Genomic DNA, 72,089 nt, shown 5'->3' on the forward strand with positions numbered 1-72,089 from the left:
CAAACCATTTTGGACCAAAGTGACAATTTTAAACAAACCACATCGAATATTAGTTTTGTCTAAATAAAAACTAGAGTAAATTACACGAATGGTCCTTATGGTTTAGAGTAATTTGCGCGTTTGGTCCCTAACTTATTTTTTAACTCGGAAGGTCCCTACTATTTGTTTTTGTTATGCGCTTGGTCCATGTCTTACGTAAAAACAACTATGTATCCTTTGATTTTTCAATTTATTTAAATAAACACACCCTCAACCCCACCCCTTCACCTTACCTTACCTACCCCACCATTTTTCTCTATTTAAATAATAGTATTTTTAGGTAAGATAGGACCAAGCGTGTAACAAAAACAAACAGTAGGGAGCAAACGCGTAACAAAAACAATCAGTATGGACTTTCCGAGTTCAAAAAATAAGTTAGGGACCAAACACACAAATTACCCCAAACCATAGCGACCATTCATGTAATTTTCAAAGTTACATAAATAGACCTTATAAATTTTCAAAGTTACATAAATGGTTCTTAATATAATAAAAATTATAAAGTTACACAAATGGTCCCTGTGGTATGCATTTTTGTAACACTGTAAATTTTCAAACAAAATTTTCATTTTTAAAAATCACATAATTCTCATAAACGTAGTACACAAATCTCCAAAATGACAATTTATCGAAAACGTATGTTCATAAATTGTTTAAACACAATCCAGGATCCTCAAAACATAACTCTGCCTCATGTGTAAAATCAAGTCGGTGCCTTCCCGTGATCCTGAGAAGTACCTGAAACACATGACACATAACACGGTAAGCACGAAGCTTAGTGAGTTCCCCAAAATACCACACACATCTCATTAGCCTCTCATGGTCATACTCAAATAAGACCCTCCGGTCAATGTGTCTCAGTGGAACCCTTCGGTCCCACAACTCGGGTGGACCCTCCGGTCATAACTCAGTAAGCTCAGAATAATACACAACATAAATCACAAAGACATAATGCAGGATATCACAATACTCAATATAAGCACATAAGACCCTCCGGTCACACAAAGATTACCACTCTAGGTAAGTATAGTGAGAAGACTCCCCTCGTAAGCAAGCAAATAAACCTCGTACACGAATCACCGATCTAGCCTCCGCCTAACACATATGATAATTATCTCTAATTAACACTCCATTCACAACTCTAAATAACCAAAGGCTATTCTCTCTCACTCCCTAACTCTTGGAATGGGTAAAAGACCATTCTACCCCTCCATGGTCTCCGTACACCCTGTCTTGACCAAACCCTAAAGTCAACTGAAGTCAACACTCGAGTCAACAGTCCATGTTGACCCAACTCGTCGAGTGCATCTATGTGACTCCTCAAGTCCCCTCGTTCCTTCAGAAAAGTCGCAAAAACCCAACTTAACTCTTCAAGTTGTCTCATCAACTCGCCGAGTTACTCATGTCCAGACTCATCGGGGAAAACCCTAGCCGACTCGTCGAGTTGGTTCATCTACTCGGCGAGTCCCTTAAGTCCCATTTCTCATTCAGACGTTTTAAGGCAGATTTACAACCCCAAACTCTAGATCTAGCCTCCCAAGGCTGAAATACCACGTAAAGCTACAATCTTTACGTCCATGCATGGCACTTAGGGCTTGAAATGCCAAAACAAACTCCATTTAGGGTCTTAAGCATAAAAGCTACTCTATAGCTGGATAAAGTTGGGACCTTTGGACTTTAGGGACCTCACAAGGTCCAGATCTGATGTCTCAAACTCTTGGTGAGTTCAATACACTCAAAGCCTCAAGGAAAGATGGAATAAGCCCTAAAACTCCATAAAATGAGATCTAACCAAACTAATGAGCAAGATGGAGACTTTTTACCTTCAACATAAGCTCTAGACGAATTAACACCAGATCCAACACTCTCTACTCGATCCTTGCTTTGATACTCCATTCTTCTCTTCAAAAAGTGCACTAAAATTCCCAAAGATTAGCTATCTTTCTCTCTTAGGTCACTATAGACGATTAGGGTTTGACACAAGGGAGTAAGGTGGCTGGTGAGGCGGAAATGAGGGCTTAAGGTCCTTTAAATAAGACCCAACCCCGGAGAATTAGGGTTTCTTTTCACAGCGCCAACTCGCCGAGTTAGTCTCTTCGACTCGTCAAGTTGGTCATTAAACCCACGTGGTCAATCCGCCTCTACTCGACGAGTTGGGGCATCCAACTCGTCGAGTTGCTCAAGCAACTCAAAAATAAATGCATAAATGTTATACTTGGGAGTTGGGATGTTACAATTCTCCCCCACTAGAATCAGACTTCGCCCTCGAAGTCATGCTCCGGAAACAACTTTGGGTACTGCTTGCGCATCTGGGACTCCGGCTCCTAAGTCCACTCGGATCCCCTGCGGTGCTCCCACTGCACCTTAACCAGTCGCACCTCCTTGTTCCTCAGGGTCTTAAATTTACTATCCAAAATTGCTATCGGTTTCTCAATGTAATTCAGGCTAGCATCAACCTGAATGTCCTTTAAGGGTACCACTGTTGTCTCATCGGCTACACACTTCCTCAACTAAGACACGTGGAAGGTGTTATGAATTTGGCTCGATTCTGCAGGTAGATCCAACTGATAAGCTACCTTCCTCACTCTGGCAGTCACTCTGAAAGGACCGATATATTTAGGACCCAACTTTCCCCGCTTCCTGAATCGGATCACCCCTTTCCACGGGGATACCTTCAGGAGGACAAAATATCCAACCTGGAACTCAAGCTCGGATTGTCGCCGATCTACGAAACTCTTCTGGCGACTATGAGCTGTTAGTAACCTTTGTCTGACCTGCTGAATCTGCCCAGTCGTCATGAGCACTATCTCAGTGCTACCCATCACTCTCTGTCCTACCTCTCCCCAACAGATGGGAGTCTGACACCTCCTCACGTATAAGAGCTCGAAGGGAGGCATACCAATACTGGAATCGTGGCTGTTGTTATAAGAAAACTCATCCAAGGGCAAATAGGTGTCCCAACTTCCTCCGAAGTCCATAACACATGCTCGCAGCATGTCCTCAAACGTCTGAAAATCCTCCGCTCACTCTGCCCGTCAGTCTGTGGGTGGTATGCGGTATTGAAGTGCAATCGGGTACCCAACTCCTCATGAAACCTCTTCCAGAATCTGGAAGTAAAACGCACATCCTGATCTGACACTATCGATGTCGGCACTCCATGTCGTGCCACCACCTCTCTCACATAAATCTCGGCCAATCTCTCTGCAGAAGAGCTCTCACTGATAGCAAGGAAGTGAGCACTCTTCGTCAACCGGTCCACAATTACCCATATCGCGTCGACACCTCACGCGGTTCTCGGTAATTTGGTGATAAAATCCGTGGAAATCTGCTCCCACTTCCACTGGGGAATCTCTAGAGGTTGTAACGGGCCATGTGGATGCTGGTGCTCCGCCTTAACCCGGCGACAGGTCAAGCACCTCTCAACTACCCATGTCACATCCCTCTTCATACAGGGCCACCACTAATCTCTCTTCAGATCCAAATACATCTTAGTGGCTCCTGGATGGATCGAGAATCTCGATCTATGTGCCTCCTCCATCAGTATGCGCCGAGCTCCACCTGTATAGGGCACCCAAATCCGCCCACGGAAAGTTATAAGCCCCCGACTATCTGTCTCAAACTCGGAAACCTATCCAATCACTCGCTCCCTCTTGAGGTTCTTTGGCCTCACAGCCTCCACTTGAGCCTCTCGGATGGTATCTAGGACTGGAGTCATCACCGTCATCCTCATACACACGTCTCGAATCGGAGCACTCTCTGCTCTACGGCTCAAGGCATTAGCTGCCACATTCGCCTTGCCTGGGTGATATAAGATCTCGCAGTCGTAGTCTTTCACTACATCCAACCACCTCCTCTGTCTCATATTCAGGTTGGGCTGATCCATGAGGTACTTCAGACTCTTATGGTCCGTGTATATGGTGCACCGGACTCCATACAGATAGTGGCACCATATCTTGAGGGTGAACACCACCGCCCCCAGCTCCAAATCATGGATAGGATACCTCGTCTCATGAGGCTTCAACTGCCTCGATGTATATGCTATCACATGCACCCTCTGCATCAACACCACGCCCAAACCTGTTATAGACGCATCACAGTAAACTAAATAGTCCTCCACTCCCTCGGGAAGGGCTAACACTGGAGCTTCGCACAATCTCTGGCGAAGAGTCTCAAATGAGGTCTGCTGCTCGGGCCCCCGGGCAAAAGTAACACCCTTCCGGGTCAATCTGGTAAGAGGAACAACAATCTTGGAGAAATCTCTGATAAATCTCTGATAGTAGCCGGCCAAACCCATAAAACTCCTTATCTCGGATGGGGATCTCGGCACCTCCCATCTCATAACTGCCTCAATCTTGGCCGGGTCGACCAATATCCCATTCTTATTAACAAGACGTTCCAAGAACTGGACCTCTCGTAACCAGAATTCACACTTAGAGAATTTGGCATAAAGCCTCTCAGCCCTCAATACTCCAAGAATCTCTCGCAGATGATCCTCGTGCTGCTCTCTGGACCTTGAGTACACCAGAATATCGTCGATGAACACGATAACCGATCGATCCAACATGGGCCTGCACACCCGGTTCATGAGATCCGTGAACGCCGCTGGTGCGTTGGTGAGCCCGAAAGGCATCACCACAAACTCGTAATGTCCATAATAAGTCCTGAAGGCAGTCTTCTGGATATCCTCCTCGCAAACTCTCATCTGATGATATCTAGATCTCAAATCAATCTTGGAGAACCAAGATGTTCCTTGCAACTGGTCAAATAAATCGTCGATCCTCGGTAGCGGATAACGGTGCTTGACCGTCAGCTTGTTCAACTCCCGGTAATCGATGCACATCCGGCGTGAACCATCATTCTTCTTAACAAAAAGGATAGGTGCTCCCCACGGCGAGCTACTCGGTCTGATAAAACCCTTACCCAGCAGCTCCTGGAGCTATGAAGATAACTCATGCATCTCTGGTGGCGCAAGGCGATAAGGTGCCTTGGCAATAGGCGCCGCAACCGAAACCAAATCAATCCGGAACTCCACCTGCCTCTCAGGTGGCACACCCGGCAACTGCTCGGGAAAAACATCCAGAAACTCGCACACTATCGGAACCTCGGTGATAGAACTCAGCCTCTCTGTAACAACTCGCGTATCCATCACGTACGCCGAAAAGCCCATACATCCCTACTGTAGACTCTGTCTTGCCCTGGCAGCAGAGCAGAAAGCTGATCCAGATCTGGTACCCTCGCCATACACCGTAAGCACTCCCCCACTAGGGTCTCGTATGTTCACCATCTGACGCTCACAGTCGATCGTAGATCCAAACCGACTCAACCAGTCCATGCCCACTATGACACAAACATCACCCATCGCGATCGGTACCAAGTCTATCAGAAACTCAACACCAAAAATCTCTAGTACACATCCTCAGAATACATCAATAGCAAAAACAGCATGATCATCAGCTATAGAAACCCTCAGAGGTCGACTCAACGCCTCACGTCGGATACTGATGTGTCAACTAAAAGCTAAGGACACGAAGGATCGACTCGCACCTGAGTCAAATAACACCAAATCAGGTACAAAACTCACAAGAAAAGTACCTATATACAACACACAATAAACACAACAAATCTCAAAATAATATAAATAAGGAAATACGTACTAGCCACGACATCAGGTGTTGCGCGGACGTCATCTGCTGTCAGCTGAAAATCTCTCCCACGAGCCCTTGGAGCCTCGGCCTTCACCAGACGACTATCAGTAGCACACAAAGCAGCAAGAATGGAACCCTGGGTTGATCCCTGAATGAGCTGAGGGCACTCGGCCTTTCGATGGCCAGTTTGGTTGCAGTGAAAGCAAACTGCAAACCCCTTGGGGCAATCCTTCGCCATTTTCCCCTCTTTGCCACATTTGTAGCAAATCCCTGCCCGACATGATCCCTCGTGACTCTTGTCGCACTTGCCACAAGTGCGGCCCTTCTGGCCCCCAACTCTCGCATCAGCTGGCTTTGCCCGCTTCGTCGCCGGCTGCGACTGAATCGGTCTCCGGTCCCTCCCCTGGGACTCTCCCTCCTCCCTGGCCTGTAACTCTGGCTCAATCTCCCTCCATTGGGCATTGGTCTGCAACTCGGCCAATGTCCGGTAAGATGAGTTCGCCACGAACTCCTGTATATCCCTCCTCAGTATACTCAGGTAACGACTCACACATGCCTGCTCAGTAGACACGTGCTCAGGGCAAAACAATGCCCTCTCATGGAACATCCTCGAAATCTCAGTCACGGTTTTTGTCTTCTGCTTGAGAGACAGAAACTCCTGGGCCAACCGTTCCCTCTCCACCTGGGGAACATACTTGTCTCATAACAACTGTGAACCTCTCCCACGTCACTACAACATGGTCTGCAGGAGGAAAACTGGCTGTCACAAACTTCCACTAGTCCTTCGCTCCCAAGCGAAACTGGTTCAGCGCAAACCGAACTCTCAAGTGCTCGGGGCATGAACACGTATAAAAACACCCCTCGATATCGGAGATCCATCTTATTGCAGCAATCAGATCCTGTGTCCCATCAAAATCTGGTGGCTTCGTGTTGCTGAACTCCCGGAACAACAACGTGTCACATCCCTGTGGCCTAGCAGCGGCTACGGCTGCGGTGGCTGCAGTAGCAGCAGCCTCAATAACAACAACATAACGCTCATAAAATGTCTCAATCAGTGTGGTCTTAATAGAACCTAATATCACCGGTATCGCCTCTCGAATAGCTGCAGCCACCTCCTAATGAATGATCTGGCGGATCTCCTCGTCGTTGGCACTACCGCCCTCGGGGTTGTGGCGCGTACCCACCATGATGTCTCTGAAACACAACACAAAAATCATCAGAGACTTGTTATAGCATACTCGCACTCGATTTCCCGCCCCTACGTGCTCCTTAGGAACCTAAGGATTCTTACTTTGGTTGCATACAGATCCGGTGTTTTCAGTAGTACGGACCCAATACTACCTTCCACACCAACCTGTAGTCACAGCAAATCCTCCTCCTAGGATTCCAATTCACAAGTACTCTATCTCTCACGGATATCAAACTACTCTCTCAGTAGACTCCTCATATACTCATCTAGATATCTCTCCTAGATTATCCCTCGACTTAGAACTCTTTCTAAGTGATTCGTGCTACATACTCCTACTCAGCACATACTCAAGGCAAACAACAGATAGCAACAACTCCTAGGCTAAGGCATCACAAATCAGGCAACTCTAGCCCTAAATATGAAATACCTAGCCTATCCTCTAGCATGCATCCCTAACATCTCATAAATATCTCATAACACAAATAAGTAAGGGTATTTTGGGAAATCACCGTTCGGGCTCTGGCTGATTGTACACACTGCTCTAACTCGTTTTTCTCTTCAAACTCTTACTCTTCTTTAGAAAAATCATTTCTTTTGAAATTTTTTCTCAAATCCTCAGTTTGAGTCCAGACACACCCGAAGGTATATCCGAATCCCTCAAACAAGGCTCTGATACCAACTTGTAACACCGTAAATTTTCAAACAAAATTTTCATTTTTAAAAATCACATAATTCTCATAAACATAGTTCACAAATCTCCAAAATGACAATTTATCGAAAACACATGTTCATAAATTGTTTAAACACAATCTAGGATCCTCAAAACATAACTCCGTCTCGTGTGTACATTCAAGTCGGTGCCTTCCCGTGATCTTGAGAAGTACCTGAAACACATAATACATAACACGGTAAGCACGAAGCTTAGTGAGTTCCCTAAAATACCACACACATCTCATTATCCTCTCATGGCCATACTCAAATAAGACCCTCCGGTCAATGTGTCTCAGTGGAACCCTCCGGTCCTAACTCAATAAGCTCAGAATAATACACAACATAAATCACAAAGACATAATGCAGGATATCACAATACTCAATAAAAGAACATAAGACCCTCCGGTCATACAAAGATTACCACTCTAGGTAAGTATAGTGAGAAGACTCGCCTCGTAAGCAAGCAAATAAACCTCGTACACGAATAACCGATCTAGCCTCCGCCTAACACATATGATAATTATCTCTAATTAACACTCCATTCACAACTCTAAATAACCAAAGGCTATTCTCTCTCTCCGTAACTCTTGGAATGGGTAAAAGACCATTCTACCCCTCCATGGTCTCCGTACACCCTGTCTTGACCAAACCCTAAACTCAACTGAAGTCAACACTCGAGTCAACAGTCCATGTTGACCCAACTCGTCGAGTGCATCTATATGACTCGTCGAGTCCCCTCGTTCCTTCAGAAAAGTCGCAAAAACCCAACTTAACTCGTCGAGTTGTCTCATCAACTCGCCGAGTTACTCATGTCCAGACAATTTATCGAAAACATAGTTCACAAATCTCCAAAATGACAATTTATCGAAAACACATGTTCATAAATTGTTTAAACACAATCTAGGATCCTCAAAACATAACTCCGTCTCGTGTGTACATTCAAGTCGGTGCCTTCCCGTGATCTTGAGAAGTACCTGAAACACATAATACATAACACGGTAAGCACGAAGCTTAGTGAGTTCCCTAAAATACCACACACATCTCATTATCCTCTCATGGCCATACTCAAATAAGACCCTCCGGTCAATGTGTCTCAGTGGAACCCTCCGGTCCTAACTCAATAAGCTCAGAATAATACACAACATAAATCACAAAGACATAATGCAGGATATCACAATACTCAATAAAAGAACATAAGACCCTCCGGTCATACAAAGATTACCACTCTAGGTAAGTATAGTGAGAAGACTCGCCTCGTAAGCAAGCAAATAAACCTCGTACACGAATAACCGATCTAGCCTCCGCCTAACACATATGATAATTATCTCTAATTAACACTCCATTCACAACTCTAAATAACCAAAGGCTATTCTCTCTCTCCGTAACTCTTGGAATGGGTAAAAGACCATTCTACCCCTCCATGGTCTCCGTACACCCTGTCTTGACCAAACCCTAAACTCAACTGAAGTCAACACTCGAGTCAACAGTCCATGTTGACCCAACTCGTCGAGTGCATCTATATGACTCGTCGAGTCCCCTCGTTCCTTCAGAAAAGTCGCAAAAACCCAACTTAACTCGTCGAGTTGTCTCATCAACTCGCCGAGTTACTCATGTCCAGACTCATCGGGGAAAACCCTAGCCGACTCGTCGAGTTGGCTCATCAACTCGACGAGTCCCTTAAGTCCCATTTCTCATTCAGACGTTTTAAGGCAGATTTACAACCCTAAACTCTAGATCTAGCCTTCCAAGGATGAAATACCACGTAAAGCTACAATCTTTACGTCCATGCATGGCACTTAGGGCTTGAAATGCCAAAACAAACTCCATTTAGGGTCTTAAGCATAAAAGCTACTCTATAGCTGGATAAAGTTGGGACCTTTGGACTCTAGGGACCTTATAAGGTCCAGATCCGAAGTCTCAAACTCTTGGTGAGTTCAATACACTCAAAGCCTCAAGGAAAGATGGAATAAGCCCTAAAAATCCATAAAATGAGATCTAACCAAACTAATGAGCAAGGTGGAGACTTTTTACCTTCAACAGAAGCTCTAGACGAATTAACACCAGATCCAACAGTCTCTACTCGATCCTTGATGTGATACTCCACTATTCTCTTCAAAAAGTGCACTAAAATGCCCAAAGATTAGCTCACTATAGATGATTAGAGTTTCACACAGGGGAGTAAGGTGGTTGGTGAGGCGGAAATGAGGGCTTAAGGTCCTTTAAATAGGACCCAACCCCGGAGAATTAGGGTTTCCTCTCACAGCGCCAACTCGCCAAGTTGGTCTCTCCGACTCATCGAGTTGGTCATAAAACCCACGTGGTCAATCCGCCTCTACTCAACGAGTTGGGGCATCCAACCCGTTGAGTTGCTCAAGCAACTAAAAAATAAATGCATAAATATTATACCTGGGAGTCGGGATGTTACAATTTTTTGGGGTTTTGGTCCAAACCTCGACTTTTTTGGATTGACGGTCCTTTTGAGCTACTTTGTTTGTGGTTTTGGTCCCTCGTAAAATTAAAAAGACAAATATACCTTTCTGATACATTTTCTATGTTTTTTTCTATTTAATATAAAGTTTTATTAATAAAAATTTTGGGACCCACCTCTCTCTCTCTCTCTCTCTGGGTTGTCTTCTCCATACATCCCCAAATCAACACAAGAAAATCGATTTCACCATTAATTCAACGGTGAGAGCTCTATGTTTGTTTCCTTTCTCGCCCCAAATCACCACAAGAAAACCTATTGCAGAAGTGATTTGGTGCAAAGGTTCTGTTCTCGGATCGGATCTTAATTCCTAAAAGAATAACGTGTTGGTTCTTTTCCCTCGATGACTGATGGTAATGTCCTCGAGAACGAGAGACATTTTTTGGCTAATGGAAGTTGAGATTGTTGTGGAAACGATACCTTTGTAAAAAGTCGAGTTGAACAGAGAAGAAGAGAGGTTACGATTGTTAGTGTCGATCGATCGTGGGGGTGAACAAAGGCAGTAAAGGGAAAGAAAAAAACCCAACTGTTCCCATCACCTTCTTTGTCTGTTTCAATCTTGCATAATCCCATAATCAAATCGAACGAACCAGTGGAGCATAGAAAATCTTTAACAACCGATTAATTTTGATGAATGTGTAGATTTTGCTCTTTTCTCTGGTTACGACCTAATAAGCTTCGAAAAGGCAAATAAAAAGGAGAATTGGATGCTTGCAATTGATGACGGGATGAAAGCCATACTGAAACATGTGTGATAAAACCCAATTATAGGAAACACAACCTATTTGTTTCACTTTTGATTTGGGAATAACATATAGAGATCTGACTTCTTTGTACATACTTTATACATGGAATCGACCTTCTTTATGGAGCTGAGGGATGATTCAGGAATGCAAGATGATGGGTTTTATGAGAGATAATCATGCACGAGGTGGTGGCGGAATAATGAGGTGGAATAGAAGATAGATTGAGGTCTATGATTGAAGAAGAGGACGGTGGTCGATTTTGAGTTCTGGGTATTAAAACCTGATATGAGAGAGAGAGAGAGAGATAGAGAGATGCTATCTTTATTTAATATATAAAAATACTTATAAAAAAGAAAATGGAAAATAAATCTAATAAGGGCAATTTAGTCATTTCAAATTTTACAAGGGACCAAATCTACATACAAAATGGCAAAAAGGACCACAAAGCCAAAAAAATTGGGGTTTGGACCAAACCCCCAAAAAAAATCATACCACAGAGACCATTTTTGCAATTTTGTCTCTAAATTAAATAAAAATTACATAAATGAATCCCTATTTAATAGTGAATTTACTAGAACAACCTATATGTTTTATAGAAATTCTCCGTAGTATATAAGATGTCCTTATACCGTATAAGAGACAGTTACAGTAAATAAACCTATATAAAAGAAATTTAAAAATCCCGATATAATATCGAATACATTTTAATTATTTTGATTATATCCTTTTTTTATTATATATATATATATATATATATATATATATATATATATATATATATATATATATATATAGGAGTAGGATCAAATGAGAACACCTAAAAGGTTGAGAACGCGAGAACAGATCTAGACCATCTAAATATTCAAATCTAAGGCTATTATCAGACGGACCATTTATGTAAATTCTGAAAATTATTGGTATTAAAGTGTAACTTTAAATGGTGAAAAGGGTATAATAGTAATTGAATGTTTATTTAATTTCTATAACTTCTCACACACTGATATCTTTCCTTTTAATTTGTCGTCTCTCTCTCTCTCTCTCTATACCTAGGGCACACTTCGTCGCCTCCCTCATCTATACACCACCAGAGCATCTAAAAATGTGAAACAGATAAGAGAGTACATGAGGATTCAGAGTGAGATCGAGAAGGAGGAGGGGGAAGCAGCGGTGATGGAGTTATGTTGGCGGCGAACAGTGGCAGACCCTAGCGATGACTTTCGTTCTTCATCGTCTCGATGCAGGTATGTGAGCAAGAGAAAAAATGGCGAGACTCACTTCCTCTTCTTTTCTGATTCGAATCGCAGCCCTTTTTCTTCAGAATCAAGTTTTTCTTTTTCATTCCCGTCTCTCACCCCGTCTTAATCTTGGTTGCAGGTAGAAATCGAAGAACAGGGAAAAGACAGGGAACTGGGAATTCTTCCTTTTCTCTGCGCGATTTACGTATTACAGTAGAGTGTTGGCTTGGTGGTGGTCGAAAGTGGCGTTTTACAAGTGTCTTAATCTTGATTGCAGGTAGAAGTCCACCTCTTATCTTGATTTGAGCCTTACAATGCTATATATTGTTCGAATCTGTACATGTGCAGTCTTTTTTTCTTGCAAAATCAATTGGAAAGCCAAATGTTATGCTGATTTGAACCTCTTCTGTTGTTTATTTTATTGTATGCACCAAAGCTTCGCAATTCTTTTGCTTGAAAATGTTTCTCAGGTATGGTACTTTACTCATTTAAATTGGCTAATAGGGGAAGAAGATAAGTTATGCACATAAGGTGCTCGATGAAATGCCCGAATTCAGAAAAATGGAACTTGAATGCTTGCAGTTGTAATCTTATATGAATATAATGTTAGATGTCTCATTTTGCAGTTAATCATCAATGAATACTCCATGAGGCTGGTCCGAGAGGAGCAAAGCAAGCAACCACTGCAAGCATATTTATGTGTGAATTTATGTTTGAATGACTATATTTATTTATGAATAACAGGGTATTCATTTGTGAATATCAGTGTATTTATGTGTGAATGACTATATAATTATACATAATTGTTTCATTAACATTTTTGCAGATACAATGAATAAACATGCATATAGTGGGAGGTGGGAGATTTACCAAATGAAACACCGACACCAATACCTCTTTTGGAAGGAGAAAAAATATGTTTTATTCATTTATGATTGTAATTGTAGCACTAGTTTCCGTGTCAAAAAAAATATATATTGTAACTTATTCATTTACTATTATAATTATATTCTTATATGAATAGAAATGTGTTGTATTTATTTATATATGAGTACCATTTTAGTAGATTTTATAATCTTTTTTTCGGGTTTTATTCATTTATGATTTTACAAGTGTATTCATAAATACAACTGAGTTAATTCATTTATAATTTACAATTTTATTCATTTTTAAATGTAATGTATAAATCATTATTTATGAAGATATATTTTTTTTAAAATAAATGAGGTAAACCGATAAATTATTCATTATCAAATGTTGTTAGTAAAAATAAAAATATAAAACAAATAAACGTTTTTTTTAATTCATGTTAAATGATATTTTTATTAATTTATTAATTAAAAGGAAGATTTTAAGTATTCTTAATAATTGGGGAAAAAATTCTCATGATTTTCGGAATTGATTAATTACTTTCCATTTATCCATATTTAATTAAATTGTAAAATGCCTCTAATGCCCTTATAAAATAATTGGTCCACAACTGTTTTCGCGTTCTCAACCTTTTAGGTGTTCTCATTTGATCATTTCCCTATATATATATATATATATATATATATATATATATATATATATATATATATATATATATATATATATATATATATATATATATATATATATATATATATATATATATATGGGAAAAGGGAATATACATTACAGGCCCACCTAAGCTTAGGTACTAAACCTCTTGAAAATACATTGTTTTACTATATAAAGACTACGGTTAATGGATTCACGATTAATACTTCAAGATGTAAATTCAAGATCGACACAATATGGTTTAGGGTTTAGGGTTTAGGTTTAGGTTTAGGGTTTATGGTTTAGGGTTTAGGTTTAGGGTTTAGGGTTTAGGGTTTAGGGTTTAGGGTTTAGGTTTAGGGTTTAGTAATGTTCACTTGGGTGAAGTAATAAACGATAATGGAGGAAAGAAAACAGAGATGGTAAAACGATAATGAAAGAAAGAAATGTTATGGGGGATGGTATATGTACCAAGTGAAACCAACCCGGGTATATTTAGCAAGTTAAAACGACATATTTTAGAGGTTTAATACCTAAGCTTAGGTGGGACTGTAATGTATATTCCCTATCCCCTATATATATATATATATATATATATATATATATATATATATATATATATATATATATATATATATATATATTAAAATTATCCTCCCTTATGGCAAATTGGGTCCTCTATTTATATTTATGTTAAAAAACATTTAACTTTCTGCTTTGGGTATTTTTTCTATCATTGTCTATATTTTACTGGACACGTGTTTTGTGCCTTTGTTTCACCGTTTCTCTCAGCCAATGATATTCCGATTTCTGTAATCTTTACCCCCACCGCCTATCTCTCTTCTGTCTATCTTTGGATGGAAAAAATCCAGCATCTACCATTTCACTCCTCCCACTTCCAATTGCGACGCCCCTCAGAACCATCACTATCGTCGGATCCAGCCACCACACCATTCAGTTCAGATCGTTCGATTTCCTCCACCTCCTCCCCTTTTTTAGCAAACGTTTTTCTTCCATCAATCAGGTTTGATACGTTCAACTTTCGTTATTTACTTTGAGTTTATATGAATATGAGTAAATTTGTATTCACTTATAAATAATACCTCTCCCCCTACGCACTGGTACGACGGAAGGTTTCGCGAGAAGATATAAATGAGTGGCTGATACTGATTTTCTCATTTTCAACATTTTTTTATTTTTTTAATTAAACTTACCTCTTTATATATATATATATATATATATATATATATATATATATATATATATATATATATTAAAATAAAGTAAAAATAAAACCAATTAAGTTCGAATGGGTAAATGATGGAACTTGGTTTCTAAGTATAAAAATCAAAATTAAAATAGAATACAAAATCAAAATAAGGAAAAAAAATCGTGTTAGGAACGGTGGTTATAAAGGGTAGAAAAGGAAAACCATAAATTTATTAAGTGGATGGATCAAAAGAAGAAGTGGAAATATCACTTTCCTTTTCTAATACCGTCTCCCGATAGATTTCATGTTCCTATTGATATAATGATGCTCTGGAGAATTTAGGGTTTCTGTTGTTTTAATTTTTCAATAATTCATTATCTTACTTTCATTGATTTTGACATCTAATAGACGAGTAAGGGATTTTGTTTGTAAAATTTAGAAATTTATTAATTGTAACATACAAATATGGTATGTTCTAACACCAACATTAGTATTCTCTTTGGTTCTTAATTATGACAATATGAACTCATTTCAATTTCAAAATAATTTCAATTTTTTTCTTCACCCGTAAGAAATGTTTTATGACAGCAATGAATTTGCTTCAATTACTGAAAAGTGGAAAAACTTTGGTGTTGATATTGTTAAAGAAGTAATTATCTGATGCATTTTGTGTAGACTTTTATAACATGTTCATTGCCTCATTTGACTATTCATCTTGACACATCGAGACAGAAGTTGTGCGATTTGTTTCTGGTGTTGCTGCAACTTTGCTACTATCAGGAGGTTTGTCTATTTAAAATTTATTTCACTAAATTCCAGAACTCTTTTTTTTGCTATTTAATGAAGATTATAATGCTTCTTGCACCATTATGATTCTCCTTTCTATAAGAGGACCTCACTTCATAATATCAATTACAGATATTAAGGTTCTATTTCTATGCACCAGAAGGCACATGTGGAGACTACTAGATGTGTGAAAAAGAAATTATGACTTAACATACGCCAAATGAATTTTTAGAGTGCCACAAAAAGCATTCCTTTCATCTTTTTTATACAATGAAAAAAGATTGACCAATGGAAAGAGAAAATCCACTAAAGGGGAAAGAAGCATATCTAGAGGCATGAAGATCAATGGATCACATTATGAATCTGTTTATGGATTTTGTTTCATGATTTTTTTTAACTTGATGATGAATTAAAAACAAATTATGCCTCCACTGTGTCAAATGGTTAGGAATATGATTTTGATGGACAATTTATTTATAGAATGCATTCAGGTATCATTTTAGGTGGTTTTATATGTCTTTGTTTATATTTATGTGTTATTTTACTATAAAATTATTTGCACTTTTGTCATAGAAAATTTATATGCATTTTCTTATCGTTTGACACAAATATAAGGGCATTGGCATTATTTTATTATCTCGCCCAAGGCATTGAAAACTAATGGACCGGCCCGTCCACAGATTTGGCCGACTGTAGTTACTTATATTACGGTCATTACAAAAATATACTCGAATAACACAGGAACGTTTTTTTTTAAAGAGAACTGATCTGTACACAACAATTTTTCTCCATACACAACAATTAGTGCTTTAAAATGTTGTATTGTACAACTATATAATGCATGAATTGTTATGTATGACAAAAAACTGTTGGTTTACAAATCACTTCCATTTTTTTTAAACATTTTCATTATATTTCCACAGATAATGCTTTATGATGTTGACTTTTTTTAAACATTTTCATTATATTTCCACAGATAATGCTTTATGATGTTGAGGTAGATGAACAACAAACGGTCTGATTTTGTGTGTATTTGAGATTTCTGGACTGAATTCTTTGAGCCCGAGTTCGAGTTCGAGCCGATTCTTTCTAGAGAAATATATGTTAGACCTTCCGATCTCAGAACCCTAACCTCCGCTTAGTCAGAACCATCTTCATCTTCAAAGGGTAAATCATCAGTGCTTCTACGAATCTCTTTTTTTTCTTTTTGTTTTGATTTTTTGTTCTGAAACAATTTGATTTTGCCCCCTTGAAGACCTAATTCATCTGATTGTAGTGTGATTGTTTAGAATTCACAGGTCGTTTCATTGATCTACAATGTTGTGCTTGGATGACCTCATTTTTACGACTAGCGAACATAGTAGCTGCGTTCGTCTGATGAAGTTTTCAATTAAATACAATATTGATGTCATTATTTTGTTTTGCAATTTATGAAATGGTATTGACTGGTTTTATCTGCTCCCTCACATAATGACCAACAGACCAGGTTAGTTTTCCTCTTCAATTTGTCTTAATTTTAGTCTTTCAATTGTTAGATTTAAGTGAAATTAAATTTTGCTGAAACTATCATTGATATGTACATTATCATTGATAATTACTGGATTGATCTCAAGTCAACTTAATGTATCTTTTTTTATGGATAATAATCTAATATTAAGTTTTTACTCATCACTTGGCTCTTTCATTTGGGACTTTGTTAATTAGTAGTCACGAATCTGATTTCATGACTTTCATCTTCGCTCTTTAAAGTTTATAACGCCTCATTTGTTTCGATTAGTTTTAGTAGTTTTTCATCTAATTTTGATACTAGCACTTCTGTAAGAGATCATGAGTATTTCAGAACAATGTTCTGTATTTCTGTAACAAAGTCCCTAAATTCCATACCTGATATAAGCTGCTAGAGACCATCCAACGGTCGGAGACTGATATCCAGATATGTGTTTTCTAGATCAAAGGCTCGCAATAATTATTTATGATTTTTTACACAAGTTTCATTTTCTAATAATTTGACGTCATCAGGAGAAGATGCCAAACTGGGCTTACCAGAAACCGGTAATATAAGAACAAATATATACATTTTTATAAAAAAAATGGTTGTCATATTTTTATATATTTTTTACAGGGCTGGAGGGACACAGAGGCTTCCTAGGTTAATTGGAAGCTCAATAGCCAAAGAACTTATTTTCACAGGCCGAAAGATCACACCCAAAGAAGCATTGTCATTTGGTATTTTATTTGTATATTTATATACTAATATTAAAAATATGTAACATATAAATTAAAATGCCCATATTGATAACCAAATAAATATAAGCACATTGTTATTATGGGTAGAAAAAATAAAGTACAAACCATAGAATAATTTCATGTATTACTGTGCTCCTGCGGGTGATGCTTACTCAAAGGCGCTTGATATAAATCAAAAGGTACGTTTATTAATATTATATGAAATGTTTTTTATTATGATATAATATTATGATGTAAGATGTAAGATGATGTTATTAGGGTCCTGTGGCTATACGGATGGCTAAAAGAGTGATTAGCCATGGTTTAGAAATGGAGATCGGGTCTGGTTTATTGGAAGAAGAATGCTATGAAGAGATATTGGTCACGGATGACAGGTTAGAAGGGTTGAATGCGTTTTCTGAGAAGTGAAAACCTTTGTACAAAGGCGAATGAAATAAACGTATTTTTTTTTTTTTTTTTTGATGAGGTGTACAAGTTTTTTGACAGGTACGATGGGCAGATGGTTGTGTTGCTTTAACATGGAGTTGCAGAGAGAAGTTGGTCATTTCAGTAACTAGGATGGGAGGTGATGATGGCAGGAAAGTAAGTAGGGGTAAATTGGTCATTTCGGGATCACCGAGTGTATTATTGGTTTTGTAACTTAGGATTAGACTTTTAAATTTTATACAGTTGATTCAAATTCAATTTTTTGTAAGTATATTTCTTACCCATAATAGCAACATACTTACATTTTGATACCAATATGAGCAATGGTCATCAAATCACCAACGATATATTGAGGATCCCGTCGGTTTTCTTCTCATTAGTGCCGAATCCAACCCCGGGTTTCCTATCTAGTTTATTATTAAAAAAAGTATATGATTAATAACCGCCGCAACATATAGTAAATCCCACTAGTTTACACACACATATCGGACTTTTTATAAAGAAACTATTGTTTCAACATAAGGATGAACTTCTTCGAGCCCGATTGGTCCACTGTAAAAGGGGCTCGTATCAAATACCTGCTTGAAACTCTTATCGGCAACATTGTACCTAATAATCCGGTTCCCTGGAATTTGTATCACCATGAAGGTTTCATCTTCTTCTTCACCCCTAACCACATCTAACAACTGATAATCGTAATAAATTGGGATTGAAGGATCTGGGTTTATACGGATCATCTCCGGGTAAGCATTCAGAAACTCAACAAGCTCCACTCGATACTTAACAAACCACCCAGAATGATCCTTCAACATCTCGTACACGTTCAATTGCAAATGGTTCCGACTGCCATCAGGAGTATCCGCCAAATGAAGATGGCCTCGTGACTCCCCAAAGTAAATGGGCATATACCCGAATTGATAACCTCCACAAGATGCATCCGGCACTGTCAATGGCAACGGTGTAAACTCTTCCGTGTCGAGTTTAAAGCAAGATAGCTTAAAAGTGTTGGGAACCCAATGAATCGCTTGATTCCAATAAACACCATAGAAGAAGTACGTATTATGCGGAGCAGAAATAGATTCATCTGAAATCTTCCATTTCCGTGTCTCAGACGAATAGATTTGAATCTGAAATAGGTCCTCCTTAGGTTTAGCAAGATTAACACAAACAACTTTGAAGTGGACACAATCTGTTCGATCAAATGCCAGACCCATAAAACGGATATTTTTGCGAACATCCTTGCCTCCAGGAACCGATGGGATGATTACAAATTGCCTGGTGGTGGGATTGAATACATAATATCTACGATCACGTTGGCTCCCTCGTTTGCTACAACAGAGCATTAATCCATTACAGGATTGCAGGATTTTAATGCCACAAGGATCAGGGTAAAAGTCGAGATTACAACGAGGGGGAGTTGCTGGGTAACTTGGGTTCTCACCATCAAATCGGATATACATGTTGTAATAAAAGAAGCCAGGAGAGATTGAAGATCTTTTATACAGGAGGGTAAAACGCGGGTCACACAAAAGGGAACGACAGTGTTTGGATACAGATTTGAATTGCAGAACAGAGGTAACAGGAAGTCGGAGAAGGATTTCGATCAAAACATCATCGTTTGAATCTATTAAAGCTGCAGACTGGTTGTTCTTGGTATTCTGGGTTTTTTTGATTTTGGATCTGGTGTTCGTCATTTTTGGAGTGGGTAGAAGGCGTTGAAGAGGTGGTGTATTTAAGGTGTGGTTTCATGGTCAAAGATTGCAGTGGAAGCTGAGAGTAAACAGAAAACAAGATTGCCTTGGAAGCTTTACCAAAGATCATGTTGACGCGAATTTGTCAAATAATTTTAAGGCCTCTAAAACTAAAACCCTGTCAACAAAAAGACTTTAAATTTGTGTAAATTGAATTTCCATTTTTTTTTCCCATTCCAACAACATTCATTAGAAAAATATTAGATTAGATTACAAATTTGGTCGATATGTTTGCATTTTTAGGTCTAATATTTTCTTAATCTAATTTTGCATTTATGGTTTTAAGTATTTTTTATAATATTTTTACAAGATTTGGTTACTTGTTTGCAGAGGCGGTCCTACAATGGAGGCAGGCGGGCAGCTGCCCCGACAACAAATTTATTATTATTAAAAATCGTTTTTTTTTTAAATTATATTTTAACTATTCAAAATTATATATTTTGACACTTCAAAAATATTTGCCCCTCATAAAAAGTTATAAATTTTTTTTTGCCCTCTCTTCGGAAAATTCTTGGGTCCGCCCCTGCTTGTATGTTGTTTATAGTATCAAGTATTAACAGTGGAACTTCAATTTTTTATGGATATTTGTCCAAAACTTGGTTAATGTTAGACCGGAGTTTTTCCTAGTTTACAAAATTATATGGTTTTCATTATAGACTTTTAATTGCAAAATATAATATGAAAATAACCTTACAGAAAAAATTATCAAAAGTTTGCACTACAGTATCTTTGTTTTTACTTTTAATATTGCAAAAAAATATATATGGATTATTTGTGGATTTCTTTTTTCTTTCAAATGTACTACATTACCAGACTTGATTTCTTTTATCATTTAAGTTTTGATCTGAGCCTACCATATTAAAAATCACTAGTCTTCCCAATATTAAAAATGTAGGATCTTGGTTTCGGATTTGCAAGTATGGAACTAAGGCCATGTTAACAAATTAGAAAGATAAGATACGAAACTATAAAAATACTTGAAGTGATCTCCATTTGCTTCACAAAAGTTTAATAATGCAAAAACTCAATGCAAACTTAAAGATAAGAAAAAAGTTAAAATAGATTGTCCCATCTATGATCCAAAGTGCTGCTCTAGAAATGAAAGAGGTATTTTAGGGTTTGGCATAAACAAATCAAAATTATAAATTTCGTCCAATAATGATGAGTGGAAAGTTGCCCATGTGATAAATAATTGCTTAGAACACTTCTATATAGCAACAAATCGATGAAGTGGCAGACTAATTGAATATGTTTTTTTTTTTTTTCAAAAGTTGGCTGCCCTAATGAAGTTAAAGTTTAAAAAAAATAGGGATGAATTTTGTTTGGTATTATCGGTTGTTGTTGTACTTGATCCGAGGTAAAAAATGAGTTTGGTCGAGTATTACTGAATAATATCCATTCTTCTCTTGCTGCTTCGTATATTGAAAATCTTTGCGATGCTTTCTTTGATCTTTTTAATGAGTATGAAGAATATTGTTTATCTCATTCAATTGTAGAATCAAGCCAAGAAGTTCATGGTTCTTCAAATGAGATACATTCCAATGATGATGAATTAAGTAGGTTTGATTCTTGGTATGAAAGGAAATAGAATGTAGTTGATACATGTAAAACCGAGTTAGAGATGTATTTAAAAGAACCTACCTCTCGAATAAGCGAGTCATTTAATATTCTAAATTGGTGGAAAGCTAATAGTGTCAAGCATCCTACTTTAGCTAAGATTGCACGCGACATTTTAGTTGTCCCAACAACTAGTGTTGCATTCGAGACTGCATTTAGTGTTGGAGGAAGAATAATCGATGAATGTCGTTCTTCCATGTTACCTGAAACTGTAGAGACTTTGGTGGCTACACAAGATTGGCTACCCACAATGAAACAAAAAAGTTTTCCACTCGATGTCTAAGTAAAATGTAATTCGTATTTTATTGCATTTTGAGTATTAAGTATTTTTTGTTATATTGGATTTTGAGTTTTAGTAATGTAATTCTTGTTTTAGTAGACATTTTATCTTTTTTTACTGAAAATTATTACTTTGTGGCACACATCAAAATTATGTAATTTTATTATTGTAAAATGGTCGTATTAATGGGTCAGGTATTCGTTGGATATGGGTATAGATTTGATTATTCAGAACCCTGAGGGTTGATGGATCGGGGCGGATCATGTTTTCAAATTTTTAAACAATTTTGGATCAATGGTGATTCGCTCCACACCCGCCCCATTTACAGGCCTAAGAATACCACTAAAATTTCAAAACTCCCACCTATATGGGGGACTCCAATCATCTAGCAACAAAGCCCGGACTCTGGAGCTATGATCGGTTCCAACATGATCATTTGATTTTTATAAAGTCTAAGCACGATATCGACAAGAGAAGACCAAATTCCTTTAGACTTTAAATTTTGACCATCATCACAAAACCACCTTTCCAATCATGAATAGATTTAAAAACTTGAACCCATAACACCGTGTGACAAGTCTCAAATCTCCAATGCCATTTGAGTAGTAAGGCTTCAATCAAAACCGTGAGAGAACCAATGAAAATTAGCTCTAGTGACCTCGAACATCTAATACATCTTACAAAGGATTTTGAACAAAGAAAGGTAATAAATACCCAAGAACTAATTTGATCAAAGTAAATCTACCACACAAAAACATAACTTTTTGATATTATTTAATTATAGATCTATTTCTTAAACTAATAAAATAGATAATTGTTTTATTTTTATTTTTAATTATCTATTTATTTTATTTTCCAAAAAAAAAAATTCCACTAAAAACAGATAAAAAGTCTAGGCTCGAAATAAAGATGTTACAAAGATTAACACTTAGATCGACATATGTTTAGGTTTTTTAATATATATGGGAGGGAAACATGCATGTATGGGTTTAACAAGTTTCCCTCGAGCAGAGTAGAGGAGTGGGGTTTCACTACAAGACAAACTGTTTTAAATATTATTTATCGTAAAGTAACAAAGCTTGAGAAAACGTGTATAGATAATCAACACGTGTTTATATCATTTGCTTTTGATACTTTTGGTTTGGTAACACCTAAAGGTATGGAGCTCATCAATATAATCTGACGAGTCATAAATTGTAATGTTATGATCTGAGATCAGTGGACATAGTTTTTAGTACACTTAGTTTTGCAATAAAGAAAATGGTAGCGGCACAACTTGTTGGTTTTCCTTCGGTCTCGATGTAATTTTCAACTCAAATTAATATTTTATATTTAAAATGAAAATCTTTATCTACAAAGAATAAGTAATTAAACATAACAGAAGACTCCTGAGCCTGTTGGTTTGCAAGAGAAAACAATTTTATTCGATTAACCAAGATGGGTTGTTCATAACATACTTCATGTGGGCTACTGCATGTCAATGCTTAAGATCATTTTCAGACACAAATGTTGTCCTCTGGATTCACAGTATATTGAGTTATTGACCCACCTTGAAAGAAATAATAATAACATGCTACTATTTCATACTTTTACACCATTGCACTTTTTTTTTTTTTAAAATTTTTTTTTTTGTATCGAGACATTGTATATTTAAAAATCTACCCAAAAGTAACTTTGTACTTCCATTTTTTTTTTTTTTTTGTTCTTATGGTTGAAGTAAATAACAACAATATATAGTCTTTTTGTGCCAATGGTATATAACATTTTCAAAGACTAATTAAAATAGTAAAAATCAATGTAAAACCTTCAATTGGACGTGCTTTTAAGAGCGAGCTAGCCTTCTTTGATTCTGTATAAAGTAATAGTAGAAAATAGGATTTTGAAGGTTACACACAAACTGGACCTTACACATATTAGAAAGACACCAAAGATTCAATATAACGATGAGCATGTTTGCGTCTCGTTTGTCCGATCTTGTCAGATATCTGCTTGAAACTCTTGTCCACAACATTATTACCTTATGACCTTCCCTGGAACTCTGATCACCATAAATGTTTCTTCTTCTTCTTCTTCATGTTCACCCCTAACCACATCAAGCACTTCAAATATGTAATAACCCAAGCTCAATGGATCAAAATAGCTATTGATCATCTCAGGATAAGCATCCGGAAGTTCATCAAGGTCAACTCGATACTTAAGAAACCACCCAGAATAATCGTTTAACATCTCGAACACATTCATCTGTAAACGGCTCTCACTGGGATCGACCCTCTTCACCAAATGCAGATGGCCTCGCGACTCCCCGAAGTAAAGGGTCATAAAATGATCCATGCTTTCATAAGCTTCAGAAGACGCCACTCTCACAGGTAAGGGCAGCGATTGAAATTCTTCTGTGTCGAGCTTGAAGTATGACTTGTCGCCGAAGGGAACCCAGTGGATCGCTTGATTCCAAAAAACTATGTAGTCCAAGGGTGGAATATAGTAATCGGGTAAAGAGATATAATCATCTGAAATCTTCCATTTCCCTGTTTCTGAGGAGTAGATTTGAACCTTAACCACATCGTCAGGCTCAGGAAAGTAAAAGCAAACAACCTTGTAGTGAACACAATCTGTTTGATGAAATGCCAGAGCCATAAAAAGGATGGTTTCACGAACAGCCATGCCTCCGAGAATTGATGGGATGACTGCAAATTGCTTGGTGGTAGGATTAAATACATAATATTTACGCACACGTTCATCCCCTTCATTGCTACAACAAAGCAGCAATCCGTTACAAGATTGCACGATTTTAATACCATGAGGATCAGGATAGAAGTCGAGATCACGAAAAGGAGGAGTACTTCGGTTCTCATCATCAAATGGAATATACAAACTGCGACCAAAAAAGCCAAAAAAGCCAGGAGAGAAGGAAGCATTTTTAAACAGCAGGGTAAATCGCCGGTTACTCAAAAGGGAACGCCAGTGTTTGGATACAGATTTGAATCGAAGAACAGAGGTAACAGGCAATCGGAGAAGGATTTCAATTAAAAGATCGTCGTTGGAACCGATCAGAGCTCCAGACTCCGTGGCCAGATGATTGTTGTCCGCCATGGCAGCCTTTGAGAACCAGAGGTTTATGGTGTTCTGGATTTTCTTGATTTTGGATCTGGTGTTCACCATTTTTGGACTGGGTTGAAAGACTTGAAGAAAGGGTATTTAAGGTGTGTTTTTAAGTTTTGTCATGGAAGCTGATAGCTTATTAGCTTGCCATGGAAGCTTTGCCTAACGCTTTAATGCTTTGCTGACGTTGACTTGACTAGGAAATGTCCTTGATTGAAAAAAGTATGTGGTTTTCACCGTTCTTTTGAATTCAGGCTAATACTTAAAAGTTCATGAAAAAAAGCTATTTTTAATTATTATTTTTGTTGTACGTTTAAGACCATATGCAATGGTCACAATCTCAGGTGTATGTGATGGTTAGGGGTAGAATATTTTTGTGCTTCTGTCTCTCTCTATCTCTCTCTATCCAAACATTGACGTTCCGCTTTTCACCCACGTGTATAAAAAACATTCAACCCTTTTATGTCTACAATATGTATGATACGATTTGTTGGTGAGAACACTATCATTCCCCCTCATTTAAAGCTTGACTTCTACCCTGATTCTAGCGGGATTAAAATCCTGCAATCTTGTAATGGATTAATGCTTTGTTGTAGCAAACGGGAAATCACGAGGCCATTGCATTTGGTGGATACAGTAGAAATCATATGCAACGGAACGTGTACGAAATGTTGGACCGGGCCGGCCCAAGGGGTGGGCAAGCTTGGGCCATGGCCTAGGGCAGTAATGGGCTAAAGGGTTCAATTGAGTGGCTAAATGGTACATACATACGACCCAGGCGGCAGGGTAGGTAAACGCAACGTCATCGGCTTTTGAAGACGAAGACGGATTGTAAAGCATATATTTATTATTCCAGAACTGAAGACTGCAGAGTACAGAGGTAACAAAAAGTTTCTTATAGTTCGTGTTTTGCTTGATTGCTTTAGGTATCAATGATAAATCAAATTTCCCATCTTCATGTCCTATGATCTACGAATTACAATCTCTTAGACTCTTATTATGTGCTCTGAATTCTGATTTTTGAGGAGAGAGTTAAAAATTGTTGCTAAATAAGTTTCTTTCTTTAAAGGCTAAAATATTAAAAGGTTGTTGTTAATTTTTAGTATTGATAGATTGTTGTTATTTTTAAGTTTGCTTCATTTTTCAAATGTTGAAAACTTTAATGATTGAAAGATTTTTGAAAGCTAAATTAGTATTGAAAGATTGCTGCAATTTTTTTAGTTTGAGGGGTTAAACCCTTGAACTCAGTACATTAGTCTAAATGAGATACGTTTTGCTCTTTGTAGAGGGCATCATTGTATTAGTTGATCAAAAGTTATTTCAAAGGATCAATAATTAGCCTTCTATTTATTTGATACAGTATGTAACTTACTAGATTTTTCTCTCTTTCGTGGGAACAGGATCATCAATGAGTAAGAGTGAGAACAGCTGAACAGGGCCCACAAGCTCATTGATGAGTTAATGGCTAGTAATATGGAGGATTTAGATGGAAACGAGTGATTTATCCTTTTTAAAAGAGCGTATGAAGTTCAAAGCTGTTGATATAGACGAATTACAACTTCCAGACATCCATGAAATTCCTACAGTTGACTTTATTTATCCAGTCAAGAATGTAGTAGAAGACTCTCGGAGCATATTGACCGATGATTTGCCAGATGTTATGAAAGGGAGAACACTTGCGACACAAAAAAAGATTATTTCCCAACAACCTCCCATCACAATCTCTAGGTGGTTCCCCCACGCCACCTAGGATTCCATATTTGGCAATTATATCAAAGGATCCGTTCTCCACCCATGATGTTGATTCACCTACCGCAACTTGTACTAAAATCATTAGTATAGACTATAGGGTCAAGTCATGCCATTGCCAACAAGGACATGGAGTTGCTGGTTTTTAAATCTTTTTGCAATCAATAGTTTCAACTTCAGGAAAAAGAATTGACTAAATTGCAAAAATTGTCCCTTTATATCCATTTTTTTTTTGTTTTAGTCCAAACCTGACTTCTTTTGGCTTCGTGATCCTTTTGACCATGTTTGCTTGTGGTCCTTCAGAAAACTGAAAATGCGCTTTCTGATATTTTTTTTATATTTTTTCTATTTAATTTAAAGGAAAAAGAAAATAAATAACCAGGGCTCTCTCTCTCCCCACAAAGTCATCCAAAGTTCATATTCTCCATCCAGTTCATCCAATTGCAACCCTAAAACATTAAATATGTTCATAAATTGAAAATGATAAATGCCTTGATCATCCCTGTAATTGGAAAACCAGTCAATCTCTACCAACCTTCACTTTAGCCATAACCTCCATTGACCATCTTCATCCACCACTGCATCGCATCTACTCTGCCTCACATCCCCAACTATGCAGATCGATCTATCTTTGTGTGTACAACCCTAAGCCCCTAACTCTGCCATATTAATGTAGGTTTGACTTCACTGCTTCAAGACGATGGACTGAAAGGAAAAAAAGGAACGAATGAAGGGGAAAGAAAGAAGGAGACGGTGAGGTGGGCCTCAAGAACCTTAGTCGTCGATTGATTTTACAAGCATGTCAGCTTAATCTGCGTTTGATAAATCTCCACCCCTACATCGCTAAACACTTCTGCACCACATCACCATCTCCATCATCTACAATCCAAATTGAAACAGAGAAACCATGGGTTCGTGTTATGAAATCATCTGAATCCATTGTAATCGTTGTTGTAGAAGACGATGAACAGTACTCGATTTTGATTTCTAGATTTCTGGATTTGGAGGGTAAGAAGAAGTTCATCAGAGCCAAACAACACCACCGAAGCAAGGAAAGAATAAGCGAGACCACAAATTCACGCAAGGATTTTGATACATTGGAGCATGACCACAAAAAAACTGGAAGAAATTAGACCTATTTGGGGCTGCAACCAGGGGGTTTGGTTGGAGAAGATGAATTGGGGGGGGGGGGGGGGGGGGTGTGGTTTGCTTCACCGTCGCCAGAAAGTTGCATCTAGATCTAAGGTCCCTGCCAGATTTTTGCAGCCACTTTCTTTTCCTTGACCCATGATTTCTTTCCTTCTGTATCGATCGATCGATTTATCACTCGGTCTCTTTTCCTTCTGCCGCCAAATCATCGTCAGATCTTCAGTCAACATCGGATGAAGATGATCTTGAGTTTTACTTTCTTTGATGCGTGTATGAGGGATAAGAGAGAGAGAGAGAGAGAGAGAGAGAGAGAGAGAGAGAGAGAGAGGGGGATAGTGAGAGTGAGAGAGATAGAGATAGAATAATTGATGGTGGTGGTGGCGAATAGTGGTGGCTAACGGTGGTGGGTGGGTATGTGTTTGTGTGTTAAAGAAGAAAGGACGAGAGGGAAAATATGATGGCGTACCAGTTGAGAGAGAGAGGAGAGAGAGGTAGGCCCGGTTTTATATTTAATAATAATAATAATTTTAAAAAGTGAAAGAAAAATGAAAACTAAATTCATTAAGGGTATAATAGTCTTTTTAGTTTGGACAGGAACCAAAACTGCATGTAAACTAGCTCAAAATGACCATCAATCTAAAAAATCCAAGGTTTGGACTAAAACCCCAGAAAAATACATACCACAGGGACTTTTTTGCAATTTTGTCAAAAGAATTTAGTAAAAAATTTTTTTTACTTATATTAAGTGATAAAACCATTCATATACGTATATGCGTGTATCTTGTCATGCACGCTAAGTTATAGTAGAATTACAATGGAAGTATTATAATTTAAACAATTACCTCCGGCATTATGTTTTTAACATCACCATTGTTGTATAGTTGCTCGAAAGAAATCAATAAACATCGTTATTGGTAGTTTTCGTGCGTCTTTTAATAACGTATTGATGGAGTCGACGATGTTTGATTTCATTATATTACACAAACCACAGGGAAACGCGACCTTCCTCGTTTTTGGTAACCAATTCTCTCTTGTTTGCTAATTTTTGTTCTCATATTCATCAACAAATGGATAAAACAGAGTTTGTGATATGCGTTCAGAAACTAGGGCCGTTCCAAACATATATGGGGCCAGGGCGAAAAGAAAAAAAATGGTCCCTTAAAGACAAATATAAAAAAGAGTAAAAAAAAAATATCAATTATTTTTCACTATAGACGTGTTCAATTATCAATAACAAACAAGCCAAATTATTTATCTTTTCAACTAATTTGAGTTTGAACCAACTTTACGATTTAAAAATCATTAGGTAATATATATATATATATATATATATATATATATATATATATATATATATATATATATATATATATATATATATATATATATGATAACGTGCCCTAGCAAACACGAAAAGAACCGCGCCAGAACGCCCGAAGGCTCAGCGCGCCCGGCGGGAGAGACCTAGTAAACCCTCGCGCTCGCTAGCGCCTCTAAGGGCAAGGCACTCCCTCAGAAAGGCTCGCGTCCGCTAAGGACGCCTTCCACTCCAAGACAAATGATACGGTCAAGCGACAAAGCAGACAATCTGGGCACTATTGGCAGCACCAATAGCAGCGCTCTGACAGATAGAGGAGCACGATCCTCCAATCAGCGCCCCTGATCCTATCGCCTCTAGCGATCCAGTCTCGTACGAACGATCATGAGCGCCTAGTATAAAAGGCTACGCTCACAGCCCCGACAGGTAAGTAGCCTTCTCCAAGTAATACTCCCAAAAACCCAAATTCACCCAACTAACTTGACCGTCGGAGCGTCTTTCCGGGAGCTCCTCCCGGAAACGGCTGACGACCTTCTTTCCGTTGTGATCTTACAGGAACAATTAAACTGTCGGTGTCGAAGCTCACAGAAACCTAAGACCAATGTCACATTATTTGGCGTCATCTGTTGTGTGACAAAAGACACAGCCAAAAGCACATTGTTCACGAGAAAGAAATGGCATCAGGCGACAATAGAGGTTCCAGTGGGACACCGGCTAGTCTCATTCGGCCAATAGCGGCGTTGGAAGAAACGCCACCACCCATAGTGGTCGCAGGAGAGGTGCCAGATGAAGGTGGTTCGGTGGTGACCGTCGAACCACCGGGAAGACAACAACAAACGGCCGGCGAGGAGCACTTTCCCTCCGCCACTGTTCTTTTATATGGGTTAGTTTACTCAATTTCCAAAAAAATAGCATCATTTTTACATTTAGGAAGCATTTCATATAGAAATAATAAAACTCTGGCTTAATTACCATATGATGTGAAATTGAGAATAATGAAAGATTTTGATTTTTAACTATTTAAAAATTTAATGATAAAAATCGAAGCGGTGAAAGTGTGAATTGGTTCAAGAGGAACTTTTTTTTTGTTTTTAAATTGATTAAAAGAATAATTTTTGTGAATATGGTATTTTGAATGTTTGTGAAGAGTATATATTATATTTAAACTCGGATTTATAAGAAAAATATAATAATCAATCAATGAACAATCCATATGAGACGTCGATGTCGCACTAAGGCCGAAGGGTATACCACGAGAAGGAGGAGCAGGAAGCTTACCCACACCTCGAAACACAATACCGAGTGTGCGAGTACAGAGTGAGGGAAGCCTTTCTCGCTTCCTCTCTCTCTTGTTGTGATTGGCCCTTTAATTTTTTTTCTTTATCTTATTCTAACGGTCGGAAATAGTTAAATTATATATATATATATATATATATATATATATATATATATATATATATATATATATATATATATATATATATTCCAACGACTATAATTTAATTTTTATTTTTATTTTATTTATTTTTTAAATCCCTTTTCACCCTATAAATATTAAACCAACCCAACTTAATTTCTATACTTTTTCTACATATTCTCTCAATAAAACCACTAAAACACAATGTCTTCATCTTCTTCCTCCGATTCGACGGATTAAGAGGAGACATTATTTGTCAGTTCTATCATGGCAAAAACTGTGGCGTATTTTCAAAACCGACAAGGTCAAAGTTCAAGTTCACGAGCTAAAACAAGAAAGCTGCAGTTGCGGAGAAATTGCGAAGTCGGACACGATCTTCTTATATAATACTATTTTGCAGATGACGTCGTGTTCGCTGAAAAGCTTCGACGACGGTTCCGGATGAGGAAGGAGTTATTTTTACGTATTGTAGGCGATTTGGAAGGCCGTTTCCATATTTTAAATGGAAGCATGATGCGAGACACAAAAAACGTTTCTCTCCAATTCAAAAATGTACAACCACAATTCGTCAGTTAGCACATGGGAGCAGACAAATGGGACGAGTATTTGAGGATGTCCGAGCGTACCATACGTGAAAGTGTGTACAAGTTCTCGAAAGTTGTTACTTTGGTTTATGGGCAGCGGTATTTTGGGCAAAGTAACCATCGATTGCATGAAAGTAAGCATGGGTTCCTATGAATGATAGGTAGTATCGATTGCATGCATTGGGCTAGGGCATTGTGCCCCAATGCATGGCGTGGTCAGTACACGCTAGGCGGCCACAGAGAACCGACGATTGTTCTAGAAGCAATCTCATCACATGATCTTCGGATATGGCATGCATTCTTTGGTCCAGCTGATGCAAACAACGACATCAATGTTCTAGACCAGTCGTAGGTATTCCATGACATCTACCTTGGAAAGTCGCACGATGTACCTTTTCAAGCAAATGGGGTAGCATATAAGCGCGGATACTATCTTAATAACTGGATATATCCTATCTTATCTGTTTTTGTGAAATCGTTGACATGTCCGAACGATGAAAAAAAAGTTTAAGCAGGCACAAGAGTCAACTAGGAAGGACGTGAAGCGAGCATTTGGTGTACTCAAGAGGCGTTGGCAAGTACTAAGAACCGGGACACGTTCATTTGAAGCGAGAAGGTTGCAACACATAATGTACGCGTGCATCATATTACATAATATGATTCTTGAAGACGGAGGAAGAGCAATATGCCAATATAATGAAAACGAAAATTTTCCAAATGTCGAAGGAGTAGTCGTTGGTACGCAAGAGTATAGGACACATAGAAAAAAGTACATGATTGCGACATTTATCACGCCCTTCGTGCGGATTTGGTGGAGCACGTTTATAGGGCTCACATACAGCCCCACACAGAGTATTGGCACAATGATTTGTTTGACGAATTATATGAAGATTCAAATATGTTTGTCAAGGGTGACGATGTCGAGGATGACGATGATGAGGATCACGATGACAACGATTCCGAGTGACGTATTTTGTTTTTTTTTTCAAATTTGGATATTATGTCATTCTAAATTATGCTTTCTATGTCGTTTCTTTTTTAAATCTATGTTGTGTTTTTTAATATTGGTTGTTTTCTAGGTTTTTTTAATCTTGAACGTAATTTTTATTTTAAGTAATAAAGTATCTTAATTTTAATTAAATTTTGTATTTATTAATCATTTTAAATAAATTATATTTAATTTTCAAATTATAAATCTTAAAAATGAATTATTTTTATTAAAAAATAAAATAAAAGTGAAAGGTAGTAAAAGGTGATCATTTTCTACCTTTTGGTGAAGGAAAGCTAATGTGACACTCAAAAAGATGTTTCCTGAATATGCCCTATGGTCTAATCGGAATATTTTCTTGATGTTGCAGGCCACATCGCCTCGTCAATGCATTTCCTTTAATTAAAAAAACACGATGCTTAGACTATAGAGAGTGGTCACATTCAACTCACTCAAAAAGTGATGTCAACTCAACATCTCGTCAGCTCCACTACAAGCTCACCACCAAATCACTTGTCATTGGAAATAGTTACAACTCCACTATATTTATCTTTTTATTTTTTTTATTCTTTTGACATTAAATTAAATAAAAAAACATAAATAAATAATTTATATTAATTAAAAACACATTACATTAATTAAAAACACACAAACTTAAATCCTAAATTACTTAAAAAAACACAAAATATTAAAACCTAAATTACTAAAAAAACATTAAACATACCAAATAAAACTAAAATATTAAAACACTATAACCTAATTTCCATATTTTTCACAAACTTGTTATTGAATTTTTAGAAACATCGTGAGATTTTCCGGGTCGAGGTCCGGTTGATGCTTTGTATTCATGATTTGAAGATCGGTAAGTGTTATTTATCGGTGACGAGATTCCTCCGTTGATTCAAAAAAAATTCTATAAAAGCTTGAGTCTTGTCGATTTTTCCGCAAGTACGTCTTCGCAAACCACTTTTTTGCTTGAAGACCTTGCCTTTCTCGATTTGTCCCTTCCCGGTGGTCGACGAAGTTGGATTTCCGATGGACCCTCCCCCTCGGTGTTGTCGAACTCATCATTGAGGTCAAGGCCAAAACCCCCTTCGGACTCGGAAGTTCTTGGCCTTTTGTAGGATCTGGTGGTAGATCTCGAATGCGCCTCACCCAGATAAATGATCCATTTTGGAGCTTTACGAAAAACTTCTCATGCTTTTGGGTTGCCGAACGGTTTACCATTATTGGTAATTTTTAACTGGTAGCATGCGGTCAATAAAATATTGAAATTGTTGCTACCACTTTTGTGCATATTTTTAAGATTATCAAATATGCCGTTAAATTCCGTGCAAGCTGCTTGTAGGTCACGTCATTTTGCATTGATCGAATCGTATGTCCGCTCCATTTCCCTTCTTAATAGCGCATGAAAGTGGTCTAGAACACGATTCAAAAAACTTTGATCTGATTGTGCGTTCTCGGTGTCATCATCTTGTGATATGAAAATTCAAGCTTTCGTTAAAGTTTCCTCCTCGTCTTCGGTCCATTGCGTAGTTCTCTCTTTTTTTGGTTCTTTTCCTTTTTTTGCCTTCTCCGAATTGATTGTTGTCTTTCTTGGACCCGTTCGTCGTCATCGTTGTCGAGGTTTATAGGTTGTGATTGAGATAAAGGGACTTGAGATGGTTGTGAAGGTTGTGCGTGAAATTGTTGAGGTTGAGAAAATTGGGGTTGAAATTGTTGAGAATGTTGTTGTTGAAAGGCTTGGAATTGGTGTTGATTAAATTGTTGTGGTCGTTGTTGTTGGTAGTAGTTTGGATGATATGAAAGATTGGTGAATAGAGGTTGTTTTTGGATTGGGGATGATATTAATTGCGTGTAACTAAGATTTGTATATGGATCATTTGGAGTGTTTGTAGTTGATGAGTTATTTTGTTTTGATTCCATAGGTTGAAGAAAAAATGAGAAAATATAAAGATGTTGTGTGTTTTTGTAGTGTGAAATGTTAAGAAAATAGGTGGTATTTATAGTTGTAGTCTGTGTGTTTAAAATTAAAAATTAAATAATTTCTTTTTGGGTCCAACGTTCTCACAAAAAACGATCAAAAAGTCGACCGTTGCTGCTTCCTTGTTTTGATTTGTTGTTTTGGCCCGTCTTCGCAACCACATCAGAACCAAGCCAGTGGACATCGGAGCAGTGTTCATGCGTGACTTGGGTTGCCACATAGGAAACCCATGCGTGGGGGATAGCCAATTACGAATAGCCTTAGAGGAAGTAAAAGGGTGAGCATGTGTAGCAAGATAGGACCTCTCATGAAGAAAGTCATCCCTAAATACTAAGTTTGAAACAATTATGATGTATTAATCATTGAACATTACTATATAATATTTATAATATTAGAAGACTTTACATATTGTTATTGGTATTATATATTTTTATGAATATGTGCATATATATTTTTAAATAAAGTTTTAAAGATATACATATATTTATACTTTTTTTGCACATATCGTATACATTAGATATGCTAAAGAAGTTTAAATATATTTAAATATGTATAAATATGTTTTTATACGTTTAAATATGTATAAAAGTATTTTTATAAATTTTTTAACATATTTATATAAATGTACTTTTAACGTATTTAAAATATATGTATACATTCATAAAACATATAATAATAATAATAATAATAATAATAATAATAATAATGCTAACACCCAAAAAATTTCAAAACTTTTTCAAATGTTATGGTTATAGAAACATTTGGGTATTAACTCCCATTTAGCATAAAATCGGTCCCATAAAAACAATTACAATCAAAACCTTGGGTGTTACCATTAAGCATCATACAACCATAGCAACAAAATACGAATTACATCAATAACATTAAATAAGGAACTTAACAAGTTCCACTCCATTCTCTATCTCTTAATCTTCTAACTTCCATCTATCAATTTTTTCCTTAATTGCAACCTGGAATACATGGCATTAAAAAGAGATATGCAAGACAAAAATGTCTCGTGAGCTACGTGAGTTTGTGACCCAAAACATTTATCACATTTTCATCAAAAATGTTTCATCTTTGCAAAACATAGTTTTAGACCATAAATCAGTTTCAAGCATTTTCAAGGGAAACTCGTTTCGTACGCATTATAAATATCATTTCATTTCAAAAGACATCTTTCCATATTCCATTTTATTTTATCATTAAGGGTGAATTTCGGTATTAAACTGTTGTCATTTTTATACTTAGGGTCTACGTCCAATAAATGAACCACTCCCAAGTCTAGACCAAGGTGGAAAGAATAAATCAATCCACCAATGCATCATTTTCATTAGGACATCTATCTCGCGAAGGGGAGGCGTCACTCTGATAGATACCTCTAGTGCCTCTTACGAGGTATCATGGCCCGGACAATATATTGTTTTCATTACTTTCCAATTCTTTCCATTTTATTCATTACTTTCCATTTCTTTTCATTACTTTGTGTTTTTTTCATGACTTTCCATGCTTTACATATTTCATACTTTAGCATCACAATGCTCATTTTAAAAGTAACACGTCTATACTTCAAAACATTCTTTCTTTCAAAAACATTCTTTGCTCTTAAAACATTCTTGCCTTCAAGGCATTCTTTCCAAACATCATTTCCAAAAATATTTAACACTTTCTTTCCAAACATTTCATATATCAAAGCATTTTTATTATAATAAAAAAAATCATTTTGCCATGTACCCCAAAGAGGGAAAAATGCTAACACGTACTCACCTCAATCACACATAGGCTAGTTAGTCTTCTTCTAGTTTCTTTCCTTAGAGAAACACTCTCAATAACACATATATAACATGGACACAAGTCATTAAAATGACCAAAATACCCCTGAAAGGTACCATTACTAAATTTTATTGTTTCATCTCATTCCCTATGCAAAAATATGAACATAGGCGAAAACTGCATGTAAATCTGAGTCCGTATGCAAAAGTTACGAAAATATTACATGATGTTAATCAGGGCATTCCACGCCCATGGAATAGTTGGCCTTGCCATTCCACGATCATGGAATGAGGTCTGCACACACAAAATTATCGAATTTTCTTAATATAACACCTTACTTTGCATAGTTCTTGAAGACCCTTTTCCCAGTCACTTTGTATAATTTGCTTAGGTTCTCACACATGTTTAGGAGGTGTTTTATCATCTTAAAACACTCCACTTAGTCTATTAAGTGTTCATTGAAACCTTTAAGATCATATAAATCCTCAAATTCCATAAGAAGGGTTAACTTTTCCATTGATCAATTGGGTATTCTAAAACTTACAAAGCTTGTTCCCAACTTATTGAACACTCAAATGAATGTTATCAAGTACATGAACCTATACTGAAACTCATTGTAAATATCTAATTTGACTGTGAATCCTCAATTCCATTCCATGTTCCCAAATTACCCTTTTGGCCAAAACATTCACTAGAGCTAGAACCTTACTAGTATCCCTTCATGTTTGTGCTCTAATATTATCTCTAGAGTGTCAATTCATGTTCATGAATGTCATTCACTTCTTAGATGCCAATCACCATGTAGTTATGTGTAACGTCCCAAAAATATGATCCAAAAATTTCATTTTTAATTTAAGTAAAAACAATATTCCAACATTATCCATACATCCCGAATAAAATAAGTGTATCAAACATCATAAAAATCAAAGTGAAATCTCAAATACATAATCCAAATGGTGTGTGCGATGCAGTCAACCCGAGATCTTCCCTTTGGAACCGGAAGCACCTGAAACATAAACTTAAAACCGTAAGCAGAAATCTTAGTGAGTTCCCCAAGATATCGTATACCATACATACATAGCATATAACGGGCCCCTCCCTAACTCGCATAACGGGCCCCGCCCAATGAGTATAACGGGCCCCGACCTAACTCGGATAATGGGCCCCACCAAACGAGTATAACGGGCCCCGCCCTAACTCGGATAGCGGGCCCCTCCCACATATAAATCATAACACATAACAACTAATAGCATACAGGATCATCATCGGGCCCCGCCCAGAAAGCATACAAGCACATATACATACTAGTGTCACATAGACAATGAGTATTCTAACAGGTCAGATCATGGGTCGGCATTGGTGCCTTCGACCAGTCATACATGGTGAGGAAACTCACCTCGAATGTTGAATCTCACTGAAGATCCCTAGCTGCTGTCCTGACGACTCCCCGAGCTATTAGTACAAAATAACACCCAATTAACACTTGAGTTCCAATCTATATCCAATAATCTATAATTAGGATAAAATAACCATTTTACCCCTGACCAAGTGTGATCCAAGACTAAGGCCCAAATCCACAATCTAAAAGGCCCAAAACCAAATAATCATTCAAGGCCCATTTATGGCCCAATTTTCCAAATTGGGCCCAAACCCTTTATATGGCCTTATCTAAAAGCCAAATAATTTTACTTAGTCCAAAAGCTTGATTCTAGATGGCCCATTTAGGCCCAAATCAACAAGGTCCAAAGAAGTGACCCAACCGAGGCCCAAATATACGAAGCCCAACAAACTAAGTACGTGGGGCGTACTCAGTTGTATGCTAAGCGTACATGCAACCTGGTTTGTACGTTGTGTGTACAAGCCGTGCGTACGGACTTGTACGCACAGCGTACGAAGCCATTAAGCCAAAAATCATTCTTAAGCTCTTAATGCTTAAGAACAAAAGCCCAAAACACATATCTAAGCCCTAAAAGACGTCTAGAACCATAAAGTAACTGACTTGGTGACTTTGCATGCCCCAAAAGATCCTAACTTCAAGATATAACATTATACTTTCACAAAAATGGCATAAACTCATGCATGGATGGATCTAACCCTTAAAGGTGACAACTTTATGCATCTAGAACCTCAGAAACACCAAGAGTGGTAACTCAAAGCTCCTGGAGTGGTATCAAACCACTAGATCTCATTTATGGGACAAAAAGGGACAAAAACTCAAACATAAGAGATCTAAACCAACATTGATCAAGTTCATAGCTTTTTACCTCAAATAAGCGGGAAATGAAGCAAAAGGTCGAGATCCACAAGCTCCTCCTTGATCCACAACCTTGCACCAAGCTTCTTCTTCTTGAATATTGATCAGAACATACCAAAATGGACACTATAAGCTCAAAATGCAAGAGAAAGGCTTAGGGTTTCGAGTATAGGGCTAGGAGGACAGAGGAGGCTGAGAAAATAAGGGTTTCGTGGTCCATAATGATGTTTATATAGTGTCCACATGATAGGTGCATTTTATGCACCTATTTTGCATGTTTATTTCCGTCCTTTCATAGCATTCTACTTAATAATTCTTGCATTTAGTTAATTATTTGGGCAACTACATGTTTCATTAAGAATGTCTGGTATTTCACTATTTTTTTTTTTGGTTTATTTTGCAGACAATATGGAGCGTGGAGCTTGGAGCTTGGAAGCATGGAACTTGGAGCATGGAGCTTTGGAGAATGAAAAGAAGATGAACCGACCATTCCATGGAGGAAAGCATGAAGACATAACCTGAGTCAGTGTCACATTGTCATCATAGCAAAGGACTACATTTGAAATGCGGTTCTTGTCGCACCGATACGGGTCGTGTTTGTCCTTTATCATCCCATAGTTGAGCAACATGAATCGTGGTGAAGTTTGACCGAAGATGGAGCCAACAATGAAGACTTATTTGTGTTTTAGCAAAAAGCATGGGCCATGCCAAAAACACATGGTCAAGACAAATGGCCATGCTAAAAACACATGGACAAAAGGCATGGCCATGCCAAAAACGCATGGCCTCATGGCATGCACGTGAACATTAATTAAAACAGGAGGAGACGTCATTTTTTAAAGGCAGACGGTTTTTGGAGCAGTTTGGTGCGATCTTGGGCGATTCTAAGAGATTTCTTGGAGCTTTTGAGAAGACCTAATCATTGCTAACACTTTTGATTTCATTTTAGTAAGCATTAAACATTTCAATTTCATCTTTATTCTTGTTTGATTTGTTCTTAGCCATGTGTGGCTAAGAAACCCTAGTTTCTAGTTCTTGTTCAAAACATGTTGATTGGTTGACTTGAAGCATATGATTTGATGTTTGATTTGTGATTCTAGTCTAGTGATTATGTTTTTGTTTAAACTAGAACTGTAACGCCCCGATTCTCAGGTATGGATTTAAATAAAAGGTTCTTTGGTTTTAAGTCCTACTCGACGAGTTGGTTGCCCTACTCGTCGAGTAGCAGCGGGGTGAGATCGCGTGTTAAGTGACCTACTCGCCGAGTCCAGGGAGGGACTCGACGAGTAAGAGCTGGCAGAGGAAACCCTAAATCTCGGGGTTTTGCACCCTATTTAAGGAAGCCTCAGCCTCCTTTGGCCTCCTTACAGTCTTTGAGAGCTCAGTGAAACCCTAATTCATGTGGTACTCTTTGTGGTGTGTTTTAGACCTTGGAAAGAAGATTGGCTTGGAGGGAAGAGCTTGAAGAGCAAAGGATTTGAGGCAAGGACGGTGTGGGAAACAGAACTTACCTCAACTAGCATCTTTTGGAGGTATCAAGTTGCAATCTTTACTCCCCTTTTCTTCTAGATCTCTTTGTGGTTGAGTTTTAGGGTTTTATGGATTTTTGGGAGTCATATTGGTGAGCTATGGGCTAGATCTGAAGTTGTAACTTCAGATCTGGACCCTTCTCAAGTTCTAGAATCATAAAGTTTCTGTTTTGGTCGTGGTCGAGACCCTCCTTGTGCATGAAACCCCATTAAGAGCTTAGATTTGGCATTAAGAGCCTTTTTAGTCATGCATGCACGTAAAGTTTGCAACTTTACGTGAAAAGCATGTCCTAGAAGCTTGGATCTGTAATTTGGAGCCATTACATGGCTTAAATAAGTATGTATGGCTTAAGGACTGAAGGAACTCGGCGAGTCGCAAGGTTGACTCGGCGAGTCATATGAAGATGGCCATTGAACTCGACGAGTTGACGAACAACTCGGCGAGTCCGATGAAGATTGCCTTAGACTCGACGAGTTGTATGAACAACTCGATGAGTCGGATGAGTTTTCCCCGAGTTATGAATGCGTGTATAGCCGACGTGTTGCAAGAAGGAAACTCGACGGGTGACCTTATAGTTTCGATCGAAAATCATAAGAACCCGACGAGTCACCCGGTGACTCGGCGAGTGGGAAAGAACTTCAAAGAACCCGGCGAGTAGCCGAGGGTACTCGGCGAGTTAAGGTCAACAGGGACTGTTGACCTTGACTGAGGACTTTGACTTTGACCTGGGGTTGACTGGTTGGTTTATGGAGTACTTGTGAGGTTGAGGACTTATGAGTATGCTCGTACTATGGTTATAGGTGGTGGAGTCTTTGGCGAGTGATCCGAGAGTTGGGATTTATCTACCGAGTCGACATCTGCGAGGTGAGTTATCCTCACTGTATCAAAAGGGTCTAAGGCACCAAGGCCGGCCCTTTAGTTGTTATGGTTATGCTATGATGTATGCGATTATGATCTGATAAATCGAAATCAGGATAGACAGTATGTTATGTTTTATGATCCTTAGGGATTGGTATGTTAGTGGCCTGTTGGGCCTGTGCTCTAGTTATGAGAGATCGCTATGATTGATGATCCGTAAGATAAATATATTTGATGTCTGTACATGCCAGTATATGTTAGTTATGCGCACATGATTATTTGTTTGTTGGTTGGGTTGAGGCGGTCCTGCTTTGTGCTGAAGGCCAACATACCCTATGAGCGGTCCGGGGAGACTGTAGGCCCATGTGGCGGTCCAGTCATGCCGAAGGCTCGGTATAGATTCAGTTAGACTGTAGGCCCGGTAGGGCGGTCCAGTCGGGCCGATGGCCCAGTATGCATATTGATTGATTGATTATTACTGATATGATATTATCAGTGTGGTGTTGGTATTTTGGGGGTAGCTCACTAAGCCCTTGGGCTTACAGTTTTCAGTTATTGTTTCAGGTACTTCAGGAGATCGTGGCAAGGCGAAGGTGTGACCGTACCGCTCCTCATCCTTATGATCTGTTTTTGGGACACTCTGATGAATAATGATTTGAAAACAATTTGTAAACAAACACTATTTGGGTTTTAATTGTGATTGGAAAAGTTTAAATTTGGCGTAAAATTTATGGATGTTACAAGAACCCTTAAATTTGATTTATGTTTGATTGGCCACTTTCATGAATTGAATTTTTGTGTAGTTAATTAACTTTTAGGGCACCTAATCGTTCTATTAAGTTAATAATTGGTAACAAGCAATAAGTTTTCTTATTGTAAAACATATATCACATGTTTTCACACTTTCGGGCGTATGAGAAGAAATGAACATTGTTGGGAAGCTTGTACAAAACTTAATGCAATTTTTCAATACAATCTAAGAGCGTGTTTAGGTTGAATTAGTAAAGCTAGGTCTAGTCAAAGAGCGTGTTTTGGTTAGATAATTTGGCAAGCGAGAGGTGTTAGAGCGTGTTAATATCTTTCAGTACCAACTTAGAATAGCAATCTTGAATTGCATCAAGTCATAATCAAGTTGAACAACAACATTGAGAACTAGAACTGGAAACACTTTTACAACTTGTTCACAAATCTATTTCATTTTGTGCATGTTTTTAAAGTATAATTTTATTTTATTATTTCACTTTTGCAAACAAATCCCCCTTCTTGTGATCAAAGTACCTTGCGCAAAGAGGTATAGACTTTTGTCCCGTGTCTCTGTGGTTTGATCCTGCTTGCCTTGTACTACTTTTTAGTGCATTAAAGCAGTGTATTTGGAGTCTATTGTACCCCTATCATTTTTTGGGTTTGACACACCTAACAAATTGGCGCAGTTGCCGGGGACACGGTGTTACTAATTGTGTATGCCAATATCTTTTCGTACAGGTACATCATTGCCAATTGACACGAAAATAGAGAAGACTGCAAAAAGGATACGGAAGCAAGCCAAGCTTTGTAAGAGGCAATCGGTTTCCGGGACTTCTTCATCTACCCCTCCGGTCATCAACATTTGGGAGGATATACCCCTCTCAAGTGTGTCAGAAACTGAAACAGACAACTTCTCATTCTCACCTCAACCATCCATATCCAGAAATAACACCCCACACTTTTCACCTACTCATAACAGCCCAAAGACTACACCCACATAAACTTCAACCACCACTCATACCATGTGATATAACCATATAGTAAATCCACCACCCGAGCAAACCCTTCGCCAATGGGCGAGGCAAGAGGTTACTCAACAACCTCTTTGCATCACCTATCCGGCAACCACAAACCTTGAACTAAAATCCGGTCTTATCCACCTCCTCCCAAACTTTAGAGGCCTAGAAAACGAAGATCCCCACAAGTTCCTCACAGAGTTCCATGTTGTGTGTGTTGGCATGAAACCACACAATGTCACAGAGGACCAAATCAAGCTTAGGGCATTCCCCTTTGCATTGCAAGACTCAGCAAAAGATTGGCTTTATGACCTTCCACCGGGAACGGTCAACATATGGGTAGATCTTGCACGCCTTTTCTTAGACAAATACTTCCCAGAAATGAAAGCCTCGGCCTTAAGAAGAGAGATAATTGGGATCAAACAACACATAAGAGAAGCCTTTCATACATATTGGGAGAGGTTCAAAAAGCTTTGTGCCCGTTGCCCAAAGCATGGTATTAGTGAGTATCAAATCCTCCAATACTTCATTGAAGGCATGACTCCTTGGGAAAGAAGACTTCTTAATGCTTCAAGTGGAGGATCTTTGACCGATAAGACCCCAACTGAGATTCGGGATCTCATAAAAAACATGGCGGAGGATTCACAGCATACTAGTCAATATGAAGATTGGTATACGGATGCACCCTGAGGTGTAAAAGAAGTGCACACTCCTCAAATTGAAGCTCAATCGTCCGAGTTGACTAAGGTGGTAATGATGCTTGCTAAGGACAAATGTGTGCAATCCACACCCCGTCCTTGTGGCATTTGCACTCAAGTGGGACACCCGACTAATATGTGTCCTCAATTGCAAGAAGAAGAATATGAAGAAGCAAATGTTATGGGAGGCTATTCCGGGAATAATCAAAGAGCTTATGTTCGGCCCCGAGAAAATCAAGGGTGGAACCATAATCAACGCATGGGTTATCAACCAAGACAACCACCTCCATACCAACAAAGACCATCATTTCAACCTCAAAATTTCCATCCAAGGAAGCCATAACATCCACCTCAACAAGCGGGTTCGTCAAGTATGTCCTTAGAGGACATAGTGAAGAGTTTGGCTACTAGCACCCAAACCTTTCAAAATGAGACAAAAGCAAGCATCAAGAACCTAGAGCAACAAATTTCACAGTTTGCCACTTCTGTTAGTAGGTTGGAATCTCAAGGAAAATTACCTGCCAAAACTGAGACAAACCCAAGGCACAACGTATATGCTATCATATTGAGAGGTGGAAAGAGTTATGATAACCCATCAATATCGGTTGATCAAGAAAAAGAAGAAGAGGAGATAGTGCTGAAGAAGTCGAGTATTAAGGGGGAAAATAAAGAAAAATCCAACAAAAAGAAGCTTGTCGCCACCGAAGTCAAATATACTCCAGTCGCTCCATTTCCCGAAAGATTGGTGAGCATAAAGAAAGAACGAGAGGAGAGTGAGATCATGCAAATGTTTCAGAAAGTTCATGTCAGTATCCCACTCCTTGATGCCATCAAACAGGTACCTAGATATGCTAAGTTCCTAAAAGAACTCTGCATATCTAAAAAAGAAACTTAAAGGTAATGAAATAGTAAAAGTTGGTGAGAACATTTCAGCAGTTTTGCAAAAGAGGATGCCCCCGAAGTGCAAGGATCCCGGTGTCTTTACTGTGCCTTGCAAATTGGGGAATCTTCATGTACCTCGAGCTATGCTTGACTTGGATGCATCTATAAATGTCTTACCGTACTTTGTTTACAAATCAATTGGTGTAGGAACATTGAGCAACACCGGTGTAATCATTCAACTTGCTGACCGGTCAATAGTACACCCAAAAGGTGTACTAGAGGACGTGTTAGTTCAAGTCAATGAACTTGTTTTCCTAGCTGATTTTTATGTTCTAGATATGGGAGATGATGACTCTCCAAATTCAAGTTCCATACTTTTGGGTAGACCTTTTCTTAAAACAGCAAAAACCAAAATTGATGTCTACAATGGAACTTTATCAATGGAATTTGATGGGGAGGTCATTAACTTCAATATTTTTGAAGAGAAGAGGTACCCAAGGGATGTTCACTCTTTAAATTTTGTGGATATTGTTCAGCCTTTGACTAAAGAATGCTTTGAGTTGACTAACCATGATTTTTTAAAGTTGGCTTTAAGTAGGAACTTTGATAAAAATTTGGTCAAGGAGACTCCAGAAAAATTCAAGTTGGATAATGAAATGCTGGGAAATGTGAAGTTTATAGATGAAAAGAAGAACATGGGGTTCCATGAAAAAGGTATTCTCCGAAAGGCAAAGTTTCAAGAGTTGGAGGAATTCCAAAATAAAACCTTCGAGAGCTCACGCATCTACAAAGGCAAGACCAAAGCATTCCATGATAAGTAACTCTCCCGTAAGACCTTTGAGATTGGTCAAAAGGTATTACTCTATGACTCTCGACTTAAATGGTTTTCCGGTAAGTTACGGTCCCGGTGGGTGGGACCGTTCATTGTTACTAATATATTTGATCATGGTGCAGTCGAGATTAAGAGTAACAAAACAGGAAAAGTGTTCAAGGTTAATGGTCACAGGTTAAAGGTCTTTTATGAAGGTTTCCAAGAGAAAGATATGGAGGTTGATAGTTTGGAACGCCCGGACTACATTGAGTAAATCTAAAGGGCAAGTTGAGCCAAAGACTTGAAACAAGGGCGGCTAACTGAGAGGCAACTCGGGAGTATTTTCTTTCAATTCATCTTTTATTTACTTTATTTTGTTGTGTTGCAATGTTTTTGAGTTTTTTTAGAGTTCCAAAAAAAACTATCTAAAAGATTGAGAGGGAGTCATGTGTTAAAAAAACATGAGTTTTTGAGTTTAACAGAAAGAAAACGCACGAGCATGTAAAAAAATCGCATGGGCCATGCAAAAAATGCATGGCCTAATTATATGACCATGCGTGGACATCGAGGTTTTTAATAAAAAAAATTTTTTTGGCATGGGCAAACTCCAAAACGTGCGGGCTAGATCAAAAAAACGCACGACCTATGGCTAGACCGTGCGTGCGAGTCGCAAGTTTCAAAACAAAAAAAAAATTGCACGGCCTAATGCCAAAACTCAGGGACCATGCTAAAAACGCATGGGCTGATTGAAAAAACACGGCCTGTCCGTAGACCATGCACATTTTCGAAAAAAAACTACAGGCTACCTCCAAAAACGCATGGGCTATCATAAAAAAAGCACGGCCTGGCTTGGACCATGTGTTTTGTGTCATTCTTCCTCCTAACAACTCACGACCGTGCACTCTCTCCTCCTAAACACTCATAAACTTTTGACTTTCATCAATCACTCCAACATTAAAGCTCAAAGGTTTGTTGTTTTAAGTTCCTAACTCCATCTTCTTCTTCATCTAGGTAGAATTCCCTCCATGAAAGTGTACAAAATCGAATCTTGCATAAAACTCTAGTTTTTTTTCTTTGTAAATTTTGACTTGATTCTTGTATTAGGTTTCAAAATTCTTTTGTAGGGTTTCAAAAGCAAGCTTGGGGAGGTATTTTGTAAAGAAGAAGGGAAGATTTTACCTCCGTTTGTGCATTCCACCATTGAAGAGCTCAACTTTTCTTGAGGTTGAAGATGACGTGAAAAAGTCAAGCACACATCACAAATTCAAGCATTTGAATGGTACATTCCTTCCATATCTCAAGTTTGATGCATGAATCTTAAAATTGTTTGACTAGAACTGTTGAGAATCCATTCATATGCTCTAAATAGTTATACATTCATGGTCAGTAGGTTGCCCTACCCTCTCCGAGCATCGAGGACGATGCTTAATCTTAAGCTTGGGGAGGGGTCTTTGTACATTAGGTTCTAGTTTCCACATGCATTTCATCAAAAAAAAACATTCAGTATAAAGAAACCTAATCTTCTTGAATAAGTTGAAGTGGTAAATTAGTCGTGGCTTGAGATTAGAACTTGTTCGTTTTTCATTAAAAATCTTGAAGCAACCTAATCTCACACGAACACGTCTCTCGAAGCTACTCGTGAAAAACACAAAATGGTAAGGTTATCAACACCGAAGCATAACGACAGGTATAGGTTAGCCCTTGGAACGCACGACCGGTCTTATGAGTAGTAAGTGCTCACTCATATCCAAACTTCAGATTCAAAAGAGCCATAAAATGAATATAATATTTCAGCGACTCGAATTCTCCAACGCTCTAAAAAGTCTTTTCTACCTATTCCCTTCTAAATACCCTGCTTGGGGACATTGTTTCCAACTATACTTACGGGTCTTTGTGCGTTTACATCAGTCCCCCGAAAAATGTCGTAGAAGTCTCTCACGGTAATAGACTGTGAGATGTCCCAACAATAGAAAGAGTCAAGGATGGAAATATAAAGAAAGAAGCCTAGCAAAAAAATAATAAATAAATAAATAAAAATAAAAATAAAATATTAAGTTAATCTGTGTCCTTTGGGACTCGAATCAGTAAACCCCGAGGGGTGTTCTACACCTAATTGCCTAAAGCTGAATTGTGTGGGACTGATTGGGTTGAAAGTTCGCTACACGGGTTCCATAGAAAGTCATGAACTTAATAATATATATATATATATATATATATATATATATATATATATATATATATATATATATATATATATATATGTTTAGATAGTCAAATAAAGCTAATCTGTGGCCTTTGAGGTTCGAGCAAGTAAACCCGAGGGATCTCTTTAAATCTAGCACACCAAGGTCATCTGGCCTAGATGTGTTGGTTGGAAGCCTGCTACGTGGATTTCAAAGAAAGCCATGAGTTTTATTTTTAGGAAAATATAATTAGATAGTTTGTATATATTTATGTTTATAGTTCAATCGAACAATATGTTTAGGAAAAATGTTTGGCTGCCAAAAGATTCATTTGGACTTGGACTTGAACTTATGACATTGGGACTGACTGTAAACTACTTTGACTGGTGTACGTGGTTTGAAACATGTAACCAATCTGGGTAAGTATTATGGAATTTTTAGAAAATATTTTTTAGAAAAAGATTGTTGAAGTCAACAAATAGCTGGAGTCGATCACTGTCATGCTTTGTAAAATGAAAATGATTGAGCATTTTTGTCATAACAGGTTTTCACGAGAGTAAGGCCATAATTTGTTCCATATGTTAACCCAATACCTGTAAAAGTGAATAAGTGTTGTAATTTTTTATTTTGTTGAGTTGTGTTAGGGAGTGGCTAAAAATCTTGCTTTAAATGCTATATATCTTTGTGGGGTTAATGCCAAGTTATCTCAAAGCACGACAGGTGCACTTTTGACTGTATGACACAATGAGGTTAATTAGATTGAATATGTTCGTTTTGTTTTGTTTAGTGCATTAGTATTTGAAAAAAAATACCTTTGAAGCTTTGGTAATCTTCTTGTACATATGCTATTTTCATTAGTTCTTCTTTTATTGCACGAATTCACTCTTAATTCCATTTAGTCCTTTTTCATTCCTTCCATTATTTTCATATTAGTTTCTTTTTAGTCGCCTATCATCTTCTCTAGGTTGATTCTCAATTTTGTTCTTTCTTGAGGACAAGAAAGGTCTAAGCTTGGGGAGGTTTGATAGGTGCATTTTATGCACCTATTTTGCATGTTTATTTCCGTCCTTTCATAGCATTCTACTTAATAATTCTTGCATTTAGTTAATTATTTGGGCAACTGCATGTTTCATTAAGAATATCTGGTATTTCACTATTTTTTTTGGTTTATTTTGCAGACAATATGGAGCGTGGAGCTTGGAGCTTGGAAGCATGGAACTTGGAGCATGGAGCTTTGGAGAATGAAAAGAAGATGAACCGGCCATTCCATGGAGGAAAGCATGAAGACATAACCTGAGTCAGTGTTACATTGTCATCATAGCAAAGGACTACATTTGAAACGCGATTCTTGTCGCACCGATACGGGTCGTGTTTGTCCTTTATCATCTCATAGTTGAGCAACATGACTCGTGGTGAAGTTTGACCGAAAATGGAGCCAACAATGAAGACTTATTTGTGTTTTAGCAAAAAGCATGGGTCATGCCAAAAACACATGGTCAAGACAAATGGCCATGCCAAAAACACATGGACAAAAGGCATGGCCATGCCAAAAACGCATGGCCTCATGGCATGCACGTGAACATTAATTAAAACAGGAAGAGACGTCATTTTTTGAAGGCAGACGGTTTTTGGAGCAGTTTGGGGCGATCTTGGGCGATTCTAAGAGATTTCTTAGAGCTTTTGAGAAGACCTAATCATTGCTAACACTTTTGATTTCATTTTAGTAAGCATTAAACATTTCAATTTCATCTTTATTCTTGTTTGATTTGTTCTTAGCCATGTGTGGCTAAGAAACCCTAGTTTCTAGTTCTTGTTCAAAACATGTTGATTGCTTGACTTGAAGCATATGATTTGATGTTTGATTTGTGATTCTATTCTAGTGATTATGTTCTTGTTTAAACTAGAACCCTTAAATTTGATTTATGTTTGATTGGCCACTTTCATGAATTGAATTTTTGTGTAGTTAATTAACTTTTAGGGCACCTAATCGTTCTATTAAGTTAATAATTGGTAACAAGCAATAAACTTTCTTATTGTAAAACATATATCACATGTTTTCACACTTCCGAGCGTATGAGAAGAAATGAACATTGTTGGGAAGCTTGTACAAAACTTAATGCAGTTTTTCAATACAATCTAAGAGCGTGTTTAGGTTGAATTAGTAAAGCTAGGTCTAGTCAAAGAGCGTGTTTTGGTTAGATAATTTGGCAAGCGAGAGGTGTTAGAGCGTGTTAATATCTTTCAGTACCAACTTAGAATAGCAATCTTGAATTACATCAAGTCATAATCAAGTTGAACAACAACATTGAGAACTAGAACTGGAAACACTTTTACAACTTGTTCACAAATCTATTTCATTTTGTGCATGTTTTTTAAGTAGATTGTTATTTTATTATTTCACTTTTGCAAACAAATCCCCCTTCTTGTGATCAAAGTACCTTGCGCAAAGAGGTATAGACTTTTGTCCCGTGTCTCGGTGGTTCGACCCTGCTTGCCTTGTACTACGTTTTAGTGCATTAAAGCAATGTATTTGGAGTCTATTGTACCCCTATCGTTTGTTGGGTTTGACACACCTAACACCACACTTGAAAATTAGGGTTTTCATTAAGCCATGCGTACCCACCCGGAACCTTGTCCAAGCCTTCGCATGAGTACGCTAAGCGTACCATTTGGTACGCTCCGCGTACTCGCTTTACAGCTTGTACGCTAAGTGTACCTTGTGGCACGCCCCACATACAACTCAAGGACTAAAATGCACAAATAAACTCACCAAGGGAAAAAGAGAAACTTACCAGGATTCAAGTGTTACATTATGCATAGATTTCCCATGATGCCCTTATGGTCAAATATTCCATAAATTCAACTAAGCATTATTCAAGTCCTCATGCTTTTGCATTCAAATAATGTTATTAGTATCAGCTCATGTTTAAAAGTATCATATAGTCATCGAATGCTCATATTCAAAGTATTCCATTGTTTCATCATAATTTCCCTAAAACCATCTAAATTCCATGTTTATGCAACATTCTCCCATCATAGATGTGTTTGAGCATTCCAATTGGATTTATTGCTTCTAAACGTCATCCAGGTCATTAAATCCATTCCAATCTAACATATAAACATAAAACCCCCAATTTGAATTTCTAGGGTTCATGAGGGTTTTCACCCAAATCCTAAAATCCATCAATAAGATGATTGGATTGAGATTAGGATCATCAAAACAACTCAAGGGAGGTTAGAAACCAAAACCCTAATCCTCAAATGAGATGAAATCATACATAACTCCTAATCCATAGATGAATCTCGAATTCTACATTAAGGGAGGATGAAAGTATACCTTGAACCACTTGATTTCTTCACAACTTGCACCAAAGGAACCAAGAAGGCTTGAGATTGATTCCTAGGGTTTCTCTTGAGCTTGAATCGCCATTTCACTTCATCTCTTCTCCTCCCATCGTTCATATTTGGCTGAAATGGAGAGGATGCATTCTTATTTTCAGATTTGTCATATTTGGTCCTCCAAGTTTCCTTGTTTTGGCTAAAACCTACCAAACTTCAATATTTATGATTTTAACTTAAGTTTTGGCATAGAAAGCATTTCTCCATCCATTATATAACTTTTTTAGTCCTTTCCACTAACTAAGTTAACCATTTGGTCAACTCACTTTGTCAATTTGACACTTTTGCCCATTTAACTTCTAAAATGTTATTATTTTCACTTCTAAACTTCCAAACTTCATATTAACTAATGATATGAGTATGCCTTGATGATTTAACTATATAAATCATTTTTCATTTATTTACTTTATTAATTTAGGAACCCGGTCTTAAATTTTAGGATGTTACAAATAATAATAATAATAATAATTATAATATCATTTAAAGTCTCCCAGTATTATACGTACTATATATTAATGTTCATCAATTTATACATCAAAGTTGTTTCAACTTAATGGTAAGGTTTGTCTTTGTATGTGAGAGTGAGAGGTTATGGTTTGAAAACGCTTAATGGTAAGATGTTGGCTTTATACGTAGAAGGTCCTAGGGTTCAAAACTTGTTTTCCTTTTTCAAAGCGTCTTGATTTTTAGGTAAATGAAAAAAAACATTGATGTTACTTACCATATCAGCCCCATGACAACAAAAGATCCCGATCAACGTCCCATATGAAGTGGTGGCTCGTTTGTCTTCAAAATGGGATAATGTCATCCACAATACTCAACACTAACTATTATAGAGGTGGGTGCCAACACATCACTACATTCAACCACTAAAAGGTTGGGATAGTCACCACTATATCTCTCTTATTTTTTCTTATTAAAATAAAAAATATATATTTTAATTAAATGAGAGAGAGAGAGAGAGAAATTGATTGTGTATCGTGGTCCGTGTTCCCCACCACAAATGACCACGAAAAAGTTTCACCATTAATCACCATAAACACCTGGGATGATGTTTACATTCGTGGTAAACATTCCAAATGGTCTAAAGTCTGTAAAGTTTAATATTAACAAATATAAAATTAAAGTCAACATAAAATGTTAATAATTGATAAATTTAAGTAAAGAGCTTTTGGCCTAGTGTAAGAAGTGATCTCTCAAATGAGTTCAAGTTTCATTTGAAACATATATGGTAAAGTAGATTAGTTTGTAAAAAAAATTAGATTTTATTTTTTACGGATATTAGATTTTATTTACAGTTTTTATGTCGGTATCTCTAAAAAAACTAGTTTAATAAAATCAGACCTTTCATTATTCTGCCGTCGACCTTTCATTATTCTGTCGGCAAGCCTCCCAAATAAAATCAGACACCGGTTTATCTGATTCGAGTAAATATAAAACGCTATGACTCAATAATAAATACCTTCAGTTTATCTGATTCATCAAAAACAATCTTATATCATTTATCTTATTATCTTAAACATCTTAAACTATAGTTAAAATTCTAATACATTCTAGAAGATAAAAGAGAGCAGGGGACAATGGACACCGGCCGGCGTGGTTGCCAATGGGAATTCAATCACGTCTCTTTTGCTGGGATTGCTTTTGTTGCCTCCACAGTCCACACTATCTTTTTGCTTTTCTGTATTTTCATTATTATTTTGTAAATTATACTACTTTGTATTGCGGGATTATTTTTTATACTGTAAAAAATAAATTTCTACAATCTCTAACATTATCTTTTACGTTTAACGCGAAATTCTTTCCAATTTATATATTTAACATTAAATTTTCTTTTTAAGTATATTCTATTTTATTCATTTTTAATAGCATAAAATATTGATAAATAGTATAGCATTATTTTTAGTGATATTATTCATCAACACTATAATAGTATTAAGTTTAATGTTATAGTATGGATATTAGTGTCAAAGTAAATTTAGAATAGAAGTTAGTATGCAATTGAAGATGCCCTTAAACGGTCAAACCTATTATTTCTAAAATATTAATAACGTAAAACCTCGAACATAAAATTAAGTGCCAAGTATATTTTGTGTTTATATGATAAAGATTTGATCATTTGATCTAATTACTATTAATGTAACCCAAATACATGACCAAATACTCCGTATTATCTACAAAAATAAGGTATGAGTTCATGTATTTTTTTTTTAATCATAGAAATATTTTATTACTATAAGAGATATATTTTTGTTAACAGAAAAATAAAATTTTCTACTTATTTCCAAAAGTTGATAAATACACGTAGTTATTTATTTATTTATTGTTTTTTTACTTTTATTTTATTTATTTATTTATTATCAAATGTTGAATTATACTTGCGTAGACCCGTCTTCACTCATGATCAGTTATATGTCAGTGTTTCTCGCGTCACAAGTAAAAAATGATTGAAGGTACCCATATGTGACGAGGAAGATCGTCCAACTAATAAAACAAAAATAGTCTATAAAAAAAGGTCATTCAACGTTTATAAATATTCAGACATTTCATGGTTTTTCTTTTAACATTTCAATGTTACAAATAATGCTAAGTCTGTTTCTGTTAATTTATCTTATTATTTTTATTATTATTGTGTCATATGTTTCCCGCGTTTAACACGGGTCATAATCTAGTTTTGTGTTTATACGATAAAGATTTGATCATTTGATCTAATTACTATTAATGTAACCCAAATACATGACCAAATACTCCGTATTATCTACAAAAATAAGGTATGAGTTCATGTATAATTTTTTTTTTTGTATCATAGAAATATTTTATTAGTACTATAAGAGATATTTTTGTTAACAGAAAAATAAAATTTTCTGCTTATTTCCAAAAGTTGATAAATACACGTAGTTATTTATTTATTTATTATTTTTTACTTTTATTTTATTTATTTATTTATTATTATTTATTTATTTTTATCTTCTAAAGCCAACCAACTCGTAGTGGAAAAGGTATGAAAATCATAAATGACGTCCAATCGTCTAATGTATAAAGTCGCTCAATCCCATAACGAGTTATGTGGACCATTAAGAGGTTGTGAGTTAACTTTCAAAGTACAAAATTTTGATCACATAGAACTAGCATTTTCTAGTATATGTTAGTTATATAATTATAATTTGATATTAAGAGAAATTAGTAGATTTTAGCATTTTCTGGAAATAGAAAGTTAACGCACAAAAAAGTGATAACAAAAATATAACATGTAGCATTTTCCAGAAATAGAAAGTTAACGTAACAAAAAAGTGATAGACAAAAATATAACACGTTCAATGGTTGGCGCAAATATATGTGAATCAACAGGACAGGCCATGATTTATCTAGAAGCAACCTTTTTAGTCCTATAAAACCACACTTCACCATTCATTAACCCCTACTCGATTGACACTAGTTCAGTTTCAATTCAAGCAACATTCAACAATGGTTAAAGCAATTAGGATTCATGAATTTGGTGGCCCTGAGGTGATTTTCTACTTCCTTACGTTTATACTTCAGTTTTGATGAAGATATCATAGACTTGTCTTTAAATCGTTAAATCTAGTGATGTTTTGCTCTACCTTTTTCAAATCGATTTTGATATTCAATGAAAGTAATCTCGTTTGTTTCTCAATGTAATCGTTGTCACAGGTGATGAAATGGGAAGATTTGAATATAGGCGAACCGAAAGACGGAGAAATCAAAGTGAAAAACAAGGCGATTGGGATAAACTTTTTGGATGTTTACATGCGTAAAGGTTTAGTCCCTAGTTTAGCTCCTCCATTGCCATTCACACCAGGTGTTTGTTTTAATGCCTTCTCTTTTCTCATACTTTATTGCAATCCATTTGAAGTATTTCACTGATTATCAATCAAATATGTGTTCGGCGTTCCTAAATCTACGATTAATCTGAAGGTATGGAGGCTGCCGGAGTTGTAACAGCAATCGGTCCCGGAGTCAACACCTGCAAAATCGGAGATATTGTCGCTTACGCCGGCTACCCTGTCTCCGCTTACGCTGAAGAACAGATACTTCCGGCAGATAGAGCTGTACCAGTTCCACCTTCAATTGATCCTATCGTCGCCGCTTCTGTTCTCTTCAAGGGACTAACCGCCGAACTTCTGGTTCGCCGGTGCTTTAAGGTAATTGAAATTTTCCTTTCAGATCGGAATCCGTGGATGCCGATTAACAAAACACATCGAGATCGATGATATGAATTTGATTTTGGAAACAGGTAGAACCAGGGCACACGGTTCTTGTCCATGCCGCCGCCGGTGGACTCGGATCGTTGCTGTGTCAATGGGCGAACGCACTTGGTGCGACTGTCATCGGAACTGTTTCAAACAAAACGAAGGCAGTGCAAGCTAAGGGAGATGGATGCCACCATGTCATTATATACAAAGAAGAAAACTTCGTGGATCGAGTTATGGAGATTACTTCAGGAGAAGGTGTTGATGTAGTCTATGATGGAATTGGTAAAGAAACATTTGAGGTAAAACTTTCAAAACACCATTTTCAATGATCTTGTATTCTTGTTTGATTTTAGAAACAAATGAATGAATCTTTTGTTCATAATTTTTTGAAGGGATCTGCTGCGTGCTTGAAATTTCGTGGATTCTTGATTTCACTCGGTGGGCCATCGGGTTCAGCCGACCCGTTAAGTTTCAAACTGGTGGCCCAAAAGTCTTTGTATTTCACGATTCCATCAGTGATGCTTTATACAGAAAAAAGAGAAGATCTTCTTGCAGCATCAGAAGAGGTTTTCTCTAATGTCGAAAAGGGTGTTTTACGTGTTCGTGTAAATCATAAGTACCCTTTGTCGCAAGCGGGTCAAGCCCATTTTGACCTTGAGAATCGGAAAACAACCGGGTCTATTGTGTTGATACCCGACGCTTAAGCAATTCGTAGTGTAGTTGGTTTTATACATGTTTGTTGTATTGGTAGGGTATGTGGTTGTGTTATGTTGTCATTTTGTATTTGTACTTTTAAAGTTTTAAATTTGGTAGTAATTTAAAAGAGTTTAACACCTAAATAAAGCTATTGGATCATGGAATTATGTTTGTTTATGCGATTAAGACCTAAGAGTCTAGTTTTGCACACTTATAATATTATTCGAAAGTTTAATTAAGATCTTGTTTTAATTTTTTGTATTTTGAGTTTCTCGTGCAATATATATGTTTGCGTAAGGCTGGTTTGATCAAAGACAAGACTTGTATGCCTTACGTGATTTTAAAATGTTAAATAAACGTTAAATCATAGTTACTCTCTTACAATCATGTAAGGACCTGGTATGTGAAGTTTTTGTTTGCCACTCGACTCCACTCTATTCACTTCTAAACTTTTCCAAATTATTTCCAATGATCCTAGTTACTCTCTTACAATCACATAAATATGATGATCCTAATACACATGCATTAAGGATTTAATCTCATTCCAATCCAATCTACAATCATGATTCCATTCCTTTCATAGTGATTTTAAAACACAACTATGGCATTGTGTTGATTCTCATTCCTCATTAAAGTTATAACATCATTTATATTTGGGTTTAGGTCATTTTTTATCACTTAACTTTTGGTTGTGTGCTCATTTGGTCACTTAACTATTTTTAAGTTTTAAAAGGTCATCAAATTTTTGGCTTTGTGCTCATTTAATCACTTAACTTTTGTTTTGGTCATATTTAGTCACCAAACTTTTAAAATTGTGCTCATTTAGTCACTAAACTTTTAAATTTTTTTAAAAGTTTAGTGACTAAATGAGCACAATTTTAAAAGTTAGGTGACTAAATGAACACAAATCTAAAAGTTAGGTGACTAAATGTGACCAAACCAAAAGTTAAGTGACTAAATGAGCACAAAGTCAAAAGTTTGATGACTTTTTCAAACTTAAAAATAATTAAGTGACCAAATGAGCACAAAACCAAAAGTTAAGTGACCAAAAATGACCTAAACCTTTTATATTTTTTAAACATTCTTTTATCTTCCAAACCATTCTATAGATCATTTGAAAAACCATTCCAACGTTTTGAAGTTCAAAGTGTTTCTAAATCTTATTCATTCCATTCCAATGATAGGCCACCACCGTAATCACTAATTCCAAACACAACTTCAATAGAAAATCATGGAATCATATCTACAAGTATCTTTAAATCATTAACGACATTAATCAACTAGATTTAAATCTGCAAATGTATCTAGAACCTAATGTAAAAGTTATTCTAACACATGTACAACTTGTTCATGAGATTTGGGTTCAAAACACCCAATTCCATTATTAGAGATGGAATTTAACCATTTGTTGATTAAATGGCAACCTCGTGATGATATATATAATACATTTCAAGCATTTGAATCTACTAAACAACATCAATTATCAACTAAAATTAGTTTCCTAATGCTAGTATTTGAATTTACCCAAAAACCTCATCAAAACCTGAAATCAAGCAACTACATAGTGAGTTGTTAATGGAGTAATGATCTAAAGGTGGATTATCAATCAAAAACTACAATGATTCTTGAATTTAAACCTAGAAATCGAATTTGAGGTTGACTCTTAAAACCCTAGAATGTAGAGATAGAGAAGAGAATAAGAGATTATACCTCCTATACTTCAATGAAGGATAGTTATCTTGAAAACTTCACTTAGTCTTCAATATCTAACACAAAGTCTCCCTCAAACCTTTTGAATCACCATCTATGGTGCTTCGCCCTCTCATTTATCGATCTCTCTCTTTTTAGGAGGGAAGACCCCAACTAGCTTGAAAACTTCACTTAATCTTCAATAACTTGTGCCTATTTCACATAAAAAATGGAAGATATCCCTTCAATTCTTAAGGGCTTAGACCACTTATTTTCCTTCATATCCTTTCTACTTAAAGCATTTGCCACTATGTTGAAGGGTTTACTATGCATCTATACACGAATTTTAGGCAAAAGAAGCATCTAATAATAACCCTAAGTGTGCATGCACCCTAGATCCAGGTTTTACTATTATAGTAACCTACATTCAAAACTATGAATTTAAACTGCCAAGAGAGATAAAATTACTAACCTTTAAAGTAAAATAGTATTTACTTTTGAATCCCTTGAAGATCTTGAAGTCTCGGTTGCCTCTAAAGGCTCAATCCCAAAAGTCTAAAACCCTAGACAATTAAGGAGAGAGAAGATAGGTTATGAGAACTGAGTTCTCAGTCTTACAAAGGTTGGGATCATATTTATGAAGGCCAGGAAGTTATTTATATAGTTGAGGTAACTTGCAGATAAAGTTGATTCGAATTAATTAAATAATCAACTTTAATCCTAATTCAAATCATTTCCTTATTTGTTACCAAGAACGATTCTAGAAGGCTCCTAGACCCTCTCCAAAACCGTCCACCCCCGTACGGTTTCCAGAATGTTCCTTTTGCTCAATTATTGAACAATTAACATTTAGTCCCTCTACCTTTAAATAAATCTTGATTAATTCCAATTAATTCCAAATTAATTTCAACTAGTTTATAATTAATTTATTAACCTGTAATAAATTAATTAACTATTTATCTCACTCTCTTAAATCCCTTTCTTTCTATTTTAGCTTCTGAGTGCAACCCTAAAAGGATTATGTTGTTATTTCCAAAGTTATACCAATTAGTTATGACATTGGACACCTATTTCCAACAGTCTTCCACTTGAACAAGTCATCAACTACTATTGGTCAAATAATCTACGAATAACCAATAAACTGTACCTTCCACAACAACTGTCGAACTCTGATCTTATCAAGTACCAACCCTTTGATAAGTGATCAATTATGTAACAATTGGGAATTTCCCGTCACCAATTGTTACTAAAAATTAGCATCAACCGATGATAATGATAGAAATTTTCATATTAAAGGAAAATATGATCAATTAGATGATAATGATAGTACTTTCCGGTTAGATAATGATAATATGGTAAAAACTGAGTGAACAAAAAGTTATATGATGGTTAGTGTATTCGGAAACAAGATACGATTTTTAGAAAAAATATAAAATACGGGTTAAAAATGAAAGTCAAAATTTGACAACGCGACCTTAAGGAAAGTTGTAGTACTAGAAGAGAACTACACAAATATATAAAGAGGGTAAGAAACAAGATTCATATAAGGAATATATGAATTTTTATAAAAGATTTAGGAATGCACGTCAGGTGCGCGTCATGCCTGGAGCGCACACCTGGCAGCCAGATTCGTCGAAGATTAGGGTGACGTTGACCATAAGAAGTGTGACACGCAGTAATCTCTGGATGGAGCCACAAAGCGAGTGCACGCCACGCATGAAGTGCGTCGTGCGCACAACCCTATAAACAGAGGTGCTAAAGTGAGTACAAAGACCTTATTTTCACTATTTTAAATGTTTTACGAGTTGGGGGGGGGGGAGGGGAATACAAGCTTATCAATTGGTTTTATCAAAATATTTTTATCGTTATAAATATCAAATCATTTTGTAAAGCTTAAAGCCTTAGGATAACGTAGCTGTAGATACTATGCCTACTGTTAAGCTATGATATTATGCCTAAGAGATATGATGTTTGATAGTCTATGAAGAGATAATACCTAGATGTTATAATGGCCAAATTTACTAGAATAACGTAGTACCTAAAAGTTATGCTGGTCAAATATAAGGATATGCAATGTACTTAGTTGTTACTCTGTCCAAATATCATGTTTTCAAGTAACCATAATTAGGGTATATATATGAATACTTATTATACAAACTAATTACGAGATCAAATATTATAATTAGCAAATATAAGATAAAATATTTATATTGTGATAGTTATAGGAAATCCCTAAGAATGATTAAGATAAAAGATTATAACTATCAAATATACGATAAAATATTTATAATGTGATAATTATAGGAAATCCTTAGGAAGGATTTAGATAAAAGATAAAAGATAAAAGATAAAAGATAAATACCTAAAGTCAATGCGTTAGTGAGCTGTTAATTCATCCAAAGGCCTTGATGATGCGTGCAAATAGCTATACCTAATTTTACCTACTCTCCTACTAGCTATTCGACCCAGGCAGTGTACCCCTCGCAAATAGTATAGCACAAAAGTCGGGTATCGAACATAAGGAACGAAATTAATTATTTAACCTACTTACTATTAAATTAATCTAAAATTCTAACAAAAGTAAAAAGGGGTTTTTATCTAATTTTGCAAGTTTAGATAAACTTAAATTCTTAACACAATTCAATCAAATAATAAAAACACTTCTGTTAGTTTGAATTCACCTTCCCTCAATGGTTTAACTATTCATTAGGACAATTCTCGTTGGTTACCAATTAAAATATATTAGCAATTCAATTCCAAATTTACTAATATTGAATTAATTCATGTAGAGCTATGCATGGTCATACATAATTTAACACATAATCAATTATTAGATAGGATTGGAGCTATGTAAGATTGAGTTGACAAACACAATTATGGTGATAATATGAGTTCTCCAGCACAACCAAATTCAATATTTCAATTACTTATCTAAGATTGGTTTGATCTTAGCTCTAATAATCTAATGTTCACTAAATTACTAGGTAATCACATTCATGTAGATTAATGGTCATTAACTACACAGAATACGAACTTAAAGCAATCTTGTATCAAATTAAGCATGCTAGGTATAAACAATCAAACACAAGACATTAACCAACCAGAAAAGTCTAAATTAATATAACCAAAACATGAGTTCCAGCTTCATCTAGCTAACATAAGTAGCTAAATTCAGTTACTCATAGCTAAAATAAAACACATGAGTTCTATTAATAAAGACATAATGAATTGTACCAAATCAAAAGCAAAGTAATGATCTTCTTATTCTTCTCCAATACCAATGCTTGATTTCTCTCTAAATTATTTCTGAAATTCGTCTTCTGGAACTTCTAATCTCCAGCCAACCTCTTAAACACATAAGTGTCAAAGATATATATATATATATATATATATATATATATATATACTTATCATGAATTTTCATTCCACATCGTGGATTACGACTCCACGTTGTGGGCTTGAAAGAATCCTTATCGAGCAAGGATAGAATCCTTATCGGACAAGGATTTCGACTTTGCGCGTACTCATCTTCCAGAATTTTCCATTCCACGTTGTGTAAGAGATGTTCACGACGTCGATCAAGTTGTTTTCGTGGGTTTTCTTTTCTTTAGTCTTCCAAGCCTCCATAGTTCCTTCTTTTATCATTTTTAGTCCTTATTCTTCAAAATGACTTCTTTTAGCTGCAAAATACAATTTAATCTTATAAGTACCATTATTCTATGCAAATAACCAAAATATGTATAAAAATGTATTCAGATATTGCCTAAAAGTATGTATAAAAATTGCAATATCAAAATACCCCACACTTATCCTTTGTTTGCCCTCAAGCAAAACTAATTATTTTTAATTCAAACCTTCATCATTAGCATCACATAGAACAATCAATTTTGAACTCAGCCATTATACCAAGACCTCAATGCGCATATTTGTATCTAAGGTCCTAATAACTTCCCTAATCCTAAATACTCACAATCCTTATGAACCTTCACCCCATTAGCTTATACGATACTCATTTCTACAACCCTCCGAATCAATCCTCATAAATCTTTCTTAACCTCAAGGTATTTTTGGTCAAGCTACCCAAGCATACATAATCTAGAAATTACAACTTTAGATACCACAATGGAGCTCTTGGAATTCTTCACTTCTTTTAATAATTGATATTTAATTTCTTTGAATTCACCACCTTTTTGTTTGATTTTTGGTATCTTCAACTTTTTGATTCTTCAGAATTTTGATTTTTGGATTTCATACTTGACTGCTCCAAAATTCTTTCAACTTTTTGGTAATTTTTTTTTTCAATTTCTCACTTTTTTCGTTCAAATCCTACATTCTTAAGCAAGGGAGCTTAACTTCAACCATTATTGGTTAAAGGTATTAGTCTATGTACAGTGACTACATAAGCTTTCCTGGAGAGATTTCGGGTTTAGGCTGCAAAACATATTATGCCATATAAACTACCCGATTACCTTTTCATATCTCATGAGTTTTCACTAAGACTTAGGAAACCACAAATATACTATAACATGTATTGGCTCAATTAAACATTTGAGCCCGCATTGGATCATACCACATAACACTAGCAACTTAAGTCTAAACTATTACTAGATTCAATTTTTTAGATTATTATTTCAAATCCATTTCTAAATTTTTCAAAATTTTAAATTGTTAATAATTTTCTAGCAATTTACTTTCTCGACCCCTACCCCACACTTATTACATACAATGCCCTCATTGTATGTATAAAATAAATTGATAGCAATAAAAAGGAGAAAAAGGAACAGACTCCCCTGGGTAGAAGTGACGAGATCGATTCTTCACAGTGTGGAAAACTTGAACATCTTGAACTTGGACTTTCTTCAAATATGAACTTGGATCTTTAATAAGAGAAATATGTAAATGTGTCGGCAAAATATGAATCCGAGACTTTAATCTTCAACAAATGTAGTGTAGAAAAGCTTCAAAGCATAATGGACCAATGTAGGAAAGCATACGCCACATCGCATGGTGTAGAGAAGAAGAAAAATGTAACTTCTGCATTCCACGTCGTGGTGTAGGAAGACACGACATGGCTTCGATTAATGTTGTTTTCTGAATTCGTGAATTAAACTCAATCCACGACGTGTTTTTGGTGTCCACGTCGTGGAAACTGGGCATCACATAAAGCACTTCTTCTTTAAATGAGTGTAATGTGAACTTGTGTCTTAATAGATTAAGACCCTTCTTAACTGTATATTTTGTGACTCTTCTCTAACTCGCTTCTCTCTCGATTAACCCCACACTTATCTAAGATTGTGGGTCTCAACTCATAACTCTAAATGACACGACCTCTCTTGAAAACTTCTAACTCTTAACTTCTCGCTCACTAAAACTCACAAAATCTGCAACAAAACAAGTTATAGAAAAGAAAAGGAAATAATCATCCATCATCCAGTTACAAGTTCCAAACAAATAAAAGGATAAACAAACAAGTTAAAAAACCAAATGAAAACATAAAAATAAAAACTAATAATCATCGTCATCGCCTCGAGCTCCACTAGTTCCTACCCCGTCTCCTTGTCTTGTCCATAGCTCTTCCCATGATGGAATATACAGGCAATGAGGTGGTATCGTGGGAGGTCGCTCCATATTCAAATGTATAGATAAAGCATCGAGCATTTGAGTGTTATAGTTGACACCTCCACGAAGATTGTCCAAATATAAACCAACCCGACTATGAAACGGATCGGACGGTATACCACCCTCAAATGGTTGAGGTGGTTGTTGTGGTTGTCCCCTCTCTCCTCGGGGTCTCACATTCCTCCGCCTAGGCCGAGGTTGTTCTACTTGTTGCCCTATTTGTTGTTCTTCATCCTCCGGTGGTATCACATAAACTCCTCCAACATTCACTACAACCCGCATGACACTCAAAACTTGGATAGTTAAGTCACTATCTTGAAAGCGCGTGAGATTCCTAATAAAATTAGGAGTTAAGATGCCATAAGACCGGACAAGTCGGATAACTAAGTGTCCACCCGTGATGGGACTACCGGGTCTAGAGTTAGTTGCATTTCTACCCATAAATCGCGCAAGCATATACGGAATGTCACAAAAAACTCTGGGGGTGATTATGCTCCACAAATGAAACAAGTTTTGAAGAGGCACTTTATCTCCATGATTTTTATGATTGATCGTGAAGGTAATGAGGCGATGAAAAAAATGATACACGGGATTCCAAATTTGTCCTTCGCATGCATCACTAGAATTGTACTTGCGATTCGAAATAGTCCTCTAAAACTGGACATCAAAAATCCTGGAGGTGAAGTCTCGAACACACCCCTACAAGAATAGAACAAAAAATTGTGAGAGTGTATCTTCCTCGGTATAGAGTCCCATGCGCCATGTGAATTCCCGAAGATTGCATTCGCGATACACGCCTCCCAGTCTAAAAGCAAGTGCCCGGTTGTAGTTTGGATCGACGGTCTTATCTCAAAACTCACGGTGGCAAAGAACTCCACTGATAATTTGTAACATCCCCAAAATTCAAGGCCAAAAATTTCATTTATAAGTAAGTTATTACATAAGCAATCAGTACAAAAACGTTCATAATAATATCTCGTGACAAGCCAAAGTGTCAGTCATCAAAACATATTATCATAAAACCATATCAGAGTGAGATCCCAGAGATCTCATGTGCGGAAAACATAGTGTGATGCGCTGCGATCGAGCCGGCTCCTTTCCTTGAAAACAAAGTACCTGAAACCAAAACTGAAAACCGTAAGCACGAAGCTTAGTAAGTTCCCCATATACCACATACCATACCAACCAACTGATCCATACATGCCATACATAGCCAAGAGCCATACATAACCAACATATCCATAATCAAGTAAGGTGCTACGTGCCAAACATAGTCTTGCTAAGGTGCTATGTGCCAAACATAGTCTTGCGGTTATGCCACGGGCCGCACGTGGTCTTCCTGGTCAAGCCTGGGGCCACTCCCTGGGTCTTACAGACAAGTGCCAAGGGCCACCCCCTGGTCTTTCATGCAAGTATCACAAAGACAACTATACAGACTACTCTACTAGGCCACTCCGCATATAGTGTGCCAGGAGCCACCCCCTGGTCTTTCATACACAATAGCATACAGTGCGCCAGGAGCCACCTCCTGGTCTTTCATACATATTGCCTAGGGCTAACCCCCGGGTCTTCCTATCATACATAATAACATATTGTGTGCCAGGAGCCGCTTCCTGGTCTTTCATGCATAATGCCTAGGGCTAACCCCCGGGTCTTCCTATCAAACATAAATCAAATGGGTCGGCATTGTGGCCGTAGACCCATACAAACAGTGAGGAGACTCACCTCGCACTGCTGAACTTTGCTGATAACCCTCTGGCTGCTGCCCGACCACTTTCTGAACCGCTGCTCCACTAGCTCCACGAGCTACTAATATCAATAAAACACTTAGTTCCCAACTGAACTTTAGAAGCCAAACTAAGTCAACTCTGGATAAAGTCAAAGTCCTGGTCAAAGTCAACCTTCCAGTTGACTCGACTCGCCGAGTCAACCCGAAGACTCGCCGAGTCCTTGAACTCAGAAGCTCCCAAAATACGACCCAACTCACCGAGTCACCCCAGGACTCGTCGAGTTCAACGATCCCTGAGTCCCATCCTGTCCAACTCACTGAGTCACCACTCAACTCACTGATCTACGTCTTAACCAGAAGAGGTTGGGGTTCTGCGACCTGACTCGTCGAGTCCAAGAACAGACTCACCGAGTCCTAGGCAATCTTCAACAGACTCGCCGAGTTTTTCTTCCAACTCGCCGAGTCCATGCACATATTCATACAACTCGTCGAGTACACCCATGTGACTCGCCGAGTCTCTCCAGTTCTCAATCCATACAGTGGCTTTTCGAGTCATGCAGGGGCTCCAATCCATAGATCCACTCTCCTACAGTCTATCCCCCACATAAAGTTGCAAACTTTTCGTGAAACCAAGGAGATATAGGCCCAAAACACTCTAGGGCTAGGGTTTAAGACAAAGGGGCTTCACCAATGACTCATTGACTGCTGCTTTAAGACATTCTGGACCATCACAACCCTAGATCTGAAGTAGCAACCTCAGATCTAAGCCCCAAACCCGAAATAGACCTCAATCTTGCCAAAATAACCCCAAATCTCATTCAAGAATAGATCTAGATGCAAAAAGGGTGAAGGTAACAACTTATTACCTCCAAGATGACCTCCCACTGAAGATTAATCCAAATATCTGCAAACCCCCTTGATCCAAGCGTCTTGATCTTCGATATTTCTTCACAAAACCACTTATCCAAGCTCCAAATTGCTTCCAAGGACTCTCACTCACGATTTAGGGTTTATGGATCTCAAAAGGGTAGTAAAGAGGTTGGGGAAGGGATGTAATGTTCTTTAAATAGGGCACAACCCTCGGGATTAGGGTTTTTCTCGTCCAGACCAGACTCGCCGAGTCCACTAGCCGACTCGCCGAGCCGATCACTTACTCTATGCCCCGGATCCCGCTCCGACTCGTCCAGTTCCTCCCTGGACTCGACGAGTTGACTCTTGACTTAGAGCCTTTCCTTTCTTTTCTTGGTCTTTCTGATTCTAGGTGTTACAACACTCCCCTACTTAAACTAGACTTCGTCCTCGAAGTCTGCCACAGCCCACTACCTTACCATCTGGTCGCCACTTTACCACAAGGTACACACTCCGCCCATCCGATCCAAACCCTAAAGATGTCATCTTCAGAATAACCCGTTACTTACTACCTTCGAGTACAACACTTTTATCCAACCGGTAATCATACCGATACTCCTGATACACTTACCCTTGATTCGCAAGGGGTTTACCCTTTTACCCTACACTGTCACTGGCCCTTCTAAGGCACTTTCCACAAGCAACAACCTTCCCAATTTCCTTCGAGGACCGATCCTCTGCTGAAACCGCAATCCCGCCCACTCCCAGTGCCGGCCATCATACCAATACTCACAGAATAACCCCATACAATGCTCCAATGCTGAAAGCTCCACCCAATCGTGAGATTTCAGACAATCCTTCGGGTAGCAGATCCCTCTCTGCTACGTTTAAGGCTCAGAAGAGAACGGCGTCACCGAGCCAAATCCATTACTCTGAGATCATTCGATCCCGCGATGAGCAGCTTAGCATCATCCGATCAGCTCACGGCTTTTCACACCGAATCCCTTACCATCATTCCTGCATGTAGTCTTGTTGACTCCCATCCGCCTACCGGATGAACCGAGACCGCCCTGGTCCCAACTGATCTACCATTACCCGGAATACCGGTCCCCCCATGCCTCCTCGGAGATACGGGCCCCCGCCCACACTCCACGAACTAAGCTACCAATGAATGCCACGACTTACCCGCAGTCTTACACCACTCTTGGTCTCCAAGGACCTACCGCCTTCCAGACCCAATCATAATGTGGCCCACTCACATCCGAGCGGCTGCCCCGTCCTGAACTTAACTATCTGAAATAACCTTGCCACTGAATCACACACCTGATACATTCGCACTAGCGAATAGGGACCGATGAATGCTACGGGCCACCCCGTAGTCTTACTATACTCGCTCTGACAACTAGTGAATGCTACGGCCACCCACATAGTCTTACAACACTTCTGCGCTGCCAGCAAACTAAAGCTACGGGCCACCCCGCAGTCTTGCTAAACCAGTGCTACGGGCCACACCGCAGCCCAACTATACTCACATACGATTGCTACGGGCCACACCGCAGTCTTACTATACTAATGCTACGGGCCACACCGCAGTCTTACTAAACTAATGCTACGGGCCACACCGCAGTCTAACTATCCTCACATACGATTGCTACGGGCCACACCGCAGTCTTACCACACTTCGACGCTATCTGCTAACCATTGCTACGGACCGCCCTGCAGTCTTACCACACTCTTCTTACTATTTGTCCACTGGAGAATGCTACGGCCATCCAGTAGTCTGACAACACCCTTCCACACCGACTGGCTGCTAGTGGATGCTACGACTAACCCATAGTCGGGCATACAAGCACAATATAGTACCCCCCAAGTGGTACTCATGTCCCAACTGGAACTCCCAACCGGTTCCTCTTCAATCTGCTACCAGACATCTCGAGAATAAGGTCTCCCAATTGGCAAGTTTTCCAAACTTCCAATTTACACTGTCCTCAATTCATACAGCCACCTGGGCCGTGTTTCTTCCTGACAGGAGAGCGAGACTTATCCTAGTTTCAAAACCGCTTCTGCTCCCATATCACGATTGTTTCTCTCCCACTTAGCTTCAGCTAAGTCTTTACTGCACGCGAAAACCCGAGGATTTCCATTCCTTCCTCCCTTGCACAAAAGGCATGATAACTACCATCGCCTTGATGTCGCTAGCGATCCATCACTCGTCCGCTCCAAATACCGCTTTTGGTCATAAACGAGATAATATTGGACACTTCGAACCCGAAGTGAGGGATGACCCTACACTAGCTACTAATAGTTCCCGGTATGCAAATTGGCATATGGCAATTCTGAAAGTACAATCCGAATACAAGCAGAGAGACAAATCACACATACTATCATCTGAGTCCAGGGTAAGAACAACCCTAATACACATAGAATCGAAAATAGCCATAGATACGTACCTGCAACATTCCCTGCTGTAATCCAAATCTCCCTCATCTGTCACTACAAGGCCCTACCCTCTCACCCATCCGAAATCCTGGAAGTTGTCAGGGCAGACGTACTCCCTGCTCCTCCCCTCACCGTCGGGCAGTCGGCCTTCTTGTGTCCCACCTTATTGCAGTGAAAACATAATGGGCTTGCCCCCCGTGGGCAGTCCCTGCTGACGTGACCATCACTGCCACACTTGTAGCAGCCTGAACCCCTGGAACGACAAACTCCCTCGTGTGGTTTCCCGCACGTGCTGCACTGACTTCAGACCTGCCGACCTACTAATCGCTGATATGAAGTCTTGAGTCTCTTCCCGGGACCCTCCAAAGTATACGTCTGATCCGACCTCCTCTTCGTAATGTGATCCAAATCAATCTCCCTTTCCCGCGCCCTGGCAATCATAGAGTCCAGGGTCGGGCATGCCGAGAAGCTGACATGCTCCCGAATATCAGCTCTCTACATATCATGATAGCGGGTCCTCTGCATCTCATCATCCCCTGCATACTGAGGCACCAATAAGGCCCTCTCCCGAAACTTGGCGGTAATCTCCGCCACCGACTCTGTCGTCTGTCTCATATCTAGGAACTCCATGGCCAGCTGCTGAAGCTCCACCACCGGCGCAAACTCCGCCCTAAACCTGGCCACAAAGTCTGACCAGGTCATAGCCTCGACGACCGAGGCTCCCAATGAGTCACCAACCGACTCCCACCAATCTCTGGCTCTGTCTCTCAAACATCCCACCGCAAAGCGGACCTTCGACCCCTCCGGGCAGAAGCTCGTCAACTGTACAGACTCAATGTCTGCGATCCATTTCCTGGCAGCAATGGGGTCCTTCGCCCTATGAAAATCCGACGCACCACTCCCTCTGAAGTCCTTGAAGGACAGTACGCGTGTACTCGCCTGGCCAGACGCCAAATCACTCCTGAAAGCTCAGAGATGATCCTCCATCAGCTCAATGATCCCCTCCTTGATCGACCCGAAAATCATCGGGGTCGCCTCAAGGATGCCTCTCGTAATCTCAGACGCGATGAACTCGCATAACCCATCACCAACTTGCTCGGATCCCGCGCCCGAGCCCGAACCTGATCCAGATCCAGAGCCTCCTGCTCCATGTCGCGTGGTCACCATACTCGAGATAAACACGTAAATGTCCGGATCAAAACATACCGCGAGAGGTCTCACACATTATCCAAGATTCCTGGTTCCATCTCGGCCCTCCTTGACTCGAGTACGGATCCTCTGCTTCCAGTAGTACGGGCCCATACTACCTTCCACATCTATCCGTACTTTCCTCAAGGGTTGCTTCAACTTCACTAAGTCCCTTTCACTACTACTAACACTGCTCCTAGCACTACACCCATCACTCAGAGTCCCACAAAGCACACAGCAAGTAGCACTCAGAAAAAAGGGAAATCTAACCAGAACATAATCAAGCAATTCTATCCACACAACAAGAATCTGTACTAGCATGCAATCCTCATAAGCTGAAGCACATAAAGCAGGCACATAAGGCATCATTCCTAGATCCTTAGTCCTATTCTAGCATGCTGTTCTACTGAAACTGATAAACATAATATAAATTTGTATGGGTATCTTGGGGTAAACTTACTTGAGCTCGGCTGATTGCACGCATCACACACTTTGTTCTTCTCAAAGTTATTTTCTCCTTTCAGATTCTTTTCAAACTCATCATTTTTTTTATAAAAATGGTTTTCCTTTTGAAAATTTTCATACCAAGCCCTTAGTTTGAGTTCAGACACACCTAAGAGTATGTTCGAATCCCTCAAACCAAGGCTCTGATACCAACTTGTAACATCCCCAAAATTCAAGGCCAAAAATTTCATTTATAAGTAAGTTATTACATAAGCCATCAGTACAAAAACGTTCATAATAATATCTCGTGACAAGCCAAAGTGTCAGTCATCAAAACATATTATCATAAAACCATATCAGAGTGTGATCCCAGAGATCTCATGTGCGGAAACATAGTGTGATGCACTGCGATCGAGCCAGCTCCTTTCCTTGAAAACAAAGTACCTGAAACCAAAACTGAAAACCGTAAGCACGAAGCTTAGTGAGTTCCCCAGATACCACATACCATACCAACCAACTGATCCATACATGCCATACATAGCCAAGAGCCATACATAACCAACATATCCATAATCAAGTAAGGTGTTACGTGCCAAACATAGTCTTGCTAAGGTGCTATGTGCTAAACATAGTCTTGCGGTTATGTCACAGGCCACACGTGGTCTTCTTGGTCAAGCCTGGGTCCACTCCCTGGGTCTTAAAGACAAGTGCCAAGGGCTACCCCCTGGTCTTTCATGCAAGTATCACAAAGACAACTATACAGGCTACTCTACTAGGCCACTCCGCATATAGTGTGCCAGGAGCCACCCCCTGGTCTTTCATACACAATAGCATACAGTGCGCCAGGAGCCACCTCCTGGTCTTTCATACATATTGCCTAGGGCTAACCCCCGGGTCTTCCTATCATACATAATAACATACTGTGTGCCAGGAGCCGCCTCCTGGTCTTTCATGCATAATGCCTAGGGCTAACCCCCGGGTCTTCCTATCAAACATAAATCAAATGGGTCGGCATTGTAGTCGTAGACCCATACAAACAGTGAGGAGACTCACCTCGCACTGCTGAACTTTGCTGATAACCCTCTGGCTGCTGCCCGACCACTTTCTGAACCGCTGCTCCACTAGCTCCCCGAGCTACTAATATCAATAAAACACTTAGTTCCCAACTGAACTTTAGAAGCCAAACTAAGTCAACTCTGGATAAAGTCAAAGTCCTGGTCAAAGTCAACCTTCCAGTTGACTCGACTCGCCGAGTCAACCCGAAGACTCGCCGAGTCCTTGAACTCAGAAGCTCCCAAAATACGACCCAACTCGCCGAGTCACCCCAGGACTCGTCGAGTTCAACGATCCCTGAGTCCCATCCTGTCCAACTCATTGAGTCACCACTCAACTCACTGATCTGCGTCTTAACCATAAGAGGTTGGGGTTCTGCGACCTGACTCGTCGAGTCCAAGAACAGACTCACCGAGTCCTAGGCAATCTTCAACAGACTCGCCGAGTTGTTCTTCCAACTCGCCGAGTCCATGCACATATTCATACAACTCGTCGAGTACACCCATGTGACTCGCCGAGTCTCTCCAGTTCTCAATCCATACAGTGGCTTTTCGAGTCATGCAGGGGCTCCAATCCGTAGATCCACTCTCCTACAGTCTATCCCCCACATAAAGTTGCAAACTTTACGTGAAACCAAGGATATATAGGCCCAAAACACTCTAGGGCTAGGGTTTAAGACAAAGAGGCTTCACCAATGACTCATTGACTGCTGCTTTAAGACATTCTGGACCATCACAACCCTAGATCTGAAGTAGCAACCTCAGATCTAAGCCCCAAACCCGAAATAGACCTCAATCTTGCCAAAATAACCCCAAATCTCATTCAAGAATAGATCTAGATGCAAAAAGGGTGAAGGTAACAACTTATTACCTCCAAGATGACCTCCCACTGAAGATTAATCAAAATATCTGCAAACTCCCTTGATCCAAGCGTCTTGATCTTCAATATTTCTTCACAAAACCACTTAGCCAAGCTCCAAATTGCTTCCAAGGACTCTCACTCACGATTTAGGGTTTATGGATCTCAAAAGGGTAGTAAAGAGGCTGGGGAAGGGATGTAATGTTCTTTAAATAGGGCACAACCCTCGGGATTAGGGTTTTTCTCGTCCAGACCGGACTCGCCGAGTCCACTAGCCGACTCGCCGAGTCGGTCACTTACTCTATGCCCCGGATCCCGCTCCGACTCATCGAGTTCCTCCCTGGACTCGACGAGTTGACTCTTGACTTAGAGCCTTTTGCTTTCTTTTCTTGGTCTTTCTGATTCTGGGTGTTACATAATTCCCGGTAAATGGGTTCTTGAATAGAAAATAGATTCCTCCACCCGTTGCAAGTAAATGAAAAGCCATCCCCCACAAACACTTTTGTCCAATATCTCTCCAACTCCATAACCAGACCAACCCCGCGTAACCACGCTCAATCCACAGTGGGAGCAACTACAAACTCACGGTTATATAACCATCCCAAACGATTTTCATAATTATTCAACATTGCACGGGAAAGATTTTACGGAAACCGGTATAGCGGGTGAATACTTGCCACATCAATAGGGTCTTGTGCTTAAGGAACTTCCCTTCGAGGACCCATTTTTCCTGAAATGACCAACAACAAACAAAACAAACCAAAACAACCAAGATATCAAACTGAAAAGCAAATCAGGAAACTGGTCGCCCAGTTTCCACGTCGTGGGTTTCATCTCCACGTCGTGGACCTAGTTCGAGACGGGATTCTGGAACGGTCCAACTGTGGTCAAAATTTATCTAAAATCTCACTTGGGGTTTGTTTATTTCATCAATCTATGGCCTTATATCACACATGCATTCGAAAACAACCAACCAATGGACTCAAT

The 72,089-nt window shown here is 38.1% G+C and overlaps 2 protein-coding genes, 2 long non-coding RNA genes and 1 pseudogene across 4 annotated transcripts; 2 read left to right on the plus strand and 3 right to left on the minus strand.

The window, feature by feature from the left end:
- Window positions 1-16,570: 16,570 nt before the first annotated feature.
- Window positions 16,571-18,431, plus strand: LOC145137272 (uncharacterized). The gene is made up of 6 exons (XR_013720975.1): window positions 16,571-16,734; window positions 16,857-17,053; window positions 17,587-17,619; window positions 17,690-17,993; window positions 18,073-18,188; window positions 18,301-18,431. It is a non-coding gene; the product is annotated as an uncharacterized LOC145137272 (long non-coding RNA).
- A 177-nt stretch (window positions 18,432-18,608) lies between these two features.
- Window positions 18,609-20,052, minus strand: LOC145137271 (F-box protein At5g07610-like). Its single transcript, XM_079071415.1, has one exon. It carries the CDS (start codon window positions 19,932-19,934, stop codon window positions 18,735-18,737), a length of 1,200 nt encoding a protein of 399 aa, XP_078927541.1. The 5' UTR covers window positions 19,935-20,052; the 3' UTR covers window positions 18,609-18,734.
- A 3,619-nt stretch (window positions 20,053-23,671) lies between these two features.
- LOC145137562 (F-box protein At5g07610-like) lies at window positions 23,672-25,218 on the minus strand (annotated as a pseudogene).
- Window positions 25,219-27,111: 1,893 nt separating this feature from the next.
- On the minus strand, window positions 27,112-28,381 carry LOC145137563 (uncharacterized). Its single transcript, XR_013721112.1, has 2 exons — window positions 27,272-28,381; window positions 27,112-27,185 (listed from the first exon to the last, which is right to left on the minus strand). It is a non-coding gene; the product is annotated as an uncharacterized LOC145137563 (long non-coding RNA).
- Window positions 28,382-53,681: 25,300 nt separating this feature from the next.
- LOC145138278 (uncharacterized) lies at window positions 53,682-55,401 on the plus strand. The gene is made up of 5 exons (XM_079072379.1): window positions 53,682-53,831; window positions 53,997-54,144; window positions 54,261-54,487; window positions 54,580-54,837; window positions 54,931-55,401. Exons 1-5 carry the CDS (start codon window positions 53,790-53,792, stop codon window positions 55,240-55,242), a joined length of 987 nt encoding a protein of 328 aa, XP_078928505.1. The 5' UTR covers window positions 53,682-53,789; the 3' UTR covers window positions 55,243-55,401.
- Window positions 55,402-72,089: the final 16,688 nt, after the last annotated feature.

Source organism: Lactuca virosa, chromosome 9 (genome assembly GCF_052849685.1).
Source record: "Lactuca virosa cultivar CGN04683 chromosome 9, Lactuca_virosa_CGN04683_v6, whole genome shotgun sequence".
Classification (NCBI taxonomy): Eukaryota; Viridiplantae; Streptophyta; class Magnoliopsida; order Asterales; family Asteraceae; genus Lactuca; species Lactuca virosa.

What these genes read in the sequence shown, in the direction of transcription:
- LOC145138278 (XM_079072379.1), top strand. Translation starts at nt 53,790, where the DNA reads ATGGTTAAAGCAATTAGGATTCATGAATTTGGTGGCCCTGAG. An exon ending in TCCATTGCCATTCACACCAG is followed by an intron (nt 54,145 to 54,260) that starts GTGTTTGTTTTA and finishes ATTAATCTGAAG; the next exon opens with GTATGGAGGCTGCCGGAGTT. An exon ending in TGGTTCGCCGGTGCTTTAAG is followed by an intron (nt 54,488 to 54,579) that starts GTAATTGAAATT and finishes TTTTGGAAACAG; the next exon opens with GTAGAACCAGGGCACACGGT.
- LOC145137271 (XM_079071415.1), bottom strand. Translation starts at nt 19,934, where the DNA reads ATGACGAACACCAGATCCAAAATCAAAAAAACCCAGAATACCAAGAAC.